At 40.2% G+C, this 72,089-nt stretch overlaps 2 protein-coding genes and 1 pseudogene across 3 annotated transcripts in view; all 3 read left to right on the forward strand.

Annotated features, from left to right (window-relative positions):
- The window catches only part of LOC137294449 (uncharacterized), an 18,662-nt gene extending 10,709 nt beyond the window's left edge, over positions 1-7,953 (forward strand). Inside the window, exons 4-5 of the mRNA XM_067825469.1 lie at positions 2,325-3,187; positions 6,741-7,953. Of these exons, the coding sequence (XP_067681570.1) occupies positions 2,325-3,187; positions 6,741-7,953 (2,076 nt within the window). The remainder of the gene's footprint in view (positions 1-2,324; positions 3,188-6,740) is intronic.
- Positions 7,954-23,794: 15,841 nt separating this feature from the next.
- Positions 23,795-29,702, forward strand: LOC137294451 (transcriptional regulator QRICH1-like; annotated as a pseudogene).
- Positions 29,703-40,377: 10,675 nt separating this feature from the next.
- On the forward strand, positions 40,378-50,770 carry LOC137294253 (dehydrogenase/reductase SDR family member 7-like). Of its 2 annotated transcripts, none has more exons than XM_067825257.1 (9): positions 40,378-40,474; positions 41,066-41,221; positions 42,215-42,364; positions 43,112-43,221; positions 43,951-44,143; positions 46,754-46,800; positions 47,165-47,284; positions 47,978-48,144; positions 49,450-50,770. In XM_067825257.1, exons 2-9 carry the CDS (start codon positions 41,101-41,103, stop codon positions 49,514-49,516), a joined length of 975 nt encoding a protein of 324 aa, XP_067681358.1. In that variant the 5' UTR covers positions 40,378-40,474; positions 41,066-41,100; the 3' UTR covers positions 49,517-50,770. The 2 variants fall into 2 exon arrangements, with proteins under 2 accessions (XP_067681358.1, XP_067681357.1); XM_067825256.1 differs by having other exon boundaries at positions 40,384-40,474; positions 41,088-41,221.
- The last annotated feature ends 21,319 nt before the right edge of the window (positions 50,771-72,089 follow it).

Consider the following 72,089-nt stretch of genomic DNA (forward strand, 5'->3'; position numbering starts at 1 on the left):
TAAAGGTAAAATGCTGGAGGAGTTCATTACAAATAATGAACGATGCACATACAATGATGATTCGACTCAGCTCCTGATTTTACAATTACATACTCAAACCTACTAAATGAATTTGAATGATCAGTCCATGATGACCTCTGTGGAAGTGACCACTTTACAATACTGCTGAAAACTCTGACTCAATCTTTCTTCATCATCAAGAATTTTTAAAAGACTAACTGGTCCTTATATCAAACTCTCTGTGCTGGCAAACGTAAATAAATTGAAATATTGCATCGACGTTCCAGATGCTACAAAACATTTCTCTGACGTATTAAACACCATAGCTGAAGCTTGTATCCCAAAGTCCTCTACAGCATCACACGTACGAAAACATTGTTTTACGAACAAGCTAGGAAGCCACGGAAAAGTGCAGAGAATTACTACAGTCGCCACCCTGAGGTCCATAATTTGAACACATTCAAAGTCTTAAACGAGAAAGCATTGCTTACATTCAAACAGAGTGAACGCCAATCTTGGTGAAACTATGTATTTAATATTCCCGAACACCTGTTTCTAAGGTATGGAATATGATCCAGAAGATGAAAGGTAAGGGTTCAAATACAGCATTCACCATCTTAAAGACGGAAACCAGTTATTGACTAACAAATCTGATATTGCAGGTAAACTTGGTGAGACGTTGGCCAAACATTCTTCCTAGTCTAATTATGTACATTCCGAAAATCAAAAACCGTAAGAAAACAAATCTATCAATTTCAATTCTGATAAACGAGGAAGACTATAATGAAATATTTCCCATTTATAAACTCCATACTGCTCTTGATCAAGCTCACGATACTGCTACGTAAAAATGTCGCGGTAAAAATATGCATACGTTAGAACGACAAACGAAGTTGTGTCTCAAGAAAATAAGTAAATGGTGTTTGGAAAATGGCTTTAATATTTTTAAGTCCAAAAGAAATTGCATACATTTTGTAATTGCTAACCACTTCAAGACCCTGAACTATTTCTAAAGCACACACATCAAAGTTGTAAAAGAGACTCACATATCAAAGTTGTAAAAGTTTCTTGGCCTTATGTTTGACTCCCATTTGACATTTTTGCCGCATATTAAAATTTAATCTTTTAGGGCTAAAAGCTTGAAGGCACTCGATTTGTTAACAGTTGTTTCCAACCTCACACATACAGATTGCCCATTCGCTCCAAATCTAATTTATGGCTCCACTGTATATGGTGGAGCCTGTAAAAGCAACCTTAAATTGTTAAGTAATTATTATCCATCACCAAGGTCTAAGACACTGTCTTGGATCATTTCGAACTTCTCCAGTTGACAGTCACCGCTTACACAACAACATAAAGTTATGTTTACATAATTATGTTGACAGTATACTACAAAACTATACTGCAACAAATCTAACCCTGCATGTCACCTCTATGAGCATTTATACAAAAAGAACCTTTCTCTTGCTCCGCCTCTTGTTTCTGCTGCTGACATTGAGCTGGATAATACATCTTGTATCTTCTCCTCCTTGGCAGTTGGTCAGGCCCCATGTTGACCTGACATTGATCACATTTAAGGAATCAGAAACTAATTTATTATTTACATTATAACCAAGAATTCTCCCAATGAAGAAATTAATGTAATGCATGAAATTGCCATTGACCATACTAGACATACTGACGAATAGGTATTGAAAGGCGAAGATTCCCCGCTTTGTATCCCTTGGGATGAAAGAATCACGGTCAAGCATGTCCTGCTTGACTGTGTAAATTATTCGATTACACTTGTCGTTTTACTGTTCTTCGTCAACGGGGTTTTAGTTTCTAATTTTATTGATCTACAATATAAGTTTGAATTTTTCTCGTTAAATATTTCTCTATTGCCGATATGACGATAAACAGTATCTCACTCACTCACTCAGTATTTCTTGTACTCATGACAATACTTTTTCAACGTTACGAATTTGTTTTAAGGAGATAAGCTTGATCTGACTCTGGGTCAGCTGAACCGAAATCTGACCTGAAAAATAAGTTTATTTTCGGTTTTAAACAGGTTTTACATCAAATTATCAAACATATAATCATGTACATGTCTATGAGTGATGTCTTCACAGTTCGCTTCACATGGATACAACAACACCTAACATGTTTTCAATTGAAAATCAAACATTACAAAATCAACTCATAGGTGTTATACCATCAACACGCCATAAGAAAATATATTTTTCATTTTATAAAAATTCAATGTGTTTCAGAGATTATATGGGGCTCGAGTGGTCGTCATATTCCTGTCATGGACACTGATGTCATATGCTTGTCACCAGCTTGCCAAGAGTTACTTCCGCTTGAACGGATCCGACCCTTGTGACGTCATTGTTGTGTCATGTACGCAGCTCTTCTTCTGTATTCTGTGTCTGACTATCTTGGACCCAACCGGGGCGCTTTCCGTCAATGATAATGCCAAGTACAGAATTATCACATTAACTGGCCATGCGATTGGGATGCTATCGACCAATTACAGCATGTCTCTTATCCACGCGTCGTCGACATTTGCAGTGAAGATGTTACAACCAATTACAAGCGCCGTTATACAGTGGATGATATTCGCTGTTCCTCTCTCAGTGTCGACTGTCATCAGTCTCCCTATCATCGTCACAGGAACCATCATCTTCACGGGGAATCCATTGCAAGACGCCATTTTATCCCAAGGTTTAATTTGGGCTCTGATTTCAAATATCGCACTGGTCTTTAGAAACGTTGCCTTAAAGAAACTTTTCGAAAATGGCCAACAGTTAACACAAAGATCCAAACATATAACATTAATTTCAATATGTACATCTGGAGTTGGTCTTTTGATATTATTCGAATTTGGGGATACTGAACACTTCTTAGCAGTATCATGTGCAGTATTGTCGGCCATCGCAAACGTAGCTTATACCTACTTGTCGGTATCAGTGGTGCTGAAGTCTGTGTCTGTTATCACTCACGCCATCCTCAACATCATGAAGAGAGCTTTTGTCGTGATTTTGCTATGTGTATTTGCTCAAAAACATGTCGGCGTCGCTAACTGGGCTGGTTTGGCTGTAGCTGCAGTGGGAGTGTACGTTTATTCAGCTGAGAAGAAGCCTGAGAAAATCATATCGATGGATGAACGACAAGGGGGTATGTACAAGACTGCCATAGAGATGTCTTACTGAAATACACAATGAAGTGATTAGTAACAAAAGCACTTGGTTCTGTGGAAGGGATTTTCTCAGTGGGACCCATGAAGATCCGGGTTAGATTTGATTTTCAATAATCCGTGCTTAATGTCTTAATGTCTTAATGTCTTAGGCGACTAACGGAGTCGGGTTTTCAGGCTACTTCACTGACTTGGTTGACACACGTCATGGTATCCCAGTTGCGTAGATCGAAGCTGATTATATTGATAACTTGACGACTAAATGGGATCGGGTGGTCAGGCTTACTGACTTGGTTGACACACGTCATGGTATCCCAGTTGCGTAGATCGAAGCTGATTATATTGATAACTTGACGACTAAATGGGATCGGGTCGTCAGGCTTACTGACTTGGTTGACACACGTCATGGTATCCCAGTTGCGTAGATCGAAGCTGATTATATTGATAATTTGACGACTAAATGGGATCGGGTCGTCAGGCTTACTGACTTGGTTGACACACGTCATGGTATCCCAGTTGCGTAGATCGAAGCTGATTATATTGATAACTTGACGACTAAATGGGATCGGGTCGTCAGGCTTACTGACTTGGTTGACACACGTCATGGTATCCCAGTTGCGTAGATCGAAGCTGATTATATTGATAACTTGACGACTAAATGGGATCGGGTCGTCAGGCTTACTGACTTGGTTGACACATGTCATGGTATCCCAGTTGCGTAGATCGAAGCTGATTATATTGATAACTTGACGACTAAATGGGATCGGGTGGTCAGGCTTACTGACTTGGTTGACACACGTCATGGTATCCCAGTTGCGTAGATCGAAGCTGATTATATTGATAACTTGACGACTAAATGGGATCGGGTCGTCAGGCTTACTGACTTGGTTGACACACGTCATGGTATCCCAGTTGCGTAGATCGAAGCTGATCATATTGATAACTTGACGACTAAACGGGATCGGGTGGTCAGGCTTACTGACTTGGTTGACACACGTCATGGTATCCCAGTTGCGTAGATCGAAGCTGATTATATTGATAACTTGACGACTAAATGGGATCGGGTCGTCAGGCTTACTGACTTGGTTGACACACGTCATGGTATCCCAGTTGCGTAGATCGAAGCTGATTATATTGATAACTTGACGACTAAATGGGATCGGGTCGTCAGGCTTACTGACTTGGTTGACACACGTCATGGTATCCCAGTTGCGTAGATCGAAGCTGATTATATTGATAACTTGACGACTAAATGGGATCGGGTGGTCAGGCTTACTGACTTGGTTGACACACGTCATGGTATCCCAGTTGCGTAGATCGAAGCTGATTATATTGATAACTTGACGACTAAATGGGATCGGGAGGTCAGGCTTACTGACTTGGTTGACACATATCATCGGTTCCCATTTGCGCAGATAGATGTTCATGTTGTTGATCATTGGATTGTCTGGTCCAGACTCGATTATTTACAGACCGCCGTCATATAGTTGGAATATTGCTGAGTGCGGCGTAAAACTAAACTCACGCATCAACAAAATAGGCTAACGATATTCACTTACACACTAAAGACCACGTCCTATGTACGTGTTGTCGTAACAATAGATCCTTCATATCTTTGCCGTAAGGAGCAACCAGCAGGATCGGGTGGGTGATCAGGCTCTCTCATTCATTTCATAGCATTCGCGATTTCGTAGAACTTTGCGTTGATGGGTAAAGGCTTTAGTAGTAGTGTAATGTCAGTCAGCAGGAGGTAGATTTGTCGGAATGCCGGATCGAGAAAATGTTTGCACGAAATCTCATGAATATGTAAATGTATGCATGACGTCACAGGCCAGGAAAGGACAGTGAAAGGTGGGTGTTTAAATGCAAACCAGAAAAGTAGTGGACAGTTGAACCCGATGTCATCTTTAAACAATATGGAAAGCTTTCTTAAAAAACGTTAAAATCAAACAGTTAAAATCAAAGTTTATTATTTATTTGAATCAAAAAAGCTCAGCATGAACTACAATCGAACACTGTTGTGTCGAACTCTGATAACTCGATAACTCAGTTGTCTCGATATACCATCAATGTCCCGACCAAATCCTTCATAATTCATCATTACTCATGCGCTTTTTAACTCGATGTGGACATCTCGATATAACTTCATGGTCCAAACAAGCAAAATAACCCTTTTAACTCGATATTTGCAAATAAACTCGATATTCACGCTCTTTTTGTGGGCAAGTAACTTAAATTGAGGATGTTTCCACACGTTTAAACACGGTGCGGCATGAATCAAAGGGATACGGTAAGCTAATTAGGGCCGGTTGAAGGCGTTGTTTGTTTGCTATTTAATTAGGATTAATTAAACAGCAATTAAAAAGGAGGTACTCGCTGTCACGACTAAACGCTACCGATAACTGTGAGTAAGAAACGAATATACAAGTAAATATACATGGAATTTACTTGTTTTGTTTTGATGATGTGATGATATGCCCAGGTCGGACGTCTTGAAGTTCGAATAAGTCGATATTTTTCTTGTTTAAATGAATATCGAGACAACCGTGCTCGACCGCATGCCCATATCATGTAAACATAACATCGGGTTCAACCGTTAACTATTTTCCTCACTGAGGTTTGTTAAAGAATGGGAGATAATGTTAACCTAAGTAAAGGTTACTTCGTGAAAGGAGCCCCTGGTTTTACACTTGTACAGGACACGTTCTGTAGGAGTGGGTTCAGTTAAACCAACATTTCTCGCACATTACTAGCATGATCTACCTTTAACACACACCTTGTATTGATAAAAAAAATGTCGCAGGCTCAAGCGAGCACGGGCTATTTGAATATAGGGTCGCGTCAGTTGTCATGCGCGCTCAGTACAAACTGGGTTGACAAGTACTGTCTCTCTATTCAAGACAGCACGCTATCTCTGTTCATTCAACTTTTCTTTTGTCTTTCACGTCTTATAAAGGGTTGCCTTCATGATTAAACGCCCACCTTTCATTGTCCTTTCATAGCCTGTGACGTCGTGCATACATTATCGATCCAGTATTCCGGCAAATCTACCTTCTGCTGACTGACACTATACTACTGACTTCACAAATCATTGTCATTTTGCAATAAATAACAAACATTGTCGAGGTCAGAAATAGACCCCTACGTAACTTGATCACGACTTTGTCGACTTAATTGGAATCGATTGCCTGTGGCTGGGTAAATGATATTTACCTCCAGTTGTGCTGTGCGCAACCAATTAACTGTGAATTGTTTGTGAGTAGCTGTAAACTAACCTGTGAAGATCCGGGTTAGAATTTGTCTTTAGCAACAAGAGGCGACCAAAGGGGTTGGTTAGTCAGGCACTCTGACTTGGCTGACTCTTGTCACCGTAACCCAATTGCTTACATTAGTGCTCATGCTCTTAATCATTGGATTGTCTGGACCAGACTCAATTAATAGTGTTTACAGACCGCCATCATATACCTGAGTGCGGCGTGTTACAAACTAACAGAAACTTGTGATGTTATTCTGAGTTATTCATTGCAGGTCAGCAGATACGCAGCGCAAGATCCGTTAGACTGGCTGGTGTAAGTGGACTTCTTCTTCTTTCGTTCACCATCTCATCGTGTTCATCATTCGATGAATCGTCTATAATACAGGTTTATAATCAGGACATCCGCAGTCACAATGCAAGTGCTATGGATTACAAAAGTACACCAGCAAACGCTGAGTTTCTGAAATGGAGATTGGTAGACCATCCCACAGACACTGATCAAATGTCACCGGTAATGACATCACGTGATGACGTCATAAATGAGGCTCAACGAATACACATGAACCTTTTCAAAGATTTGATTGGTGGGTGTAAACACGCCATGTTGTTTGACGTAGCAGATTATGAGAACAAAGGCGACCCGGCTATAGCAATGGGCGAGATCAGTCTCCTGAGGAGACTTGACATCCAGCTTGTTTACTATTGCGTATCATCCAAATGTACGGCAAAAGCAATAGAAACAGCATTCGAAGAAAGCAAACGTTATACCAAAGATGATCTAATCATTCTGCTACAAGGGGGAGGGAACTTGTTTTCATACGAGAGAGCTGATGCTGTGAGACAAAGGGTCATCAGCAAATTTCCAAATCATAGAATAATTCTGTTTCCACAAAGCATCTGGTTTCGTTTTGGAGATACAAAACGTCATCAGCTCGCTAGTATGTATAACCGGCATGGCAACCTTACCGTGTTGGTGCGTGACAGACTATCGTTACAAAGAGCAACGAGTGTTTTCACTCGAGCAAATATAATCCTGGCACCAGATATGGCCTTCCAAATTGGACCTGTTTCGCGGTTCATGCCACCATCTTTCGACGTCTTGTGGCTTCGACGCCGGGACAGTGAAACAACCGGATATGACCTCCCCGACTTCCCTGCGAATGTCTCAGTTCGCGTTTCCGACTGGCTTCACTGGCCTACGCCCCGTGATGGTAGCTCCATGGAAACTGCCTTTCACATTGCCACCAACGGCTTGTTGTTCCTTCAAAGAGGCCGTGTGGTAATCACTGACCGCCTTCACGGACACATCCTGTCCATCCTGCTGGGCATCCCACATGTAATTATGGACAACAACTACCAAAAGGTGTCCAGCTATAGACAGACCTGGACGAGGGGTGTGGAGTTTGTCAAACTTGCCAAAACTAGCTACCAAGCTCTTGACATGGCGATGGGCCTCTTACAAAAATATAACTCAACACTCCCTGATATTGTTGGATATGACATAAAGCACAACTAAGCTGACATACATTAAGATTAAGGAAATAGGTTCTATTCATAATCAAATTCTTTATTGCAATAGATGCGACGTTTCGGTGTAGGAACTAAAGTCATTATCATCGTGCTTGATAACAGTGTTATTACCTACACTGAAACGTCGCACCCGTCACAATATAGAAGTTGACTATCCACAGAACTAGATTTTCCTTCATCCGTACAACTCATAAAACGATTCTGAAAGAAGTATTACATTAAGGCTGTCTGTCACTGTCAAACATCTGAGGTACACAGTCATGTTCTCATGACCTGAAATGACCCAAACGACGTCGACCGGGCGATCATTCACAGTTCCTCATTGCAGAATATCGCTTCTGGAACTCTTGTTTTGAACTGATTTCTTTTACAAGGATGGTTTTGTCTGTGTTGTTACATTTACATGATTCCTTATCCTCGCGTCTTAACAATCGTCCACTAATGTACCATGCTCCCTATTGTTGTTTATTAGTGTGAAAGGGCACTTAGATTAAATTTATTCTAATTTTGAACGTTAAAAGTATTTGGAGTCGTATAGGAGATTCACGATAAAATAGTGTTTTCCAAATCTGTGAAGTTTGATATATTACGTCTAATAATTAGTACAAACTAAAGCATGTTATACCTTCGACTGGATTAGAGTTTGATAATTATATTGAAAATTGTTTAATCTTCAGATAACCGATACACATTTATCATATTTTATGACTTATGCATGGCACTGAACTTCAAAGAACTGGTCTAAGACAACCAGAGCCATATTTATTAAAAAAAGAAAAAACGCTGCATGGTTCGTAATATTACGCCAATACTATTAAGTAAGTTTTATGTAATATCATCATGGAATGTACAGAGCAGCATCCGTTTCGCATCAATGAAACGGTAACCAAAGCAAGAATTAATTTTGTTTCCAATGGGATGCTGGACAGATATCGATTTTTCTGGTTAGTGCTTGTTGGGTGAGTAGAACAGAGCGACTAAGTTAATGTGTCACTTGTGTAGTCATGTCACATAAGAACATTGCTATTGAATATTTCATAAATGGCTATTGTCAACCAGGATAGTTTGGCCTAAGAGAAAGATTGGTTTAGCTGAAGTCGTACACGTCAATGTAACGCTGATGGTTTTGGATACCTGCCAACCAGGCTCACAGTTATTGTAGAAGACCATTAGTTATGAAACTTTTGTTTTTATTCAGACACTTTCTTTTGAAAAGTTAGAACAAAACACTTGTGTGTTACGTCAGCAAAACAAGACTTTATTGTGTCGCTGTAATCTGTTCTGTATGTTTAAGTTGGGTTATTACAGTGTCATTACAGAACGTAGCTTGTTTTCCATCAATATAACATAAGACATAGTCTATGCTGATACCAAAGCGCTGTAATACCACCACGAATAGAGAGCAGGAACTGTTTATTTGTATGGAAACGTGTCAATTCATTAAGAAGACACGGACATACGAGTATCCCCATACGTGTTGATTGTTATGAGGAGACAACAAAGTCAGTCAGCCCCGACCGCCAATCTCAATACGAGTTCTGCATCAGCAGCAGAGTGTGCTGTTTTGTAATTCCAACACAGGGAGGAGATGCAGCAACAGGGAGGAACAACGCTAAGATGGCGCGCAAAGAACACACAGTAAGTGAAATGACAGCGTTCAGAACTCATTCTGAAGTTCCATGTCATGGCAGTGTTTATCAATCTCAGTTGTAACGTTAATTGGTGTTCATTCTCTAATTGGCGTTGAGGATTGGTGAGTCAATACAGAATTGACAGCTTTAAAGCTGAAAACATCTTGCATGTAGCGGGACTTCCATGATAAAATGTAGGTATCTGTACCGCATAATTCAACAAATCCATATCCATAAATTCTAGGTGTATGTTTCCGTATTAAATTTGTTAATAGGTAAACATTTCTTGGAATCTGTCGGAATTCTTTAATCAGGAGTACAGGGTGACAGCTGGAATGTACGAAGACAGCCATATAAGGAAGCATATCTCATAGCCACCAGATTGAAGGACTTCTGCTGAAACAGATCTTAAATCAAATCTGTCTTTCGGAATATCTCTTAATATTCATGACCACCATATTTCCTGGCAACAAAACAAGCCTCCCCATACTAACATCAATCATTGGTAAAACAGGAACTCCAAAAGCATCTACCCCCTACCCCCCCCCCCCCCCCCCCACACACACACACACACACACACACACACACAAACAACAACAAAAAACAAAAAAAAAAAAAAACAAAAACAAAAAAACAAACAAAAACAAAACAGTTAACATAAATAACAGAGACCAAGGCATTTACCTTCCCAGTGTGTACTCCCTACTGTAATAGTATCATCCACCACTGTATCATCCATCATCTATTTTGGTGCATTATCCCACCTCTGTATTCATCACCTATTGAATATGCAAACATTAGCTCCAAATTATAAGAAGTTGTTCATAATGTCCTGAATGCTATGCAGGCATTATTCACAGTTATTAGTGTTTGGGTCTTTATCAGACAACCCAGTGATTTCGATGGATTTAAATACCTCCAAGGCACTTATTTGCAGGTTTCTTCTCTTTCAAGTGTGGCCGTCAACCTCCTCGTCTTTTTTACGTGGACAGTAACAGCGTTCATTTGTCACAAATCTGCTGCGATGTATCTCCACCAACCACATGACCATGCATTTGGCGTTGTTACTGTGTCGATCACTCAGGTGATTCCCTGCGTCATTGTGCTTAAGTTTCAACGTAAAACAGCACCTAAAGACAGAAATCAAACTCTACTGATCATATTCTGTCACGTGACAGCAACATTTCTAACCAATGACAGCCTTTCACTCATTCCAGCGTCATCGACTATCGCAGTCAGAATGCTAGAGCCAATTACAAGCGCCGTTATTCACTGCGTAATAAAAGGATACTGCCCAGAATTGGCTGTGATGATAAGTTTAGCCTTTGTTGCAGTCGGTGGTGTAATGTTCATTTGGGATCCCCTTCAAGATGGCGTGCAGTTTGATGGTGTGCTAGTTGCAATAATGTCAAATGTTGCATTTGGACTCAGAAACATATTCCTGAAGAACTGTTTTAGACAAGACAGAAGAATAGTACCGAGGAATCCAAAACGTACAGGATCGTTACTTATTGCCACTATGGTATGCACTGGCATCTCAATGATTATTTGCCTAAAGGATGTTTTGCTGAGACCACTTCTCTTAATGACAACTGTCATCTTCCACTCCCTGTATACCTACTGCTCTGTGACCATGGTTCTTACGAGAGTATCTGTAGTTTCCCATGCCGTAATCAACATCTTCAAACGTGTCACTGTCGTTTTGTTGCTATGTCTTGCTGGGCAAAGAAATGTGACGACATTCAACCTGATTGGTCTAGCAGCAGCGTCCCTGGGTTCAGCTGTGTATTCCTTGAGAGGGAGGTCTCAAGACGTCACAGGTAGATGTGGAACCAAGATGCTAACATACCAAGTCTCAAGTAAGCAAGTTAGAAGCACAAGTACGCTTGATCTTGTAATGGAAACAGTGTTTTTTAATCTTCCTAACGCTTTGTAATCTTCATGATGTGCTTCTGATGACTGAGTAGTGGATACCCAAAGAAAAACATCTTTAATTCTTATACCACTTAGAGTATTTGTGTGACAAGTAATCACCGTTTGATTCTAAGTAGTTTTCACTGTATACAAATATTCTCCAAAGAGCGTAGCGAAATGAAAAGTGAAAACCAACTGATGGTGATGACGTATGCTCGAGTTCCAATAATCCACATATGCGCCATTTGTTCATATCATGTTCATTTATTTGCAGGGAAGAACATAAACTTCGTGTGTCAACAAAACCTTACATATCTGGTGACAGCCATTACATGTCTTTTGCTGATTTTCCAAGTTCGAACTCCTTTGTCGAGGACTACCCTGAAGGATGGGTTAAAAAACAATCCTTACGTTTACCCCAACATGAGTCCACATGCGCAGAATCAACCCAGCGTTTTTGAGTTCTTTAATGAATCTCATGTAAATGTAGTACCCAACATCCAACCGGGCCCAAGGGAGAAACTACAAAGAACTGTATTTAAGCAAAGAATTTCAAACGGTTTTCATATCGGTAACGCAAGTGACAAAAGACGCATTTTAGACGTTCCGTCTTGGAACACAGATGTACTCGATAATCAGTGGAACAGCAATATTTACAGACAAGTTTCATCAATGTCAACATTCGAAGACGTTATCAGTAAAAGTCGGGATATTCAAACATATATATTCCGTCGTCTCATTGGGCGTTATGATTACGTTGTGTTGACCGATCTGGCAGTTCATGAGAATAAAGGAGATGCATCGATCAGTGCTGGGGAGTTGCTTCTTGTGAAGGACCTCGGTAAAGAAGTCATCTTCTACTGCAGCACGCATGCTTGTAGTGATGCAAATCTGATGGCTGGAAGAGAAAAGGCTCTTCTACATGGCGTTCAGAATGTTGCAGTGTTGTGCCACGGGGGAGGAAATATGATTGCCTATAGAGACTCCGATATCATGAGGGGTAGAGTGTTTGAAATATTCCGTGGTTTTGAAATATTTGTGATGCCACAGAGTATATGGATTAATCCGAGACACCTTGATAAAACTCACTTGCTTGACACCGAGAAGATATATGCAAGACACCCTAACGTGACACTCCTAGTAAGAGACGTTTCTTCGTTGAGGCTTGCTGCGAAGCATTTCCCACTAACACGATGTCTCCTTGTTCCGGATTCTGCTTTTCAAATTGGATCAGTGCCAAGATACCTTCACCCCTCATATGACATTTTATGGATGGCACGTAATGACATAGAGTCTGCTCATTATAAAATTCCCAAATTCCCGTCAAACGTGTCGGTCACAGTAGGGGATTGGAGAACGTGGTTGACAGCGAAAGGGGCAACGTCCACTGAAAATGTTTTCCTTGTTGCTGTAAATGGATTTACGTTCCTCCAACGCGGTCGGGTCGTTGTCACTGACCGTCTCCACGGACACATCATGTCCACTCTTCTGCACGTGCCGCACGTGTTGTTGGACACTGTTGATAGCAAGGTGGCTAAATACCACAACACGTGGACACGCGGTCTTGAGGGGAAGACTGTGTTAACGGCAACTTCAGGGGTTGATGCAATGCACAAAGCCATGTTCCTGATGAAAACGTTTGCAAATGATTTGCCAGCGATTGATCCAATCATGAAAGTAAAGGAAACAATCGTCTAGATAAACTATGCATGAAAGTAAAGGAAACAATCGTCCACATAAACTATGTTTGAATGTACAGGAAACAATCGTCCAGATAAACTATACATGAAAGTAAAGGTAACAATCGTCCAACTATGTGTCAAGATCACAGATGATTTTGTTTATATAATTAGTTTATGGTACTGTAAATAGATGTAGTATGGTATTGTTAGAGTGGATTATAAATCGGTGGGGGGGTTGTTGTTAGATTATATTCGGTAATACTATGGGAACAGGGTTATGTTCAGGGAAGCGTGACCAGGTATGGCCAGAGAACTGGGGAGTTAATTTATAAACAATAGAGAGGTGTTGAGTAGCTTGGGTATGGGATTTCAGTATAAATAGTGAGGAAGGGTAGTAATCTGCACAGTCAGCCAGAATCATCACTGTGTTCACCTGCATGGGTTCAACTTTTGTATGGGATTGCATCTCACGCTGGCTGGCGTAAGTTTTTATTGTCATTATTACTTTTGTATTTATTGAGTGAGTAGATGTAGCAAGAAATTGTTTAACTGATGTAGTATTTCTAGATATATGTGTACATTGTAACAGTATATAGCCACAAAGCCATTCAAAATTTGAAGGTTACCGTTCCACAAAACTGTTCCACTTTCATATATGTAACTCGGAGTAAAGTACATGTATAAAGTATAAGACATTGACACATGTCTTAATGAGTAACTGTAGTTACTTATATTGTATTGTAGTGTCCCAGAACTGGCCGGTTATCCTTAAAGTAAGGAGAGGGGTATTATCTCCGCCTGTAAGGAGACAGACAAGAGTCTTCCCTGTTGTGTAAGGATCATGTATCTCCTAGTAATGTGAGATGTGGATGGCACAGCCATCAACCATTACACAGGCCCCTTAAACTCCGTGAGGGAAACCATCGCCTGGGTGTGAGGGATACCACACAAATACCATGACGTCACCAAGTGGAACCAAAGTGCACTGACATTCTTATTACATTATAAAGAGAAAGTGTTCTCTCTGAATCGCAAATTCCTTTGTTGTTATTTAGTTCAATTGTTTAGTTTCCGGCACCCGTGGCGAGCCACCTCCTCGTGGTGGGTGCTGGGTAACGCCAAGAGCTCGCCGACATCCCCGTAGTGGACCCGGGGGGATATTTGGTCCACCAACCCGTTTGCCGTGGGTTGCAGCCCTGTGTCGGCGGAGGAGGGGATCCTGGTGGTTGAGAGCAATAGGAGCTTGCAACCGTGTTCCTGTTGCTCAATACACCACTTCGGCCCTGACTTCGCCTAGACGGGTGGTCGAATAGGCCCGGTTCGACCAATCGGCTGGTCATGCCAAGCCCTGTGCATGGGGCATTATTATATTTATCAATGCACATATATCATTTGGAATCGTTGTAAATTTGGACTTGGCTTTATAATCTAAAACATTTTGAATTTGAAGTATGTTGTTCTGTAATTTGCCTAGAGTCCTATGCCAGAAGGCGGTGGCTCATGGGCCAATCTGGTAGAATTATTAATCTCTTAATTCTTCTGCTGGAGTATATCATCCGGGTATCCTTGGTGCTGCAAGCTGGAGGCCCGCTTGCTTTAGCATTGTCCTTGTGATACTCCGTGGTGGGTGGGGAGCTCGGATGATGAATCATATGACACCAATCATGGCTTATGAAATACCCCCCAAAAAAACCAAACGTCCACTTGAAATTGATCCCGTTGATACTTCTCATAGACCGTCTCTATCGATTGAGTATTGGCCACGTTTCCTCGTTATTGAGACTCCGGACAAGACACCATTGAAGTTGAACCCTTTCGCAGTATCTAAGGGCATTCAAAGTATTGCTGGGGATGTCAAGAACATTAGACGCTTGCGTTCGGGTGCATTGCTAATAGAGTGTGGCAAGAAACAGCAGACAACCAATCTGATGAACATTGAATCGTTTGTGGGCATTCCGGTCACGGTCTCTGCTCACAAGACCTTGAACACAAGTAAAGGTATCGTCAGAGATCGTGATCGGTTGTTTGCTGACATGTCCGAGCTTGATATAGCATGCGAAATGAAGGATCAAGGTGTGCTGTATGTGAAGCGCTTTTCCACCCGAAAAAACAATGAAACAATCCAAACAAATACCTATCTGTTTTCTTTTTCATTGCCAAATGCTCCCAAATCAGTAAAGGCGGGTTACTGCAATATCCAAGTTGAAACCTACATCCCCAACCCGCTCAGGTGTTTTAAATGTCAGAAATATGGACACGGTGTATCTACCTGCACATTGTCTGTTGTGTGTGCTCACTGTGGTGAGAAGACACACACAACAGAAGATTGTGACAGTGACTTTAAAAAATGCACTAACTGCTCTGGCGACCATTCATCGTCGTCAAAACAGTGTCCAATATGGAAAGAGCAAATGGCGATTAACAAAATAAAGTTCACCCAAAATATCTCTTTTTCTGAGGCAAAGAAACTGGTGAAGAGATCTGACCTTCTAGAAAGTTATGCTACAGTAGCAAAATCATCATCTGAATCCAGCTCTAAAATAACAAAATCATCCACAGGATGCCAAACTACCTTGACTTGGGTCAGTTCCGACTCCCCACAGGTTTTATACCCTGCTATAGCATCCCAGACTGAGGAATCACTTCCTACTACATCAAAGTCCTCTGATCATAAGTCATCTTCACAGTCACGCTCTGAGTCTCATTCAACAGCTGATAGACAACAAATTGTTAAAACTAAACCCAAACCTAAGTCTGATGCTTCAAAACAGCAAAGTGGCAGAGCTCCTAAGGGGTCACAAAATAAAATTCAATTGTTTAATAAATATGGGTCTCTTGAAGATATGGACGTTTCTGAAAACGTCCATTCTAGGGCACATAGCTTGTCGCCCTCCAAAAGAGTGCGGGGTAGATCCCCAAAAAATCCCCCCAAAAGATAGTTTATTCCAATAATATTGTACAATGGAACTGCAGAGGTTTGAGGACTAATTTACATGAATTACAGCTATTAGTCCAAGATTTCACACCTTCAGCGTTATGTCTCCAAGAGACATATTTAAAACAAAGAGATGCATTTGACCTTCGCCATTTTAATGCATATCATTGTTTTTCACCTCTGGGTGATAGGGCCACTGGCGGATCATCCATTCTAGTCAAACAAAATGTTATTTAAAGCCCTGTTTCACTTAATACTAATATGCAGGCTGTTGCAGTGAGAATTATTTTACATGTAGCGTTTACGCTATGCTCTCTTTATATTCCACCATCTTCGGCTTTTGCCAAAACCGATCTTCAAGCTCTATATGATCAGCTCCCGAAGCCCTGTATTATAATGGGAGATTTAAATGGCCACAACCCACTCTGGGGTAGTGTAAATACAAACACTAGAGGTAAATTGTTGGAGGACTTTTGTTCTGACAATGATTTATGTATTTATAATGATGGTTCCAACACATATTTACACCCTGGTACAGGGACTTATTCTGCTCTCGACTTGTCACTTACAAATTCAGAACTATTAAATGAATTTGAATGGTCGGTCCACGATGACCTCTGTGGAAGTGACCATTTTCCTACTATATTAAAAGCTGTAACTCCATCTGATGTTCCTCCATCATCAAGACGGAATTTTACAAAGGCTAACTGGACTTTATATGAAACACTGTGTGCTGAAAAACTTAAACCCGAACTTTTTATTGACGTTCCTGATGCTATTAAATGTTTTACTGATGAACTGAATTCCATAGCTGATGAGTGTATACCAAATTCCTCTGTAGTTCCACACATACGAAAACCATGGTTCAACGATGAGTGCAAACAAGCTAGGAAGGCAAGGAAAAAGGCAGAACATTATTTCCGTCGCCATCCTATGGTACATAATTTAAATAAATTTAAAATTTTAAATGCTAGAGCGCGGCGTACTTTTAAACAAAACAAACGCCAATCTTGGCAAAATTATGTGTCCAAAATAAATTCTCGGACACCCATGTCCAAGGTATGGAACATGGTCCAGAAAATCAAAGGTAAAGGTACTAAATCTACTGTCCATCATCTCAAACATGGAGATCAATTGCTTACTGATAAATCAGATATTGCTAATAAACTAGGTGAAACCCTTGCTAAACACTCTTCCTCTTCAAATTATGTACCAAAATTCCAGCAATATCAAAAACAACAAGAAAAGAAAACTATTAATTTCAATTCTGATAATGGGGAAGATTGTAATGAAACGTTTTCTATTCATGAACTCCATACTGCTCTTGATCAAGCTCATGACACTGCTACTGGAGCTGATAACATACATTATCAACTCCTGAAGCACTTACCAGAATCCTGCCTAGAAACTCTTCTCAATATTTTTGATGATATTTGGACATCGGGTAACTTTCCTCCCTCATGGCATGACGCCATAGTAGTACCCATACCTAAACCTGGACGTGATCATACGGATCCATCCAATTATCGTCCGATTTCATTAACTAGCTGTGTTTGCAAGACCATGGAACGCATGATAAACAATCGACTAGTTTGGTACTTGGAAACAAATAACCTTATAACTGATATACAGTGTGGTTTCCGTAAAAACAGAAGTACTGTCGATCACTTAGTGCGTTTAGAATCATTTGTTAAAAATGCACTAATTAATAAACAACATGCTGTGTCTATCTTTTTTGATCTAGAAAAAGCATATGACACAACCTGGAAATATGGTATTTTAAGAGATCTACATGACTACGGCTTGCGAGGTCGTTTACCTCAATTTATAGCAAATTTTTTAAAGGTCAGACAGTTTCAAGTTCGAGTGGGTTCTACCCTGTCTGATCATTACAATCAGCATCAGGGTGTTCCACAAGGCAGTATTTTGTCTGTCACACTTTTTAGCATAAAGATAAACAGTTTATCAAAAGTTTTAAACGATTCAATTGATGGATCGTTATTTGTGGATGATTTTAATATTTCTTGTCGTGGGAAAAATATGCATACTATTGAACGACAACTGCAGTTGTGTTTAAACAAAATAAATAAATGGTGTCTTGAAAACGGCTTTAAATTTTCTAAATCCAAAACTAACTGTATACATTTTTGCAGAAAATATAAACCACATAAGGACCCTGAACTATCTCTAGATGGCACTCCCATCAAAGTGGTAAAGGAGGCCAAGTTCTTGGGCCTAATCTTTGACTCCCATTTAACATTTCTGCCTCATATCAAGTCCCTTAAAACTAAATGCTTGAAGGCTCTTGACTTGTTGAAAGTTGTTTCCAACACAAAGTGGGGAGGGGATCAAGCAACCCTCTTACACCTGTATCGATCACTCATACGTTCGAAACTCGATTATGGTTCCATCGTATATGGTGGAGCCTGCAACAGCAACCTTAAACTTCTTGATTCTGTCCACCATCAAGGCTTAAGACTTTGCCTTGGGTCTTTCAGAACTTCACCTATTGATAGTCTCTACGTTGAGGCCGATGAACCATCTCTTACTCAACGTCGTATAAAGTTGTCTTTACAATACACTACTAAATTATATTCTGATGAATCTAACCCTGCCTATAACTGTGTGTTCAATCCCCTTTATGAGGATTTGTATAACAAAAAGTCTTCTCTTGTTCCACCTCTTGGGCACAGAATTAAACCATTTATTTCTTCTGCCGGTATTGAGCTGGAAAGTATATCGCCTTCCCGTCTTCTTTCTTTCTGTGGCAGTTGGTTAGGCCACAAGTTGACCTAACATTAACATTTTTTAAAATATCAGAAACAAATGACTTACAATATAAACAAGAATATCATCAATTAAAGCATAAATATAGCAATTACAAACCTTTATTTACAGATGGGTCCAAGGACGGTGGCGCTGTGGCTTGTGCCACTGTCATTGGATCCAGAACAATATCTTCTAGATTACCAGATAATAGTTCTATTTTTACAGCTGAAGCTAACGCCATATTAACAGCTCTCAAATATATTCAAAGACACCCGAAACGTAAACAATATATAATCTATTCCGATTCTCTTTCTTGCCTTCAGGCTATTAAAAATATTTCTTGCAAACATCCACTTTTAATAGAAATTATTGAATTGTATAATGATCTTGCTACTGGCCAATACGACATCGTCTTTTGTTGGTTACCCAGCCATGTAGGCATTTCTGGTAACACACTGGCTGACCTTGCTGCTAAAGCAGCACTCAACAAATCTGTGACACCACTTTTTATTCCTTATAGTGATTACAAAGCCACCATTAGATCTTATATCCGTGATCTGATGCAAAAGAAGTGGGACACCCAAGTTGGTATCAATAAATTACATGAGACAAAACCTTACATTGGTTATACCCACTTGGGTTGTCAGTCCAGATTTGAAGAGGTTATTTTGCGACGATGTCGTGTTGGCCACACTAGATACACTCATGCGTACCTGTTAAAAGGTGAAGATCCTCCGTTTTGTATCTCTTGTGATGAGAGAGTCACGGTCAAGCATATTCTGCTTGACTGTGTTGAATTCTCCATCACAAGGGATAAGTATTTTACAGTTAAAACAATTAAGGATCTTTTTACCAGCGTTAATTCTCATTTAATTATAGGTTTTTTAAAAGAAATTGATTTTTTGGTTGAATTTTGAATAATATGTTTCTGTAAATAGATGTATTTTAATGACTGGTAGTTTGAATTAGTAACTTGAATTGTTGGTGGCTGTACCCTCAAAGGGGGTTGAAGTATTGTAAAATTATTGTCCTCCTGAGAGGGTACGTAAGTCCACAAACATACAAAGTAAATTCTAAATTTCCACGTTTTTAATGGTAGTATAAGTGTATTTTTATTGTATGGCTAGATTTCCGAAATTGCTGACGGCTGAGGGGATGATGTAAATCCAGCTAGGGCCCATGCAGGTAGCAAAAGTACTGTAAGTCCCCATGGTCCCTAGTATGGTGATCTACCTTCAGTTGTTGGCAATCTATAGCCCGGTTTTATATTGTATTGTCCTCTATAGATAAATTGTTTTAGGCATAGCTACTAGTTTTACATTCATTTCTGTGATGTTCTAGTTGTTTTACTGTCCTTCGTCGACTGATTGTTATAATACTCATATATTCCATTTTAATGTTCCGTTCCCGTCACGATATGGCTGAAATATTGCCGATGTGACATTAAATTTTAACTCACTCACTCACTGTTTAGTTTCCAATTGGGATTATATGTAATCATTATCTATATTAGTGAGGGTATTAGGATTTTAGTGTAGTTAGTAGTAGCAGTGTTATTATAACTTTAGCAACATAAGTGGTAAACAGAACTGTATATGTAGCTAGGTTAGGTAGTTAGATTAGTTAGTTGTATTTGCTCCTGTAGAATTAGTTTAGTATAGGTATTGGGGTTACTTATATCTTAAGGGGAGGAATAAAGTTTTGCAAAACAAACTATTCTTCTGTTGTGGTTACTTTGGTATGTTACACTTTGTGTGAAAGTAAAGGAAACAATTATCCAGATAAACAATGTTTGAATGTACAGGAAACAATCATCCAGATAAACTATGTTTGACTGTACAGGAAACAATCGTCCAGATAAACTATGTTTGAATGTACAGGAAACAATCGTCCAGATAAACTATGTGTGAAAGTAAAGGAAACAATTATCCAGATAAACTATGTTTGACTGTACAGGAAACAATCGTCCAGATACACTATGCATGAAAGTAAAGGAAACAATCGTCTAGATAAACTTTGTTTGACTGTACAGGAAACAATCGTCCACATAAACTATGTTTGAATGTGCAGGAAACAATCGTCCAGATAAACTATGCATGACAGTAAAGGAAACAATCGTCCAGATAAACCATGTATGGAAAAACAGGAAATAATCGTCCGAAAAAACTATGTGTTAAAGTAAGATGGAGTCTGGTTCATCAAATATCAAGATCCGATTGGTTATTGTCTGTTGTGTAATCATCATGCGTTCATGCCGGTATTAGTAATTTTGACAAGAAAACAACAACTTTGTATAATTCACGTATCGTGACACTCACGTCACAGTGTTAAGATTGATGTCTTTTTTGCATATTATATCCTTGGTTTTCAGGTATATATTCAAGGGTCCCCAGTAACCAATACTGGCTGTTACAGGCAAACGAATGCCATGTGAAGTTGCTCGCTATAGCAGTTGCAATGATAGCATATTTAATCACTGTTAGGCTAAATACAAAAGTGAAATGTTTCTCGGGCAACGGCACATCACTTTTATTTGTGCGCTTAACATTTTTAATGCCATTTTTAAAAAAAAAGAAGTAACTTTGACTTGGCCGCGTCCCTATCATCCATTTGTCCACTTTAAGAACGATTGTCTGCAAGAACGAATGTGAATCTACAACTGATAAACATCTGCTAAACTTCCCACACTGTATTTATGAGAGATAAAACCTAATCCTGTGTTCCTACCTCGTCACTGTTTTTTTATGATTTTCTTTTTCAAAATGTCCTATCGCCCTCGAGCTCGTCACTTTTGAAAAACATGTCCCCGAGAAACAAGTTCAACATTAATAATATATTTTCCTGACATCATTTGTTTGGCGATACGCATCCCAGCACATGTACTTCATCTGTAAAAGAGTGAGTAGTATTTGACGCCGCTTCCGATAATGCCGATATGTCGTGGTGAGACAGCTATACGCGACAACCGGGAGTGATGCAGGTCTGAAAGGTCAACCCCTTTTAAAAAAACATAAGGTATAAGGTAAACCTTATAGACCTGTATGTATCCCCACATACATCTGTGATTTCAACGCACTGTCATAGATTTATGGGCGCTGTGTGGTAACCCAGTGGTTACAGCGTTCGTAAAGCTAAACATACACCCAGACTCGTTGATGTCTAGCACAATTGCTGGTGAATATTAATCACTGCGGCGTAAACCTAAACTCACTCCCTCACTCACTCATAGGTTTCAAGCACAACTATAGAGGAATATTGACCGCTGCAGCGTAAACCTAATTTCACTCACTCACTCATTGGTTTCCAGCACAATTATCGGGGGATATTGATCGCTGCGGGGTAAACCTAAATTCATTCGCTCACTCAAGCATGGTTATAGTGGGAGCATTGCTGTGCAAATGACAGAGCATTAGACGATCACTCAACCACAGCCAAGTGAAAGCATCAGAACAAAGAAGCCCACATAGCTAATCACAGCTACATAATTTATTTACAAACACTACTTGAGTGAAGAGATATAGAGTCATAGCAACACGATGTGAAAGTGACAAGGGCCTCGTGACACTTACAAATAGTAATGAGCACAACATGTTTGTATATGTCTCTTGCACACGTTAACCCCTCCCGCGGTATACAGATCTAGAACATATATTGATACAGATCTAGAACATATATAATTGATACATAAGTAAAGTATCAACAACAGATCATTTCTGGTCGAACATCTCAATCTACTATAAAGAAACTCTGGTTGTAAATTTCTATAGTAAATATTTTAGTCTAATTTTAAATATTCCTATTATAAAGGACAATATGAATACATCGCTATTACTTGAACATTATCATTTGAATCAATGAACGTGTACACGTGCACGAAGAGTTTCAGTTTCTGTCTGTCAAGAGATTTCCGAGAAGTGTCTATGAATTACAGACACGATGCTTAATACCGCCTCTTTACATCAAATTGAGCAGAACTTTCAAAGTAAGTGACTGAATTTGGTTTTACGCCGCTGTTTCTAATACTCAGGCAATATCTCGGCTGGGGACACCAGAAATGAGCGTCACGCATTGTACCCATGTGGGGAATCGAACCCACGCTTTCGGCGGCGTGACGAACGAACGTTAACACCTAGGCTACCTCAAAGAACAAACATTTCATTTGTTGTGATCTTCCCCTCTATTCTCCGGTTTGTATATTCTCTCACGACCTTTCTGCTGCACTTTCATTAACACAGATGGTTTTATCTGCATTTGTTATTGTATTATCTCGCAACGAAATCAAATTAAGGCAGACATATTGCCTGAGCATCAATGAATACCCATGTGATGTGTAGGTGTCTTGGGTGACAATGAGGAGAATCAGTTATCAGCGTGATCGGTCCAGAGTTTAGATTCATTCGGTCCCATTTGACTGGACTGTACGTGTGTCGATATGGATCAAGTTCACGTTAATAAATAATACGCGTTTGTGTGTTCATTGGAGCGGAATGAATCATGGTCAAAGACACCATCAGGTGAAGCGGTGTGGCGGGGCTGGTCCGTATACATGACTTGTGGATGAATGGGTAAGGTTTAGCGAGAGTGTGGAATTGATAGTTAGGAGTTTAGCTGGTGAATTAGGGAGAAGTGGATGAGAAAAAACTATAGTTGGCGAGTACTGGAGAGCTAGGTGAGGAGGGCTATAGTGGATGATGAGGTCTGTGGTGGTTGATTAGGGGTGAAGTGGATGGGGAGGCCTGCGGTGGGTGATTAGGGAATAGTGTGTTAGTAGCTGCGCAGAGCTGTAGTATGTGATTGGGGATGAAGAGGGCGCGTAGCGAATGAAGAGAGCTGAAGTGGGTGAGTAGGTGTACAGTGGATGTGGAGGGCTGAAGTGGGTGAGTAGGTACGTAGCGGATGAGGAGGGCTGAGGCAGGTGAGTTGGTACGTATCTTATGAGGTGGGCACTAGTGGGTGAACATGGGTAGCAGATGTCTAGGAATGTAGTGGGTGAGCAGGTGGGTAGCAGATGAGTAGGGCTGTATTTTGTGATTGGGGGTGAACTGGATGAATAGCAAGGGCTGAAGTGGTTGAGTGGGTGCGTAGCGGAGGAGGAGGTGGTGCGTATGGTGCAGTGGTTCAGTGGGGATGTAGCATTTGTGAGGTTGGTTATGACTAGAGGCGTATCGGATGACGATTATATTGTGTGTCTATGTTGTTTGACGCCGGACTCGGCTATTTACTCCGTGGCGGTGGTCGGTAAGTTATCTCGTCTGGGCAAGATGATCCAGTAAGTAGTATCAAGACTAATCTACGCAAGGGGTGTAGTGGGTGAGGGATGTAGACGCGTAGTCGTGCTGTGGGTGATAGTTGGGAGTAGGGATGTAGGCGGATAGGTACAGGTTTAGATGGTAGGGGTGCGCAGTAGGGAAGCACAAGTGGAGTGACCTCGACTAATCTATTTGAAGGCACGTGATATTACTCTACGATTGTCTTCACCAGAGTGTAACATCTATCATTACAGCAATTTGAAATCGTCTGTTATTATCGTTAAACACAATCTGAGTGTTTATTGATATGCCTGCCATGTAAATTATACCGTCTTGAATTCGAAACCGTTGAGGTAATATTCCAGGATGAATTACGGGTCTGTACTAAGAAATGCCAGTCGGATCGTCTCGACACAAACAGTCGTCTTCAAATCGTCAGGTGGAAATAGGTGTATAAGCCACGGACATAAACACTGACTGGGCTACGTCTATCTAATCGACAGTCCCAGTAGGTGGCAGATTTAGGGGACGAACTGATTGACTGTGTTGTGCATCGTAAGAAAACACACAGCTAGCAATACGGAGACTTGTGAATTAAATGTTGTCCCTTGAATTTATATTGACTGATCCCTGTTTGGTATTCTAAGAGAGAAGCTTGCTTCGAATCGTCTATATACACGACGTCGTGTATATTGTGGTACAATATACACGACTGGATAATTTCCTTCCCCGCTTTGCAAGACGTGCTATGATTGGTAGATCGCTTGTACACCGGTTACAAGCCCTTGTGCGGTCGGAAGACAAGCGCTACATTGAACTGGGCCCTGGGGGAGTATTCTATTATTGCAATATTATATTTTTGGTTCTCGAATGTCTTTTTAAATAAATTATCAGTTATATATTATTCCCAATCAAGATATTCCGTCATATTGTCCAATAGTAGGGGCTACGGAACTGATCTCCACAATGTAATCAGGCAGAGAGAGAGAGAGAGAGAGAGAGAGAGAGAGAGAGAGAGAGAGAGAGAGAGAGAGAGAGAGAGAGAGAGAGAGAGAGAGAGAGAGAGAGAGAGAGAGAGAGAGAGAGAGAGAGAGAGAGACGCATATTACACGAATACATTTCTCAGTTGGAAAGTAGAACATGCCTCCACCTTAACAGCACTCACTATTAAATTTTGAAAGTGCTACTGTTTATACTTGTACTTTAATGCACTTTCACCAAACCGTAAGCAGACATTACCGCCAATATTCATTCAAATCCATGATATGTTTACCTTTGAAAATCTCCTCACAAGATGAAGGGGTCTTGTATCAGGCTTACATATACATCCTGTGCATAAAGTGTCAAGAATGTACACGATCAGTTATAATGATAATGGCCATAAGTAGTACATGCTAGAGATGCAAATATTTTGTTTTGTAAATTCTGTGGAAACGCTGTGCTTAATATGTCACGAATGGTCATGATGAACATAGTACCATATTTATTATTTACTATTTATTACTTACTTTCTTCTTATATCTCTGCTGAACTTGTAATAAATATACTGAATAAACATAACCATTTGTCTAATTGATTCCTCTGGACTGATCGATTGGTATCAGCTTGGGCATTAGTTATGCACTGAACCAGACATGTTGATGCTTTAAGGCTATATAAAAGAGTGAAATATTATTTGTGAGCGTAACAATTTTTATTGTCATTTTAAAATTAATAAGTTTGACTTTGCCTCGTCCCGTTCATACATTTGTCCACTATAAGAATCAGTGTCTGTAAGAACGAGTTGTACTGAATCTACAACTCATTAACATGTGCTAAACTTTCCAAGCGGTATTACTGAGAGAGAAAAAATAAAAACGTTTCCCTCTCTCGTCACCTTTTTTTCTATCAAAAATTAAAAAACAAGGTCCAACCGCCCTCGTCACGTTTGAAAAACATGTGCCCGAGAAACGTTTAATTATTTTTCTGCAGCCTAAACTGGTGTTATACAAAGGTATCCGCTGCAGTAGGTATCTTGTGCGACACTAGAGTATTGATTATAGAAGGTAAGTAGTACGTATAAGCTATCCATAATCTGTCATACAGACCCAAAAATACATAAATATGTCCAAGAAAACCCATGCAAGTGTAGAATATGTGGCAAGTCTATATTTTCACAGTTTCATAATATGTATTGTGTCTGGGGGTTTGGGGCGGGCGCATTGCATTGTTTCTTTAAACATATTTTATTCATGAAAATATACAAGTCATGAATGGACGAACGTCGCTCCCATGTTAAAATATAGAGATACAAGCAAGTATAGAATGAGCTGACACAATATTAATAATGATACAATTGCTATATATCAGCATATATCAGCTGGGACGCATACAGTGCTTTGTCCAATTTTACTGCGCATTCCTGAACCCGTAACTAGGTGTTTGCACGTATTTCACTGTCCATCATCTGGTCATCTGCCAACGGATTCTTGTATTCTTTTAAGCGTACAGGGTCGTGTACTGTACACTAGGATTTGTGACAACACTTAAAGCGTCAGTATAGTTGGGCTCGATACCGACACCTCAAACTTGCTAGATCACGAGCCTGGTGCCTCAACCAGTTCGCCCACCATGCACGCACACGCTGTTACCATAAATGTGTTCATGCTGAATCCCTTTAAATAGAGGAATGAATTTAGTTATAATTACATGTATTAATTGCATGTGGAGAAACAGTGATGTATGGCATTATGTATAGGAGAATGTCCGAAACCTCGCTATTATTTTCGCACGTGAAGCTTGTTCGAGGCCGTTAGGCCGAGACAAGTTTCACGTGCGAAAATAATAGCGAGGTTCACGAGCCAAACTAATGGAGGACTGTTCTAGCTGTACATGGCCATGACCAAAAGTGTCGTTAAAACACGCAAATAAACGTGCTCAACTATGGGAGGGCGGTGGTTATATATTCACGTACATCATGACACGTACATCAGTGAACATCGTGGGACGCGGTAGGCCTATGCAGTATGAGTGATTCCGACATCGACGTGTTTGTTACACAACACCGTTTCACAGACACTTTTGAGGTTGACGTTAATTCAGATTTTGAGATGTTATTAAATTCTGATTGTGATTATAATGCACTTCCAAACTTTGATGTGGGAAAATGTGAACTGGTTGATCTTGAAGCTTTTTCTTCTGGTTCTGATACTGATTTGTACAAAGCAAGCCAAGAAATTGAATCCAACCTTTTTAATATGTTGCCCTGTAACCCTCCCCCGCAAGTGACGTGAAAAGAACCCCCGACACCTGAAACTCCAGAACATAGCGTAGATTTTAATTCAGCAAGGTTTGGCCAGCCAGCATCAGATTTTGACATTAAGAAATTGTGCGACTCAGCATATTCATCGAATACTGAAAGCAAGAGTGAGTGGGCACTTCGTTTGTATCAAGTGTGGGTGAGAGAACGGCGTAAGAGGGGTAGGAGAGAGGATATGGATTTAAACCCTGGCATTATGCCACTGGCTCAGAAGGAATGTGAACTAAATAAAACTTGATGTTTTTCATAGCTGAGGTCAGAAATCAGAAGTTCGAGGAATATCGTGGAAATACGCTTTACGAAATTGTCTCTTCTCTGCAGTATTACATCAGAAGAAATGGACGCATTTAAACCTTTTCGAGTCTTACTTCTTTCAGGGATTAAGGTCTTTGTTAGATGCAAGAATGAAGTCGCTGGCTAGACACGGAATTGGAATAGAGAAAAGACAGGCTGAAGTGATCAGTGTAGATAAGGAGGACGTGTTGTGGGAGGAGATCTTAGGGGAGCACAGTCCGCAACAGCTATTAGATACAGTGATGTACCTCATTGGCCTCAATTGTGCTCCTAGAGAAGGCGATGAGCATAGGTATCTCAGAACGGGTCCAAACTCACAGTTCGAAATAACAGTAGGTGTAGATGGGTCAAAACGTCTCAGATACATGGAGGATGTATCGAAAACCAAAAGAGGTGGCTTAAAACATCGAAAGTGTCAAAGAAAATGTGTCTACGTCTCCCAGAATTTAGTGCGTCCAGACAGATGCCTTGTCCAGCTTTATGAAAAATACGTGTCACTCAGGTGAGTTATCAATGGATTTGGCAGGAAAATATGCTTCCTGATATATCTTCATAGTTTGTATAGACGTCGGAGTCTTATGAGCTACGCGCAGAATTAGTTTCATCTGCTCTACCTTTTACAAACCAAATGGGTTTAGTCATTGCCGTATACAGCGCATGCTTCTCGTAAAACTCTTTCTGCTCCAGTCCATCTTATCCTTGTTTGCTAGTAAGAAGCGACTAACGGGTCGAGTGTTCAGGTTCGCTGACTTGTTTGACACACATAATCGTATATTAATTCCAATTGCTCATGTTACTGATCACTTGTTTGTCCAGACTCGATTATTCACAGACCGCCGCCATGACGCTACAATATTGTTGAGTGCGACGTAAAAGTAGACTCACTCACTAACGCATAATTAAAATGAGATGCTTAAATCTATGCAAGGGACAGTATCATTAATCACTTTAACTATACTATGTTTCACTCTTTGGAGACCCGTGAAGGTCCCGGGGTAGAGTAAGCCTTCAGAAACCCATGCTTGCGATAAAGGGCGACTCAGCTTGTCGTAAGAGACTAACGGGATCGGATGGTCCGGCTCGCTGACTTGGTTGGCACATGTCATCGGTTCCCAATTGCGCAGATCGATACTCATGTTGTTGATCACTGGATTGTCTGGTCCAGACTCGATTATTTACAGACCGCCGCCATATAGCTGGAATATTGCTGAGTGCGGCGTAAAACTAAACTCCCTCCCTTCACACTTTGGAAACGTGTGTTTATGGTAATTACATTTGAAAATTGATCCTATTTTAAGACCTAAAGACGGAAAGTGCACCGCATTTTACTTGAGGCCTCTGAAATTTATTCGAAGAGATGCGTGGTATGCAGATATTCCGGTTGGGTTGCACCCTTTGAGAGGCACTGTCGGACGACTGTGTAAAATGGCAGGATTTGGTGGATTTTATTCAAATCATTCACTGAGGGCGACTACAGTAACACGTCTCTATGATTCTGGCCTAGACGAGCAGCTGATAGCTGAGAGGACAGGACACAAGTCTCTGGCAATCTGAAGCTACAAGGCATGGCTAGCTGATACATTTGAATGTTGTTTGTATTGTTTGCTTTTCCGAAATATAAAGAATGAAAATCGTTCAGTGTGCACATAAGAAAAATCTCAAGGGAACTATTTCCACAACCTATAATTCATTCCTTTATTGTAGAGGACCTCAGCAGAGATGGAAGCCCGCGTAGATGGTGTCATTCAGAGGAAGTCCAGTAAAAGTACATGCGCGGCTCTATCGACAGTCAGCAAGCCTACTGAGACAGACACGGCACCGTCACCAACAGCTGCACCAGTTTTGACCACCACCAACAAGAGTGATGACGGCACTGCTTCGGAAAAGGAACGTGATTTGAAACTTGTTCTGAGGGACGGTGTTGTCTTGTCGCTGACATTCTGAGTTGAGAATAAACGTTATACCGGCCATGACATAATCTATTGTTATTTATTAAGACAGTTGAGAACATAAAACGCATTTCCTGGTGTAAGGTCGTCCGGGAATTTGTCACTACATAATTTTGTGCAAATCCTGCTGTATTATGGGAGGGTCATCGCTCTTCTTGAACTATGGGAGGGTAATCATTCTAGGAAAACTATGGGACGATTTGATATTTATACTCCAACTATTGGAGAGTCAGCAAAATGATTACATCTATTCAAATGTCAAGAACGTTCACGTAACTTTGTTTTAAGTATGACAATTAGAGAAGCATGAACTGTCCTTGTTATGTCTGTCAACGCTATCGGCATTCAAATCATGTTGCAATTTAACGGAGAATGGATAACTTGACATAGTCTTGGTGTATTAAAAGAAACAGTTTTCTGTTCAACGTTCTGTTTTTTTTCAATCAGGTAAGTATCATCTGGCATATGTCGTCGTTTTACATGTAACTTTTTGCAGTTATGAAATTCACCTGAGGTTATATAAAGGTGATAAATAAATGCTCTGACAGTAATGAGTTTTGACTTCGATATAGGTACCACTTGCAGAATACCACTAGGTCCTTCTGTCGATCTGCACTAGTCACCACTGGATACTTATGGTTGCCAATATGAGGACGCATGATATACGTATTCTGGATTCCATAAAGTCAACAGTGAGAGCTACAAGATACATTTAACACTGGCGGTAAGTACTAACAATTTGACCTCTTCCGTTACATCCACCTAAAATGGTCCAACTTACAACGTGACATAAGTATATCTGTGAGGGTTCCAGCCTCCCTGTACACTGCCGTTCTATACACAATATGGTATGTACCTGTCACAATGACATAACGGCCATTATCTTTGTTGGGTAATGCTGGTCAGGCTGAAGACGTCGGTAGTTAACTTTTCCACGATGGATTGCGAGTGAAGTCGACATTTAATTGCAAGTGAAGCCTCAATTCGACAAGACGGACCCAACAGTACCTGATACTCACGACTACGCCAATGTCACTCGTCAATTATTCGTCAACTATTTGTGATGACTATAGTCGTCAGGCAACTTTTCTTAGGTTTATTACATTTAATAGGTGTCCACTTACCTAATATTCTTTCTATTTGCCAGACTAATCATCTAATCTAACCAATCAAAATTAATATAATGCCGTGATTCCGCAGAGGAGTACCTCTTTACTCATATGCGTTGTACATGCATATTAAAAAAAAACCAGATACACAGTTTTGCTGTTGGGCTTAATAGATGCCTCGGACATTTGCCATATCTGTACCAGGCTATGTTCTTGGGAACAGTCTGTAGAACACAACCAATACGTGGACAGGGCACAAATCACATTACGTTTAGGGGCATGTCATGTCCAGTTCCTGGTATTTTGCCCACAGCAATCATTTATGTGTTTTATACAAAAATATATATCATCGTAAATGTACTGAATGTGAAACGGTACTGTGTCTACATTAGACATACCTTTCAAAATATATATATTACAGGGAGTTCATGAAAAAAACGATATCCTGGGGATGCATGCTGGACACAAAAAGAAGTGCCCTGTAGCCTACAGGCGGATGGAAGTAGCTGTGGCGTATTTGTTCTTATGGTAAAGTGGTTCCTAAAAAACAATAAATACAAAAACAAAAAAGAGCTGCAATACAGAAAACGGCTGTAATAAAAACACTCTTGACACATCCATTGAGAAGTCTATCTACAATTCAGTACACATTTAATGAACAGAGCACAGCAAAAATAACCTGGTTTCCGCAGTGCGGAAACCTGATGGAAAGTGGACTGAAACTTAAGTTTCCACCAAGAATCCAGTGAGTTTCCGTTCTTTTACACTGAGTTTCCGCAATGACGGAAACTGTCAATTACCCACTTTCTAAGGGTTTCCGCACGGTATCCGTTACCCATGCTCCAACAAGTTTCCGTTGAGTTTAAGTTAAGTTAGAGATCCATCAGGTTTCCGCAGGGTTTCAGTCACCAAGACTCCATCAGGTTTCCGCAGAGTTTCTGTTGCCAGAAAACTTTCCACAGCATTTCATTTACTCGGGTTCACAGGAGTCATTCAATGTGTGTCATTGCATATAACATTCTTGTTACTCCTGGTTGGCAAAGACAATATAAGGAGTTTGTGTACAATCATCACGTATACATAAAGAAAAACAAAAGATACAATAAGATTCACTGTTTTATTTTCAGACAAATATGGATCAAACATATATCTAATAAATAATGAAAAGATATAGCACTAGATAACAGATCAACATTTGTAACTTATGACAAAAATATTTCTAAAAACATGCTATAACAGTTGCATCCCTTGACTCCTCCTGCACCTCCTCACGCTGACACAGAAAAACACACCCCAGTCAGTCAATGCTAAACATATATTAACACACAACATGCAATACAATACAACAATGAAATAAAATGCAATAAAGAACTTAGGTTACATTGAAAGTACAAAAAATGTATTTAAAGTAAATAAAGGTCTCTTGGAAAATAGATAAAAATTAAGATTGAATAAAATTGTATTAATTGAAATACAATCAGAATATCAAAACTATTAAAGTTTTACATTGAGAATAATTCAAATTTAATTGATCACAGATAAAATTACGTTCATGTGATCGATTAGCTATTTACTAGCCCACTTGGGCATCCTTGAGCGGATATCTCTGTCATTGTGGTTGGATGCCGCATCCTGGTCTTCATGTTGGCCTTAGCTTTGGTGGTGGCGTTGAAAATTGTGGCTGAGTCCAGTGCAGACATCTTGAGTTTAGATTCCCAGGTAAAGGGGTAAGAGAGCAATGAATTGGCATCTTCTTCATCACTCACAACTGGTGAAGTCAATTCCAAGGTAAGTATAGTTGAAACCCTTTCCTTTCGTCGATCTGGCCAGTCAATAGTTTTCAGGCTTTTCATGCGCAGTGCAATTTTCTGAAAATTAAACAAAAATCAATCAACAGATAAACCATAATGCTAAGATGGATTGCAAATTATTAAAATGGAAGTGTCGTGAAAAATTATTTACTTCATTAATCACCCCCAACACAAGTTAAGCAGTTCATCACATTTAATGACATATCCTATTTTCTTATGGACACACAATCTGTTGCTCTGAAGTGACATGAAGTCACTGAAGTGTAATAACATGTTTATATATCACCATTAACTGACTTGATTCTTATGTTATGATTTATGAAATTATGATCTGAATCATGTGTTACATATCTTAAGAATGTAAAAAGCAATAATCCATAAACATTTTAAATGTATATTTCCGGAACTTAGAATCTGTCACACATTGTAATGAGAAGGATTGTTACATGTTATTATTCGAATAGATATACTTACGGATTTCATTCTTTTTGGTTTTTTTTTGGTTTTTTGCTGCTGTTCTGTGTGACACTTTCTTTCCGGTTTCTTGTCTACTGAGATCATCACGCCTGTTCCGCCACACTCTACAAAGCGCTTCTGAAAATAAATGTTTAAAGTACTATACAGCATGTTTCACACATTTTAGTTCATCTGTTAGGCAAAGGTATTTATATATGCCATGCTGGCTTGGTTACTGAAGTTAACATCCATAAATCTGTCTTTACACTATTATTTAAATCATTAACTATTTATAATGACAGGCAGGTGAGTGAAAATTACCTTCACAAGATGCTATTGACCATCCTTGGTCGTGATATAGTCACTTGTTTCTTTGACTACTATATTCATAGAGTCCTCGTCATCGGCTTTACTGAAATAAAAACAAATGTCATTTTTCTTGCACTTCATTCAATCATGCATTCAACACAATGTCTATTAAAATTAACGATCGTCAGTGAAAATTATACAACCAAGTAAACTGCAGATTTATAACTTTGAATACATATATTGTTCTGAAAGTTTACCATTTTGTAGTTAAATGATTTAAAATAACTTCCAAAAAGGCTAACCATCCTTTGTGTTATTTCGTGCAAATTCTATGTACATCCTGTTTGCCAAAGTTATGCAACCGGTAAGTGAACAACTGACATAAAGATCATGATAAAAGAAGTTTAGTTATATCACATGACATAACCTTGCAGCAATTAAGCATTGTAAAATCAAGGGGTCAGTTTGATGGCAATTTCACACAGGTGTAATGTTAAACTGATTTAGTTTACCGGCTATTCAAATCCATTTGCAAATGATACTTTCATGTATTTTTCATTTTGAGAAAACGTACGTAGGGAAGTGAATTAATGAAATATTCAAAGTGAAATTACCTAGTAACATGAGCACATACCTTCGATAGACAAGGGTGATCCTCCAGGAGCAGTCGTGTCCAGATTTTTCTCACAACAGCCTAAAAGAGTAAATCAAATACATTAAATATAACAGGTATATATATATGATTATGCTCAACACGTATGTATTAAATTATTGAAAAATTACATGAAATTTTAAATGTATCCTACGCAGAGCTAACAGTTTCTTATATGAATTTAGTGTTTGCCTCAAATAGTTCAGAAACACATCTGACCCCTCTGAGCGAATTTGGGGGTAAACAATTTCATTTCACTAATGATCCAGGATTGCATTTAATAAATTACACCGAAATGTTGCCATTGTAAAAGCCCATCATTTTTATCATTCTTTAAAATATATCTGAATTGGTGAAATACATCTTGCAATACCCAGTAAACCCATGAGTGAACCACTACATATGGCGGATCTTTTTGATGCAGATCGTAATTCATCTCCCCCCCCCCCCCCCTCCACACACACACACCTTTTGTACAAGTGTTAACCGAGTTGCAACGCTAAAATTTGCAAACTATTAACAGGAGCACTAAAATCAAAAGTCTGCCCCTTTAAACTTAAATAAATACTTGTGGTTAGTACTAAGATAGTTACTTACAAATACAAGCTTGGTGTATTCTATACCATGTCGATCTATTGAAATGGAATATAAACAAACTTATTTTTTCAGGCCTATTTTACTTAGATTTAACGATAGCATTTAAAAATAATACGAGCGAAAATATACATTCGCGGGATAAACTTTATAATCTATCCGGATTTCTGTCATTAACGCAATATTTCTTTAAACGTTATTTACAATAAAATACCCTCGGTCTTACCTGACACATCCGATGTACTCCGAGTTGCTCGCATCCGTTCTCTGCTTTCTTCTCCAAGTTGCGAATTCTTTCGTCGAGTGCTTTTGGGGAAAGTGAGGTGGCCATGGCAAAGTTTACACGACGCAGCCATCTTATGCTTAAAGTTTTGAAAAATAATTGCTAGGAAAACAAATTTGTTCCTACCCGCCAAACAAGATGGCGTCTCGCTAACACTCACGGGAAATAGACAGTTTTGTCATTGTGTTTTTTAAAATAAATCTAATGTGACCATTTGACAGTAGATTTCCTCGTTCTACAACAAAAGAGGAAGGTACACCCTGTTGTGAGTTGTTTTGTTAACAATTAGATAGTCTCGCGTGGACGTGATCCTGTCGCCATTCGTTTATTTGTTTACATTGCCGACATCAAAGGGGAGTGTGAAAAGTGGAATTGAGCGGATTGAATGTAAGTACTCAAAGTGACAACAGTGAGCAGTTATGGTTTTAGCAGTCTTTTCATCGCATTAGCGTCACTGATTGCTTTTTCTCAGTGTCAAGCATCAATATGTAGACCTTGTGATTATTAACAGTGATTAATTGTGAAAACATGTTCACCTTACTTTAACATGCCCGAGCGTCATGAGTCCTACTGATTTAGCACTCATGGGAAACTTTATTGTGGCAAATAAGTTATTTTCTAAAATCCTGTCAGGAGAAGGTAGTATCCGGATATATTTCTGCTGGATGGACCCCCCCACCCCCCCCACACACACACACACGTACCATGTAAGCATGTAAGTAATTTACGCACTGTGCTCACAACATGCACGGGGGTTAGAAATATTAACATTGTTTGTTCTTTTCAGTTATACACCCAGATCTACTATCCCTATCTACCCTTTAAGTTAACTTTACTACTATTACTAATATAATTTGGTGATGTGTCACAATTTCTTTGAAACCTTAATTCATTTGTCAATGTGAATGAAGAATGAAGCACAATCCCACTGACCCTTTGGCTATGATTTGTACATGCATAATTTCTGTAGACTATTCGTGGCACTTTCTGCTGCAGGGACACAGTTCTTTGTGGACATTGCGACAAGTAATTGTCAAGAAAAACAGCCTAAAATCACGAGAAATACGTTTCTGAAATATGGTTGGTTTCTACAATATTTGTTTTAACATGGGTACCCAGAGATATTCCGCATATATGTCTTCGTTATATCTATTCATATAATCTGTACTCCAGAAATATTTCAACCAAGTCACATCATACATTTATTAGTTCATCAAATTATCTAGTATCCTATGTTCTGTGTCAGTTCTGTGTATCCAGTTGTACCAGTTAATCAGTTTCATGGTTTGATATTTGTTTTATAACCATTAAAACCTTGTCCATCAGTACATGTTGCATGTGTTAGCCCTACAATGCATTGACATTATCATCACACCTCAAGTTTCATATTTCTGAAAGAATCGTTGTGTCAGTTATTTGATTTACAGATATGGATTGTGGACCAACAAACTCGGAGAATGATGCCCGGTAAGGGAATCTCTTTTATAACAATATTATTCATATAGCTTTATAATGAAGCTGACACTATGTTAATACATACAACAAACCTTTTTGACCTCACTCAAAGTGTAACTGTACATGGATTCAAGCATAATATATACATATATTTTAAATTCCAGGAGAAATACGGCTTTTCTGTCCTCACTGCCAGACGTCTGTTTAAAAAAACACACGTTATCTCCATCTCCGTAACAAGATGTTTGTTAGTTTGTAAAGATTTTTCGGGTGAATGACAAATGTTTCATCAGGTTAGTCATCAAAGAATTTTTAGATTTCACTAAAAATCGAGTTTGCACTGTCACTTTGCTATCCATGTTTAACATATTAATGTATGTATCATACATGTAACTGTAATAACTGAAAGTGAGCAAATGGTAATACGTATTTAATATTTGTAATACATGTTATCTGCATTATCATATATATTGCTGTGTTTCATTCATTGAATTGTCTCTCAGTTGAATTGATGATTCAAGCTGAATGTCCTTTGCCTTTCCAGACACTGACAGTGACCAAGATATTTACAGCACATTCAAGGTTTGCGAGCTATTACCACCACAATGTGAGAGCCTGATTGATTCGGATTCAGATGTTTCGCCAGATATTAACCAGGACTCGCATACACCAACAAACATCTACAGAAGAACAAAGCACTTTGTGTACTGGCTAGCTCGTCTTCATTCAGTGTGCCTACTTCCTGAGCAATGCTTGTGTGCAGAGAATTCTGTTACTCTTCTCTGAGCGCCCCAGTTTCTTAATACAGCGAATTGTGTACTACTGCAACTGCCCTGTTGCATTAAAATGTGAGCTTTTCTAAGAAATGAAACAGTTGGATCATAATATTTCCAGCGTTTGTTTTTTGTTCAAATAAATATGTAATAAATATAACAAGATAATAAAACATATTTCAGCTTTCTAAACTAAGCGAACTCTCATTGTCATCTTCCTTGTACAGAAACCTAGCGGAAACCTACATTACCCAAGATCCACAAGGTTTCCGCAAGACCAGAAACTTACTCACTCCAGCTATAAAGGTTTCAGTAAACTGAAACTAAATGGAAACTTCCAACTACAGTTTCAGTTGACGGAAACATGACGGAAACTAAGACTTGTTAGTTTCAGTTGTGGAAACTATGCGGAAACTCTCATTGCGCGTTTCCTGAAACTGAAACCTAGCGGAAACCTACATTACCCAGTATCCATCAGGTTTCCGCAAGAACGGAAACCAAGTTATTTTTGCTGTGGAGTAATATCTTATGTGAAGTGGGCAAACTAAAATGAGTGGAGTCTTGAAACACACCTTGCTTATTTGTCAGTATGCTTCAGAATGCTGTGACGGTACTCATTGGCATGTCGTGTTGTGTATTCCGACAGTGTCACTGCGAGTACTTCAGGGGAATTGCAGCCGCTACATTTGTGGAGAAAATGAAGGACAATCGAGACACTCTTTGCGACCTACCATTTTGTAGTGGTCCCCCCGAAAGGCAAAAGAAACATCAGTGGGTCTTCTGCGGTGGTTGTGACCGTTGGTGCCATTTCATTTGTGCTGGAATTGAAGAGCAACTGAAAGGCTGATACATGTGTCCACTTTGCTCTATAGTATGAACCCCGTCTTGTTTACATTCGTCACTGGTGAATGACTGGATGTTTTATATACAATGTGTGACTGCAGAAGATTTGTTACTCAGAACGTAGACATACATGTAGTTCTATTATTATTTGGTGCTGGTGCTATTTAAGTGATACCCCTACTGTATGTGATGGTTTTCAAACGCACATCGTCGGCTATATTGTCGCACATTTTGTTATATCGCGACGCGTTTGCAGACCTTGAAATATGCGAAGGTGTAAACAACGATATACCTTTGCAAATGTTCAAATACAGTAGGGATATCACTGAAATCACACCGTAAACACGTCATGAATCTTATATGACTGGAACTCATTTCACTGTCATTTCACCTGTTTGATATTCTAGCTATGTGAGCGACATTCCACCATTGTGATATTCCACTTGTATGAGTGTCATTGCACCTGTATCGGTGCTGTCCCACTTGCATGAGTGTCATTCCACCTGATGATATTCCACCAGCACGAGCATTCTACCAGTATGAGTGTCGCACCTATATAAGTGTTGTCCCACCTGCATGAGCATCATTCCACTTATATGGGTCTTGTCCTACCTATGTCGGTGTTGTCACACCTGTATGAGTGTTGTTCTACCTGCATGAGTGTTTTTCCAGCTGCACAGGGGTTGTCCCACCTATATGAGTGTCATTCCGCATATATGTTTGTTGTCCCACCTGTACTGTATTCGTGTCTTCTATTATAATATTGTCATATTGCATAAGTGTATTCCGTGACATGTTAAGACTTATTTGGACTAAAATATGTCACATACTTGTCATTCTGTGTTATAGAGTTTCTCTCTTAATACACACATGCACCCGCTGCGTTGTAGAGTTTATCTCCTAATACACACAGGTACCCGCTGCCTTGAAGATTTTATATCCTGAGACTCACGGGTACCCGCTTCCTTGGGTGGTATATATCCTAACACGCAGATACCCGCATCCTTGTAGACTTAACTCCTCATACACACATGTACCTGTTGCGTTGTAGGTTTATCTCCTAATACACACAAGTACCCGCTGCGTAGTAGAATTTGTCTCCTAATACACACTGATACCCGGTTGATGTAACCGTTGCCTTGGTTACTTATTTCTCCTAAAATAAACAGAGGCATCTGCGGCCTTGTAGAGTTTTATCGCCTGATACATTTAGAGATGTCAGCTGCCTAGTATGGTTTTATCTCTTAACACTCGCATTTACCCTGTGTTTGGTAGAGTTTTGTCCCCATACACACTCAAAGGAAATTGCCTTGTAGATTTTTTTCTCCTAACACAGACATGGGACACGGTGCCTTTCTCCTAAGACATATATAGAGAAACTGTTTTCTAAAGTGTCACGTGCTTTTACAATATGTACATACATTAAATATATAAGCACTTGGGCTGTATGGCCTGTGAGACACTAAAATGACAGAATATCACAGCTTTACAATAAAATAAGAGAAAACAATCACATGGAAGTTATAACCACGTTGACGCACGCATGCACACAATAATGCTCTTCCTCACTCATACACTCTCCCATGCATACACGCAATCAATCATTTACACAGATTAGCAATCGGATAATCACACGCTCACATACACAATCACAAGCTTATTGTGGTTTCAGGGTGGTTTATTCCTTATTACATATTCATTAATTAATTACTTAGTTCCCACCAGGTGTGTACTTTGTCATCTGACATATACAGGGGTAACCGCTGCTTTTTAGCATTTCATCTCCAAACATATGTAACTGCTGACCAGCTGCCTTGCAGAGCTTATTGCCTTTCTATAAGGGAAAATACTACATTTAATACTTACGGAAAATAAATCTTTTGTTGCAGATATCGTATTGTTTGTTACAGATATGCTCAATATATGAGCATGTACAAATATGTTGAAAATAACACTTGTACGAATATTGAATGAACTTAGTTTGTGTTAGATTTTATTTATAAATTTAAAAAATCGCAGCACAAAATATATCTGCATGCAAGATTAGTAATAATTAAATTCATTTCACAAAGTCTTATAAAAAGCCCCGAAAATATATCTACACAGCATTTGTACCATAACTTCAAATTTTAGACAGAAATTTGAGTCGACACTGGTAGTGACGCAAAAAAACTTCAGTATCAATTATTATGCTACCATATATTAAATTAGTTAATTGCAGGGTGAATGGCACCATTATATAAAAGGACCGTCGTGCATATAACAGACTTATATACACGACATTGTCTTGTCGTGTATATAAGAGCATTATATACACGATGTCGTGTATATAGCCACAGCCAGCTTGCTTCGTGCACAAAACAGTTTACATAAAATCACCTGCGATTAGCTCCCTTTTGTTTTCAAAGGGAGGTAATCAAAGTCTCTTGGCCATGTGCGTTTGGAATGTGTGTGTGCTTTTTCTGTGTGTGCGTCGATTTCACAATTTTCAACACGAATCGGTAAGGAAGTTGTAGAAATGTAACTATCCAGAAACACAGATGTAACTCGTGAGCTTGTATTCGTCTAGGTAATAGAGTGCACGCGTCTCACCAGGGAAGCAGGAAGCTTTCAATGTAAACCTAGAAAATATTGATTGAAGTGCCTCTAAAATATTCCTATGGGTGATGAATTTGTCAACAAAGTCCTGGTCTCCCTCTCTCTCTCTCCCTCTCCCGCTCTCTATCTCTCTCTCTCTGTGTGTTCTCTCTCTCTCTCTTTGTGTGTGTGTGTGAGAGAGAGAGAGAGAGAGTGTGTGTGTGTGTGTGTGTGTGTGTGTGTGTGTGTAGATAAAGTAGACGTTGTTATCTATAACAGACAGCAATTGAAACAATCCTGATCGAATTTATGAGAACTAATCGGTGGGAAACATGCATCAAAACCAGAGATAAATATACACAACGTACCAAAACTGTACTATTACCATTAGTGATATGAAACCAGAAATTAGTAATATTACACTGCCTAATTTCCCATCGAAACTACGCTTATCGTGTATCACCTTGTACATGGGTTGTCCTAAAAGTAACCTTTCACCTTTTCTCCTGATGAAGACTGCACCTTCTTATCTGATAGACAACTGACCGGGATGTTTCTGGAGTTGCTGGTATCCGCTGTTGTTACTGTCGCCGTCGTTCAGGTCCTACGACTCATCTATGCTGATTGTGACCTCACACTGCAATGGGCGGAAATGTTTGGACGGTCCCCAGGTGAGTGAGCGAGCGGATGGGTGGTTGCTTGGTGCTTGATGGACGGCCGAGCGGGCGGGTGAGCGAGCAAGGGAGGTTTATGTTCGATACCCTTGGTCATACTAAAAAGATGTTTACTTGTTGTTGCCCTTCCTGACAGGCTAGTTCAGAGTCAGTATTATGTGCCTGAGTAGGGTATAGATGAATAAACAGGGGCGTGGTGCCCCAGTGAGCTAACAATAAGACGTGAGTGAATGAGTTTAGTTTTATGCCACACTCAGCAATATTACAGCTATATGGCGGCGGTGTGTAGGTAATCAAGCCTAGACTCGACAGTCCAGTGAACAGCGGCCTCGGCATACGATGACATCCGTCAATCAAGTCAGCCTGAATACCTAGACTAACATCTAGTCTCTGAAATGAACATATTTTGCTGAAAAATGTTCATAGTGAAAAAAATATAATATAATGAAATGGAGCCCTGAGACTTCTTCATTTTCAGAAGCTAAGGGAATCTAGAGATGCCATATTTTCTAGACTTGCGTGGGCTTTCTTGGATATATTTGCTTGAGGGTCTGTACGACAGACTACTGACCACCCAAACCCGCCTCTTACGGCAAACATCCTTAAACATCAGCTAAAGTCCAAACATATAGAAACAGCTACACGCGTACGTCTGCAGGTTGCCAATAATATGTGAAACAATAACATTATCTTATGAAATTATTGTTCGATGAAATATTTTGAATATTTTAATGGCTACTTGATCAGACAAATAGCATTTCTCAGTACATATTAAAAGAAACATTAACAACAGTCAGTCAGAGTCTTCCGGTCCGATCATATACATATCCGTCTGTTTTCATAATTCCCACAACAGTGTATAACACCTACTCAAATTATTCAGTAACCACAATCCGAATACGCAGGGTGTCTCGTAACTGAAATGGGAACAGGAAGCTTGATCTCACAATATTTCGGACTGAGTGCAATATAATATTTTCCTCTGCCCAGAGCGCATGAAGGGGAAGGTAGTGTGGGTGACGGGCGCCTCCAGCGGTATAGGTGAAGGACTCGCCTACAGACTCGCAGCGGCCGGATGTCGTCTGATTCTGTCGGCTAGGCGGGAAGACGAGCTCAACAGGGTCAAGAAGACCTGTCTAGGTAACGGTCACGTTAATGAATATAATTTAACGTCACGTTTTGCTTTAAACATGTACCCTTGAAGCAAAAACGAACTCTGGTCTCAGGTGTGACGAGCGGACGTACTAACTACAGTGCTACCACTTCGTCTCCATATTGTTCGAGGGACAGACGTATGATTTACCATAAAGATAGAGTATGTGATGACATTTCTGGTGCCCCAGGCAGAAAGATTGAAAATAAAACAGCGTAAATTGAGCCTTACTCAGACACGCTGTCGTATCGTTTGAAATATGTAGAGTTGAATACCTACAGTTCTTGCCGCAGCATTTTATAATTCCACAAATGAGAACACAGCTTGTTTGAAATCGAAACGGGAACCTCCTGTACATTCTGTAATTTCTTATATGTATAAGCTTCTCACGTCATACTTAACAAGTATGCCGTATGAATGAATATTATCTGTAAAATGTGCAAAATGTCAGACTACAAACTGTCTTTTCCTATGTGTGGTCATTTACACAAATTTGTATGATGCCTAGGGAGTTGAGGTTTATAATACGACATGTCGTTGAGATTGACCTCCAGTGATCGAGGGAAAAGCGAGCTGTGTGTTGGCGCTATACAAATATTAGTGTAATAAAAAAAATCAAATAGTAACGGTGGTAGTATTATATCGTGGGTCCCTCTGCTCTGCAGTGAGTTATTCACCACAGGAAAACTGATTTTTCATTGTATGTTTATTCAGTTCGTCTGTATATATTTCAGCGCGGTATGGCGGTTTCCAAAGCGAGGACATCCTGGTTGTTCCCCTTGACCTGGTACAAAGAGAGTCTCACCAGAAGGCGGTGGAAACGGTCATCAAGCACTTCAAACAGGTCAGTGTCAAACATCCCCCCTACTTCTATAGTGTTCTGAGGTGGTTGGTAAGGTCTTCACCAGACAACCCTCATCCCTAGAGTCTAGGATCTTCCCCAGGCATAATGGTTAACTGACTTTAATAGCCCAGTTTCCATCCCTGTGACCGATGACCCCTTCCGATTCCCCACATGGGTACATTGTGTGTGGCCCATTTCAGGTGTCGCCCGCCGTGATATTGCTGGAATATTGCTAGAAGCGGCATAAAACTAAATTCACTCAATATTAACCCTCCCAAAACCAAGTTGGAATTATGGACTATAAAGTCAATGCATGATCCACTGAAAATCATGAACGAAATCTACGTTTGGTTCCAAAACACCATGGCAACTACCACGCAGGTTTCCAAATATTGCAAGTCGACAGATATTTTCCAATCTGTTTTTGTTGTAAATCAAGATGTTGAATATTGATCTGATGTATTGTGTGAGGTTAGATCCGCATTATCGCTTCAATATCGATCATATTTGTCCTGATAATGTCGCTTTTTGGAACCAATACTATCGACGCGAGAGGTTGAATTTGATTGATCAGTGAAAGATATATATGGCCCCAAAATTCCAAGTGTGGAAAGCCAACAGTATCATGTCTGTACTTGGCCAGGTTGATGTCATATTTTATAACCTAATCAGCCCTTCAAACATCGGGAGTTGCTGAGCTAACCATTCCCTCTCTCCGTGCCGTTCTAGATTGATTGCCTGGTGAACAATGCTGGGCGGTCCCAGCGAGCCCTCTGGATGAGGACCAGCCTGGGGGTGGACAAGGAGTGTTTGGAGCTCAACACCCTGGGGCCGCTGTCCCTCACGAAGCTTGTTCTGCCCCACATGGTACAACGGAAGCAGGGGCAGTTGGTTGTTGTCACCAGCGTTGCTGGCAAGTTTGGTAAGCAGTTATACAAAGTGGGTATATGTCTACTGCCCAGTGCTTCCGCTTCTATTATCTCAGTGAGTGAGTGAGTTTAGTTTTCCGCCGCCTATAACATCATTCCAGCAATATCACCACGGGCGACACTTTGGGCTTCACACTTTTGCACCATGTGCGGAATCGAACCCTGATCATCGGCGTGACTAGCGAGCGTTTTAACCACTAGACTACCTCACCGTCCACCATCTTAACTGTAAATATAGATACTTTGTGTCGGACGAACCAGTGACTGATATGATCAACAACCCACGACGTCGGCTAAGATGACAAGCAGTCCGCTTCGACCAATGAAAGGGCTTGCTTTGACCACAAGCCGTTCATGCACGTAATAATCACCCGTGATTATATTTAGATGACGCTTTAAACGATGGCGTGCGATTGTAGCGTAGCCATCGGCAAAGCAGACGGGTGGGGTACATCGAAGTGTCCGGCCTTGTCTAGATATATTGTACTGTGAAGCGTTTCAAGTCGTGGTCATCTAACAATTTCCATATTGAAAACAAATCGTTAATCCTCTCAATGACACGAGCACCTGTGTGGGGGAGGGTGTTCAGTTAGTTGTATGTAAAATGTGTAACAAGCTCGTCGATTTGCTGATTTCTCGACGTCAACAAAGATGTACATGCCGAATCGTTGTCAGCGTCGGGTGATGGTGTGTGTCATCATGCAGAGATTTGCACCTCAGTGGGTTAGATATGGTGTTTGTCAGTGTGAAGCGAGTGTTGTGGAAGCCTGTGTGTATTAAATCGGGTGGTTCAACACATACGCTTCCAAGACAGAAGATGCTATTTAGATATGTTTTCATCGAGTTAAAAGAATCAAAACTACTTACTAGTTGCAGTAAATGATTGACGAGAAAAAGGATTTTGCATGACATAATTTGTAACATAACGAATTCTTCCTCGAAGCGAGGCTGTGGTCGAAGTGGCTATAATATTTGTAAGTAATGTTATACTGACACCCGAACCTCGCTTCCAAGAGTGAAATTGTTGTGTTATAAACAATGTCGTGCAAAATCCCAGTCTAAGTAAACTTAGTCTCAGTGTATTTCGTTTCACTCCACCACTGAGTCTAACAAAAAACCTAGTAGAAGGTCGCGTCAGGTAACCTTTGAGCAACCAATGACAGTCCAATCAAATGCGACACGGTTAAATAGATTTAACCAATCAGACAACGGCTACTATTTAGGAATCGGAGGGACTTTCAAAATATTCAGGTCACCGACACAGGTCTCTCCACAAACACAAATCAGCATATAACACAGTTATTTGACCTGCAGTATATACGCTTTGGGGTTTCTGTTGGCATGGTTACCATTAGCTAATAATTCCGCAAGATAACATCCTTGAATATTGTCAAAAACACTATTTTCAGCGACTGTTTACTCACCGTTGTCATGGACTGTACGTACGCCGTGCCCGGAAGCGATCGTACGCTAAATAGCATTCGGAATCGTTCGGGTACGAACGTTTTCGAGATAAAAAGTTCAAAAGGGATGTGCGAATGTGCACTTTCGCGGTTTGGTAAGCTGTGTTCTAATTGGTCAATCTCAAAGGTTACCTGACGCGACCTCCCATAAGGTTTTGTTAGACTCAGTGGTGGAGTGTAACGACAATACATATTTTACAACCAGTGGAAAGTAGTTTAGATTTTGCAACGATGAAAACAATCCTAGATAGCATTTATACTCAGACCGACGGATGTTCGCGACAGGGCGCGGCCATTTTTATAACTCGTGGCGTCACGGTCTAAAGTCAGTGTGAGAATCAATTAGATTATGGTTTGTTTTCGTCAGGTTAAAAGATGAAAACTGCTTCCTACTCGTAGTGAAACATGTTTTTGAATCATGATTAAAAAGATTTTGCATGACACCGTTTGCAACTACAAGAACGACTGCAACATATGTCATATCTGGAATTTCACTTTCTCAGTAAAGTACAAATTCTAGTACTTTTTCGGTGCGGGTTCGAATCCCGGATGGGACTCAACCCAAAAAAGTACTAGAATTTGTACTTTACTGAGAAAGTGAAATCCCAAATATGACATATGTTGCATTTTACCACTTTCTAAATGGCATCGTGTAATCATACAAGAACGATTTATTACCATTATGACAAGCCATTTTGACAGAGTCGTCTATGAAAACAAGTTGTATCTCGGAAAATAAGCAAAGCAGGTATCGAGATTGTATGACAGTAGATTGTGAAAACATAAAGCTTTCACTTTTCAAAACAATTGTCGCGATTGCAGATTTAGACGAACCTAACGATAAGATGATCTACCCCCAAAATACTACAGCAACTCACATAGCTACACTTCATATTACGTTACGGAGGCGCGCCCCTCTGATTGGTTGATATTTTGTTCGCGGGAGAGAATCGCGCACTGTTCTCAAAAAGGTAATTAAATGTCAAAATGAGTAGTTTTGATGGCGGGATTTCATGTATAAGGATGTCAATATATGATTTATGCATTTGTACCCCCGAGGGTGTATGTGATCTTTAAAAGTGACACTGAGTTCAGATGACTGACTTTCGTTTTATGGGTGTCCTATTGTTCTGTGTTCAGGTGCTCCGGGGATCGGGTCGTATTGCGGATCAAAACACGCTCTGCATGTACGTATTGAGTTCAGTAACTGTTATAGGTCCATAAACCTTGACTGTAGTTGGAAAACGCCGACCATACACAGCACGTCCCTTTCTTGTGCCAGGAATCCCGAAGATCAAATAGGTTTCAAAATGGTCACCAGAGAAGCCATATTTAATGTGTATTTATCTTTCTTTGCCTGTAATCCACATTGAGTAGTTTGTATTAAAATTGTTCACAAATTAAGTGTACCTGTAGTTAGCTGGACCTAACACGTACAATTCGCTTTTCACACTGTCCATATCATTTCCTTTGAAACGCGAAGACTTAGCTGAAATGTCACATGCTTGTGTCTCAAAAATAACCTTGGTTTGCTCTGCCTGTCTGTACAAGGGTTGGTTTGAGAGTCTACGCATAGAGGGTTACGACGATAACATCAAGATAACTATGGTCTGTCCTGGACCTGTCTTCTCAGATGCACTCAAGGTGGCCTTCACTGAGCAGCAGGGCGAGGTAGGTCCAGGGGAGTGACGTGGGCATGGTACTACATATACAAGGTATTTGAAAGAATGGACATGCCAATGTGGACATCTGGCTACTGTTCCGCACAACGATCTTACCTGTACCACAGAATAACGTGGAGATAACGATAGACGCTGGTTCCACGAGTGTATGCTGAAATATGATGCATATTAGTCGTTGATGCAACTTACTGAGACCATAAATATTGAATCGCCGACTGTTTCATATACTCTGAGTAACGTGGGAATGGAATTTTGTTGCGGACAGAATGTCATGTATGTAAATTTTTAAACGTTCTGGGAGACGAGTTAGTCCTTCTATGGACGTCTCTATATCACAAATTGGATGATACAGTCGGGTATCTGAGAAGCGGTATGTACTTGAAATAAAGACACTCACAGTGTTTTTTACGAAGTACGATTGTTCAGTCTGTGAAATGTCTTCTGAGGCTGAACTGCCCAGGAACTGTCATTTAACAGATTCAAATGGGACAAGGCTTAATTATAGCTGCGTAAACAAATTACAATTATCGGATATATCCATGCCATGTGGACAGAACAGAATATGTGGAGTTGATGACACGACCGGTGAGATCGTGGCGAATGGATCTCGAGTATTTTTGGTAATAGAACGAACATATGACTCACCCGATATAAGGCATGTACTTTCTCTGTGTAATCGCAGGGTCTTGGTGGAGAGATGAAATCTTCAGAAAACAGGATGGCAACAGACCGGTGTGCCCATCTTATCGCTGTCGCCATGAGTAACAGTCTGGATGAAGTGTGGGTGTCTAGGAACCCGGAACTGTCTTACTGTTACCTGTTCCAGTATTTTCCCGCTATTGCCAGAAAGTAAGTAGTCCTTATTTGCAATAATTATTCACCGTGAGATGGAAACTATGAAAAAATTAATGCCTTGGGCAATACACTGTGTAACTATGAAGCTCCGAGTTAGAATTGCCCTTCAGCAGCCCATATTTGTTGAATAAGGCAACTGACGGGATCATGTGAGCATGCTCGCTGACTTGGTTGACAGATGTCAACGTATCCCAATTGCAATGCTCTCTCACTGGATTATCTGGTCCAGACGCGATTATTTACAAATCACCTCCATACAGTCGGGATATTACTGAATATGCTAAACATCAAACATACAAACAGTTTTGAGGTCAATATTAGAAAATGTGTCATCAGTATTCAAGACCCCATGTATGTACGAGGCGGGATCTGCTGATGGTGAGTTCAGGGGTCAGAGCCGCAATCAATAATATTAGCATACTGTGGTATCGCTGAAATACCGGGTCGGTCCAGTGATGTGCCTAACTGTAAGCATAATACCAATTGTCTGAGACTGTTTCAAATAAAAGTTCTCATTGAGATGTGTGTGGAGTTACTGTGTGGAGATAAATGTGACAAATAAATGTCCATAGATCATAAATAATCATTCTACGATTCTATGATCCCATGACATCAATCACTGGATTGTCTGGTCCAGACTCGAGTATTTACAGATTGCCGTAATAGAAGTGGAACATAACTGAATGCGGCATTATTGAATTACAGTTCCACCACGATATTGCGTCTTACCCGATTGTGATGGTCTGCGAGCTCGTCAAAACCGTACTTAAATGGCACATTAATTAACGCAAAATAAAGTGATCGGCAGCATCTGTGATGATTTTTGTTGTTGTTTTTTATTTCGTTCTTTTATTATTTGTTTTATTTTTTATTTATTTTATTTTATTTTTTATTTATTTTTGTTGTTTTTTGTTGTTTGTATTGGTTTTTTGGGGGGTGTGGGATGTTTGTTTGGGGCTTTTTAAAGTGTAAAGAGAATGGCAGCATCGTTAAGATTGTCCGTATACAACACTGATTCGGCAGCAGCAGCGATGTCATGCCCCCCTACACCTAGATCTAGCGGGCATGACATCGACAACACACGTCCCATCCCCGGCCGTAATGCCCAGTCCTTCCATTTTCACTCTGTCGTTTGATTCAGACTTGTTTGTAGCTGCCATGAGATCGATTTTAATCACAATTAATTACCTATGACAACAGATGTTAGCGATACGGTGAGTATATCCAACTCTACAATGCATCAATCATGTTACAAAGAATTCATCTGTGACTTTACTTGTTTTACTTTCCGTTTAACAGAATTGCAGTGAGACTAGGCCAGACAAGGTACCGCAAGATTAAGGCAGGGTACAGCAGTCTACACTGACGAAGCCCGGACAGAACACATTTCAACTAGAACAAACTCTGACATTTTCGGGATGGTCTTCATGGAGAATAGTTGTTGGTATACTCGTGTATTGAATAATTCAGATTAGGGCATCCTTGTCAATACTCACAAATCTGTTCTATGAAACAATCATACCACACAGATTATAATTATATTTTTGTATATTATTCATTGTGATCATGTACATTTTGATGGTTGGAATACAGTCGAACCCCGTTTATCCGGACGTTTTGGTTTCACTTAAAAATTGTCCGGATAGCGAGACGTCCGGTTAACTGGATCAAACAAGGAAAACGTGAAAATTAGGTGAAAGCCAAAAACTTTTCATATACGTATATCAATAAATCAACAGTCAATAGTAATAACAGTGAATCGTCATAACATATAAGTGTACCAATAATACATGGAAGGCGGAACGCAGGTTACAATTTGTCTGGTTGTCTGGGATGTAATCATGTAGCGTGTGGAGCTTCAGATGGTAAGTTACATGAACACGTAAATCGATGACAAAAAGTTTCCATTTTGCCCACTGTATATTCTTTTTTTTAAATTTTAAATGCCCTAAAAACATATGACACCGCGTCGAACTTATGCTGTCTGCAGAATGTCAACTTCCGAACGGGATCACATGACCTAGATCATGTGGGAGGCTATTCTTAATTTGCATCGCGACAGATAGCAGGGTTCGATTAATAAGTGTATATACAGTACAATTACAGTGTAGGTTACCTCAATCTTACTTAACATGTGTTTTCGTTACTGATGAGTTGTTCTCACACGCGCCAAATCCTAATGAGTGACACGCGTCACTAGTGTTTTGATGGCCACAGTCTAATTAATCAATTCACACAAAATGCTTTCAGATAGATTAAGAATGAAATCACATAGTCGTGCTGTAAACGGTATTGACGTGACACATGCACGTTGCAATTGCACACATCTCTCTGTCCGGATAACTGGATCATTTTTCAATGGAAATCTATGGGAATAGGTTGAAAATTCGCCGTCCGGGTCCGGAAGCGCAGGGTCCGGTTAAGCGAGTACAGTGAATGAACGTAAGTTTCGTTTCACATAAAACTCGTCCGGAACGCGGGTTTTCCGGATATGTGGGGTCCGAGTAAATGTATATTTTATTATTATTCATTTCGTGATATGTTCGCATTTTATTGCTACACGAATTTATGTATTTCCTATAACGTGTATTTCTCATGTGAATAAACTACTTTCCATCAATTGATGGGATTTTACATATTGTGGAGCTTGACTGAAGAAGGATATACTCCTCCTCAGAATGACGAGACACTGTGGTCGTGTCAGGTTGCCTTAGTGACTAGTCGTTTGTCCAATTGCCCATCAGAAATACATACGTACTGCATACGCAAAATGAAATATCTTTGAGCAAACACCGTTTGGTGAGGTTCATTTAGGGTGTGTGGATTCCTCTCAGATGGTTGTAAACTTGTACTTGTGACGGTCAGGCAAAATCTGAACTGGACACTACTATATCACTGACAATCAAGGCAGGGCGGTTGTACGACATCGCGATGGTCATCCGCTGAACACAAGGCCCATCTTCATGGACAAAGTGCTCTTGCAAGGTGGTGATTTGTTTCTTCAAGAGGGGGTAGCAACATCCTTGGCCCTCATGGAGCGCGGATGTCAATTCCACAGAGCATGTTTGGAACACAGTGGATCGCAGAATACACCAATAAAAATCTGGATGTATTGGAACAAGAATGGAGCGCAATACCCCAACCAAAACGTCTGATATTGTCAGTGACGAGAGGACGTGGGTGTGATAATCACACTTTGTGGCGGTTTCGCCAGATATTGTCATTGTGCTTCTTTATTGGCTGGTTCAGCAGAGTTTATTTACGATTCCAAATGTCTGTAATACACGTAAGTCAAAAGTGTGAATTGCATCGGCCATGGTTCCTGTCAGTAATGAGTCAAATTTGACATTGTCTTCCTGGGGATGCGGATGAATTTAATAGCACTCATCTATAGCATCACTGTTAGCTCTTGAGATTCCGGCTCGTCTCAAATTCCCAAAAGTATAACTGGTCTGTGGATTTTCTTACATATATGCACACAAAGAAATTAGTTAAGTAGCCCCTGGCATATCATACGATTGAATGGGCCCTGATTTTGACCCCTTGGAGAATATCTGAGACATGATTGGTCGTTATGTGCAACAAAGAAATCCTCCCGCTCAGAACCTGACCCAATTGTTTTACCAGAGGAATGGTGTAGAATGCCTGTTCAGTGGATCAGGAGGCAAACAGCGGGTATGAGGAGGAGAGCTGGCTGTGATATATTCACATGTAGGTTGCACTCGGTATTGACCCTGAATCTCACAAGCATGGCATATTGAATGCTTACATTCACCATCAGATTCAGCATTAAAACATTCCAGGGCCATACATGTACAGACATTGTTTCGTATGAAAATCAGAGAGTGTTTCATTTTCAAAAGAACAATTATCACCAAAAATGAAAAAAATATAAGTCAAAGGATCATACTGGTTTAGAATAGAATAGAATTATGTACGTGCTGAAAACCAATCATTGCGAAAATACACGAGGTGCTTAGTTAAGTTCTCAGTGTATATGCGATCAAATACAGAATTCGTTTGTCGTTTAACTTTAATGTGTGATCCACGACTAAATTATGATTCCCAATCTACTTAATGAATGAAAGGCATATACGATGTGTTCGTTCTGCGCCTTCGTACGATGTCATGAGCGAGATACATTGATTCACATTATTGTTTACAATGCAATCGTCACTTTGATGTCAGTGTTGGAATTTTACCTCGGAAACGAGAGTAGCCTCCCTTGCATCGCTTGTCGATGTCGCAAGCTCGCAAAAGTCATGTAAACCACGTGCAATGGCTAGTTGCTGAAAGTCGACAAATGCATTGAAATGCCAACGAATAAAAGTGTCGGTGATAAATCACAGGCGTCAGTCATCCCACAAAAGTTTAAGATCGAAACATTCCTATTGACCATTTTAATGTCCCATAGAATATGAACTACTTTCTGATTAAAAAGTAGAATATAGTATAATAGTGACATATAATATATTCTCACCTCAACCCACGGTCCCCTCGTGACCACTGGACAACGTATTTGTCTTACCGAACACCTAAATGTTAATTTGGAACTGTTCGAAGCATGAGTAACGGATGGTACACTTCAGCAAACCAGTGTGAATCAAACGATTGCATCTTGCTGTCTGTTCCCGGAGGTATTTTCTAAGTAAAGTCGCCGAGATGTAACCCCCCTTCTTAATATTCACTGGATTTACATTTAAAAGTTTTGTCGAAATTTACTTATTGAAAAGAGAGTCATAGCCAACGCTAGATTTTGCGGACACCAGACATTTTTAGAGTTATCTCCCTTCCATCGATTTCCATTCGCAAAACATCGATAATTTTCGTGCATCATGCGTCATTTAATACTATTCGAGATAAGAAAAAAGTATCTATCCGGAAGTACCGAATGAGTTACTATTGGCAGCGGAGTGTACTGCAATGCACCTAGCTTGTCCCCGGGGTACATGGAAAATAATAGAAGAGCGCTCGGCCAATCAAACAACGACATTTATGTGTGAGGAAAGATAAACTACGTGGATCCTGGTCTCGTTGGCACTGAATGCTCTTTAATCAAACTAACGTAGTGCTAAATGCTAATTAATGTAGACTGATACGCTGGCTTCATGCATATATATGGATATGTATGCATAATTGTTATCACATTTGCAGTTAGACAACAGAAGAACCGTGTTTGGGGATGGATATTCATACCAAGAATACTTTGTCGTAGGCCATCTGAATGTTAGACCGCTCCACTGCCTACTGTCTACCCGTGAAGATCCGGGTCAGAATTAACCTTCAGAAACCCACGTTTATATTATTGTAATTGTTATTTGTTTAATTTGATACCGGGGTAAATAATATATATGTGCTATGTATGCTAATGTGTAATTTCATGCGTTTATCTTTATCTTAACGGGGCGGTAGGGTGGCCTAATGGTTCATGCCGAAGACCCAGTTCGATTCCACACATGGGTACAATGTGTGAAGCCAATTTCTGGTGTCCTACGCTGTGATTTGCTGGAATAGTGCTAAAAGCGGCGGAAACTGAACTCAGTCATTCACTGAAGCTTAACCTTGAAAAATATAGGATTGGATCGTCCAAGGGCAACCGATACTTGTGAATGACGACTTCAAAGCAAGGGCGGTCAGGACCAGCTATTTAGTTGTTTATATGTCATTATACCCAGCCATCGCGGGACGTGTATTTGTTGGAGTTCATGTCCAAGATTCGATTTTTCACAAGCCAGCGTTCAGCAGTAAGATTATTGGTGAATGTGGCGCTAAATTTCACTGAATCGAGTGACGCTACAATTTCGACTAACTCTCAATATTAGTCGTCTACAGGGCTTCCCATGTAAATAGAGAAGAGCCCATCTAAATGTTGACTGATTCGTTTAAATGTCTTGTGAATAGTTGCATACTAGCACATGAGTATGTGACTAATTTGTGCGTTCCTTGTTTTGTGTGACACTGTAAATCGTAAAGTGATGGATCAGTGTGACATGTTCACTCTATCAACCATAGATTTGTCTGTTGAGGTCATCTCTGAATTGCTGTTATAATGCCAATTGTTACGTCACTCTACTGTCAACTACTCCGTGCTGGAAACGTTGGCTGTAGGTAAGTTTTAGGTTTAGCAATATTACAGCAATATCATGGTGCAATGTGCCCAATTCAGGAATCGAACCCCCGTCTTCAGTGTTGTAAGCGAACGCGTTAACCACAAGGTCACCCACAGACCTACCATACAAACGGTGAACAAGCAAACCTGAGCTCATGTACACCAAAACATAATAAAATTCGCCAAAATAAGAAAATAAACTGCAACAATATCCTCCAACACCGAAACAAACACCCTGTAATGGAAAAGTAATCATTTGAAATGGAAACTAAACTCGCGTATCAGGTACAAGAGCGCCCAAGAACGGTCGCCAAGCAACGGTAAACAAAACGGTAGCCATAGCATCGGCATAAATGTGGGCATAAATATCGTCCAAGGTGACGGCGAGGGGAGACGAACAGGTTTTGGTCAATGTTTTTTGTCACCATGCGTCTGATCGTGAAGTTTGATATCGGGGTGTAGCGCATCAACCCCCAATAGTAGTAAGCTTCAAACCTATGTTCATGTTTGTCAGCGTCAAACTTGCAATTCTGCACAATGTGGTCCTTCGTTCGACCGAATAGGTTTCTTGTCGACAATGTGTTGTGCAACTGTTTCTCTTCAGCTTTGAAAATAAAGTATTCATAGCATCATTTCAACGTTAATACTTTTTAGTGATTTAAAAAATTGCATATCTTAATGTCATTTTGACTTTGACCATCAAGTGAACGAGTGCAAGCTCCATTCACTGATCAGGGCAGAGATTTCTGCTCAAGTCCACAGGAGGCGACTCCTTCAGCCTCACAAGAACAAAGACGGACTTATCTTTGGGGCTCAATTAACGACTTTTTGTAGTTAAATGATGTTAAAAATGGATAATGGAATAGTTTGAAGTACATGGAAATAATAAAATTGCAGAATGATGACATCTTCCTGATACACATTTCACTGTTGGAAGTATGTGCAAGGTCATGTTTCATTCTCTGACAGGAACTCAATGTTGCCCAATTTGTAAACTTCTTTTAAACCTTTCAGACACTCAAAAGTTGCAATTTTCGGAGGGTTTGATTTCTCAGAGATATATGAAAGAAAGTAAGATGAAACTAGAAGACCTTCGTTTGAGAACATAACCATACGTATGGTGTGAAGAGGTAACATACAAACATACAAACTAGGAACACTATATCTAAGGACACACATGAATACAAATTTTAGAAATTAAAAAAAGCTATTCCGGAAATCAAAGTACACATGACCACGTAGATCTGCAATTCAGGGAAAATGAACAAACATTTTGCGAACTTTTGAAATCACTCAAATATGTTGCATTGAACGTGACGCCATGAATACTATTTTGTACAAAATTGAAGGGAAACAGTAGCACATGTTGACAGCAAAACCTCTTCGGACGAACGAGAGTGTAGAATTGCAAACCTGACACTAAGAAGTTAACTACAAACGGGGGATGATGCGCAACATCATATCAAATTTTCAAGATTAGACGCATAGTAACGAAATACATTCATGACCACAGCCCGTTCGTCTCCCCTCGCCGTCAACTCTGACGATATTTATGCCGTTTCGGGATGCCATGACTGCCATTTTTTTGATGCTATAATTGCCGTATTGTACGCTCGGCGACCGTTGAGCGCTCTTAAAAGCTTGTAGCTAATACGCGAGTTTAGTTTCCATTTCAAATGATTACTTTTCCATTACCGAGTGTTTGTTTCGGTTTTAGAGGATATTGTTGCAGTTTATTTTCTTATTTTGGCGATTTTTATTATGTTTTGGTGTACATGAGCTCAGGTTTGCTTGTTCACCGTTTGTATGGTAGGTCTGTGGGTGACCTTGTGGTTAACGCGTTCGCTTACAACACTGAAGACGGGGGTTCGATTCCTGAATTGGGCACATTGCACCATGATATTGCTGTAATACTGCAAAAACTAAAACTTCCTATTTTGGTGATTTTTGTTCTATTCTGGTGATTTTTGTTCTGTTTTGGTGTATATGAGCTACGTTTTGATGATTTGTCCATCAGTTGTATGGTACGCCAGACTCATCTGTCAGTGAATTATTAAAGTTTGTAAGTAATATATGCCACAATTCAGCGTTCTCGATTTTATGACAGGAAATGAACACCTCACCTGAAGTGACTTTCACAGATATGTCACGAAACAGCTCTCCGTTTCAATAAGAAACACATATTTATTTTCATTTCCCTGCAAGTTGTTTATAGTGGGTCAGGGTTATGACTTGTAAATAGCACCCTTCTAGTTGTTTTGGTGGCAGCTGGGGCTGACCATGACACATAACCTTGACATTTTCCGGGACTGTGTTTACGCCAGCTTGTAATTACCTAGCCTTAATCTGGAGTTCCGGTCCCGTCTTTGAGGTCTGCAGGCTATTTATATTTCCAGGAATCTTCCGTGGCGTCATGTACAGGCCAGGCGGCTGAAGTTGTTTTAAGACACCCTTGGCTTTAATCAGTTAGGAATGTCAAACCGCGAATCCAGATGTGGCTCTTTTTAACTTGAATTTGTGTTTCCAAACTGACATCATTCCATCTTGACGTAATTATGAAACTTCGTTCAGGTGTCGTCGACGTAAATGAACATTTGTGCCCTGCTGGGGTATGATAAATGAATTTACGGTCTTTGAATTCACGGAACTATCCTGAATGTGTTCATGTATAGATATGGCGGAGATAGCGATAATGACTTTGCTAAATGCTTTAACACTGGTAGTTCAGACATCCATCGGTGATTGATCTCAAATGCTAACATACTTGAAGTTCTTGAAATGATTAGGAAACAATTATATAAATGTCAGCTTCAATTACAGTCAACCATTTCAATGGCCAAGTCCGTATAGTTGCCCACAGGCTTTGCGCTTGGGCGAATTCCGTTAGATCGCTAATAGATTGAATATATTTTGCACATGGGTCACTCGCTGCCTTCCTTTTAAAATCTATATTTGTGAAATACTATCGTTTAATACTCTCCAGTGGAATGAATGGAATGAAGGAATGATGTGCAGCTTTTCATCCACACAGTTTAAAGTCTTGTATAAGCAGAACACAATGTGCAGCATTTCATCCAGGCAGTTTAATGTCACGTATAAGAAGGGCACAATGTGCAGCATTTCATCCAGGCAGTTTAATGTCACGTATAAGAAGGGCACAATGTGCAGCATTTCATCCAGGCAGTTTAATGTCACGTATAAGAAGGGCACAATGTGCAGCATTTCATCCAGGCAGTTTAATGTCACGTATATGCAGGGCACAATGTGCAGCATTTCATCCAGGCAGTTTAATGTCACGTATAAGAAGGGCACAATGTGCAGCATTTCATCCAGGCAGTTTAATGTCACGTATAAGAAGGGCACAATGTGCAGCATTTCATCCAGGCAGTTTAATGTCACGTATAAGAAGGGCACAATGTGCAGCATTTCATCCAGGCAGTTTAATGTCACGTATATGCAGGGCACAATGTGCAGCATTTCATCCAGGCAGTTTAATGTCACGTATAAGAAGGGCACAATGTGCAGCATTTCATCCAGGCAGTTTAATGTCACGTATATGCAGGGCACAATGTGCAGCATTTCATCCAGGCAGTTTAATGTCACGTATAAGAAGGGCACAATGTGCAGCATTTCATCCAGGCAGTTTAATGTCACGTATATGCAGGGCACAATGTGCAGCATTTCATCCAGGCAGTTTAATGTCACGTATAAGAAGGGCACAATGTGCAGCATTTCATCCAGGCAGTTTAATGTCACGTATAAGAAGGGCACAATGTGCAGCATCTCATCCACACAGTTTAAAGTCATGTAAACGGAATACCTGATTAGCTACACGTTATTCATACATTCTAATGTCAAGTACAAGCAGGACATTATTGCCACCTCTAAACACAATGCAAGATATGCACGTGCACAACGCTGTAGCTTGGGGTCAAAGCCTTGATTTTGACGCTTTTTTCCTTTGAAGCAGGACTCATCTTGCATCACACATTTGTTAGCGTTTGTTTCTAGTCGTTTGTTTTATTCTTGAAATAAACATGTAAGCCTAAACTGGGATATGTCAGATAGTTTGATTCCTTATCATGAATATATCCATATCTACAGATCGAAGCACATCCAAACTATTGACTCAATCACTTTCTATTAAAAACGTCTACAGCAATCTAACCTTCCACATTCGCTAGCTTCGACTTTCACACAGTTTGGTCCTCACTCTATGAAAGCTCATACTCAGGCTTGTTCACGCAAACTGTAAACGTCAGTGCATAAATGCAAGCAAGGCACCACTTATAATCTTTCATCCTTCATGGAATACAAAATACTATAAACAATATATCCACACAAGATATGACATGCACCACTTCATCCATAAAGACTTTTGAGAGTCCAGAATTCAATTGTGAGGTGTTGTAACATTCTAAACACACACGATATGACATGTACCATTTCATCCATACCGTGTAACATTATACACGGGAAGGGAGTGTCATTTGTCATCAGACTGTGTAACGAAATTAACATAAATGCATGATACGTAACAGTAGAACCTTCTAACACTATATATGGGTTAAACGCGATCAGTAACATCAGCTGATTAGTTTGTGTAAAGCTATAAAGCTATATCTACATCTTATGCATTGCATAACATGTTTTTGTCCATTTACTGCAGTAAGAACGTTATGCATCGACAAAACTATGCATCCAGATTAATCGGCACTACGTACATGATGGTACGTTTCACCGATCTTAAATTCCATGTAGGTATGAGGTGGATCATGACGATATAAATAGTCCCATCTAGAACACGAAACGACTCAAGTACATGACGTCCTTGAGAAACAGTAGAAGAGGGCATGGTTACATCATTCATTGTTTGTGAAAGGAATGTTCGTTCGTGCAAAACAAATTCATGTCAATATCCAGTGTCAATCACGATCTCATTAAAGTACTGTTAAATGTCGGATGAATGTTGACACGTTTATTGCTGTTTGAAATCGTGTGGAACGTGTTTGCAATTTTTAGACTGTTTCTTTCTCACGAGTGTTACAGGGCAATACAATTCGTATTTCATGGGACTGTGTGTTACCCGACAGTTGAGCACACAATCTGAGATCAATATCTTAATCCTTTATTATATTGTGAATATGTCCATATCAGGAACATATTTATCAAATACTTCATACTTGCCTTGTCTTTGACAACAGAATTATGAACGAACTTGGACTAGGTGTGTTTACTTGCCAGACTTGAGGGATATGTGAACCGTTTCTATGCAAGTGTATCTGTAAAGCAAGGGAATGGCACGTGTACCTGTAAATCAAAGAAATGGCACTCATGTACATCAGTAAACCAAGGAGATGACACGCATGTACATCAGTCCATCAACGTGATGACATACCTATGTGCGTTAATAAAACAATGTGATGAAATACATGTGCGTCAGTAAACCAAGGAGATGGCACTCTTGTGCATCAGTAAACCAAGGAGATGACAGGCATGTACATCAGTCCATCAACGTGATGACATACCTATGTGCGTTAATAAAACAATGTGATGAAATACATGTGCGTCAGTAAATCAAGGAGATGGCACTCTTGTGAAGCAAGGAGATGTGTATGCATGTGTATCTGTAAACCAAGGAGATGGCACTCTTGTGAAGCAAGGAGATGTGTATGCATGTGTATCTGTAAACCAAGGAGATGACACACATGTATTTGTAAACCAAGAAGATGACACACATGTATCTGTAAACCAAGGAGATGACACACGGGTATCTGTAAACCAAGGAGACGACACACGTGTATCTGTAAACCAAGGAGATGACACACCTGTATCTGTAAATCAAGGCGATGACACTCTTATGCGTCAGTAAAGCAATGAGATGTCACACATATGTGCGTCAGTAAACCAATGTGTTAACACAGATGTGCATCAGTAAACCAAGGAGATGACACTCACGTGCATCAGTAAGCCAGTACGATGGTAAACATTTGCATCAGTACATCAAGGATATGGCACACATTAGATAGTCAACATTTGCGTCCGTTCACCAATTACATTGTGTCTTTGGTGTATAACTGCATCAGTAAATCAAGGGGACTTTAAACCGTTGAAAGGGTTCAGAATGAAGCAATAAACCAGGCAAGTGCTTCTCACGTGCATCATTAAACAGCACAGTGGATTTATATGTGCACCGGGAAACCTCAGAAAGAGTTCACAAGTGCATCAGTAAACCACGCCGATATTCCATTGATATATCACAAGACTTGACAGCGGCCCACACGTGTGTTGTGTATGGATCTTTAGCCCATGCCTGACTCCATGTTATCGCCGAGGTAAACATGTTGTTATCTGCCTAGTCGCCACTAGGTCACATCCTCGGTCAGTGAACTAAATACCAGCAACACCCGCCTCAGGACAACCTCGGGCAGTTAGGCCAGGTTATGTCCGAATGAAAATTCCCCATATTCGAAACAAGTGCCTCTGCTGTCACGGTACAATGTGATATTATATTCATATTTATGAACCAATTGAGATTACGTTTAACCCTGAGGTGGATATAACAACATCAGTGTAGATCACATGATGCTCGTTACTGTTAAAGCCACCGAATGCCAGCATGAATAGTTTCAATAAAGTAGATGAACCTTCACCCTCACAGATTTGATGTTGCGCTGCAGCTGTTTGATGAACTTACATGCTTTAAAGGGAATGTGTTACAAATGTGATACCCTTGCTCCTGGTTTCATAATGCAACTCGACATATGTCCAGCTTGACACGGTCCTTAACCTGACGTCAGCGCGTGTTCCCCGTTATGCTAGAGTATGTTATTAGAACACGGGTTTACTGGGGCCAGCCATGAGTGAATGAGTGAATGAGTTTAGTTTTGAAAACACATCATCCTTGCAATCACGTAAATAATTAATAAGTGACTCCACAGGGCAACAAATTGCGATAATTTGTGCAATTATTGTTCTAGCGTGGGCTACGTTAACGTCAGCTCACAGCGACCAACGTCATCATAATCAAGCGTGGAATGTCTATGCTGCAACAGGTGCAGTAACGGAGCATGATACTGAGCAGGATACTGAGCAGGATACTGAGCATGATACTGAGCATGATACTGAGCATGATACTGATACTGAGCGAGTTACTTACGCCACTTTAAGCACTATTCCAGTAATATAATACTGTCGGGACTGGGTTTGTGGTACATCAATATAGGACTTCACACATTTCTACCATGAATAAAGTTTAGTCCAAATGTGAAGACATGTTTCAGCCTTCATTAAGTGATTACCCCTCATCAAATATCACATTAATTACATACAGACTGGTCAGCTAATCAATACAACTTAAGAATTATCTAATTTCATTAATAAAAGAAAGCTCACAGGTCATTTTTTCAAAACTGCGGTTTAGGTAATCATAAACTGGACGATATACAACACCTGCAGCCCCGATGGAACAACGTCTCTGTGAAATGTGCAATGTCTTTGAAGATGAACAACACCATATAATATCTTGTCCCAAGTACAGCAAAGAAAGGGAATTGCTTCTACAAACATTGCTCTTTAATGATAAAAAATTTGCTAAACTCTCTAAAAAGAACAATTCTTAACAACTTTTTTTCAAACAAAAGTCCTGAAACTATTTCTAAAATATGTGGCGTTGGGGTAGCCAAGTGCTTAAAGCGTTCGCTAGCCACGCCAAAGACCCGGGTTCGATTCCCCTCATGGGTACATGTTAAGCCCATTCCTGGTGTCCCACACAGTGATATCGCTGTAATATTGCATAAAGCGGCGTAAAGCCTACTCACTCACTCACTCAAACAGTGGGGACTCGAACTTCGTTCATGGTACGATAGCATCGTGTCACTTTACCACAGCTACACAGTGCAACGACGTCATCATCACCACAGCATGTTGTCATAACATGTAATGTCATCATTACACATATTATAGCTACAGCTAACACTACGTTGTCGCCATGGAAACTACAACCATCTCAGTATAAATGCTGCCAATGCCATTGAGTTCGTTTTGGGTAGTCTACATGAGGACTCGTTTGACCGTTTTACAGAGGTTGGTACAGTGTATAAAATATATCTCTTCTGTCCCTCGCCAAAACATTGCTGAAACAGTGCGTCCCTTTCCTCTCACCTATGCGTTGAGAAGCTGAAAAATTATTTGGGGTTGTGGCAGCGCTACGATCGCTTTGTCAGTGGGAGTTAGTGAGTGAGTTTAGTTTTACGCCGCACTCAGCAATATTCCTCCTATATGGTGGCGGTCTGTACATAATCGAGTCTGGACCAGCCAATCCAGTGATCAACAACATGAGCATCGATCTGCGCAATTGGGAACTGATGACATGTGTCAACCAAGTAAGCAAGCCTGACCTCCCGATCCCGTTAGTCGCATCTTACGACAAGTATAGTCGCCATTTATTGCAAGCATGGGTTGCTGAAGGCCTATTCTACCCCGGACCTTCACGGGTTTTGTCGATGGGAACCTTCTAAAGCCGTACATAGTAAGCTTCAACAACCCAGTAACCAGATCAAGCAAACGAATGTCGAATTGTATAACCCAAACAACCAGGAAGCGGTCACATGGAACAGTTATGCTCCTAACCACATTTAATTTGCCTTCGATACTTGAATACATTTCCATTACAGAGGTTATGCAGCCGAGGGAGATCCGCCCACTCTTGAGCTCCTTACAGGGTCAGTAGGGGGCGCACACGAGGGTCACCGGCTCAGTTTATCAGTTATAGGGCGGGGGCGTAAGTGGCCATTTGTTGAAGAGAGCTGGGAGTCAATTAACCGGGCAATCATAACAGCTGTTATTGTATTTGGATAGTCTTTGATCTACGTCCCAAAACAGACGCCCATGAGGTGGGACAGAACGAGTTAACAAAACCGAAATACTCAGCCGGTCTATTACATGCTCCGATTCGATTACCTCGCTTGTGATCTAGCCCCATGAACGCTAATGGTTCGAGACAGTTGTTTGTTTAAAAAAAGTCGTAAATGATATCAAATATAGTTTCCCGTCACAGACGAGAGTATTTCGTTGAACAGGAATCTCAGGCGTGGACGCCTTGCGAACAAATAACATCTAAATATAAACCTTACCATTTGATCCATATGTAAGGGGCTTATATAAGAGCGGCATTGATCTGCCTGGCGAAGCTGTGACGAAGGTCACTACCGTTCGTCCCCGTGGCCCGCCGATGTAGTGAAACGATACAAAGATTTACATTGTCGTGTATCAAGACAAGATACTTCAACTGTGCCACGATACATCGATGTTTAATTTGAATATTTGTCATGATATTTGTCAAGAAGAAAGACTCTAATGAACCGTGTCAGACAGCGTTGGCGTGTCATTAACATTCAAAAAGTCGGTGTATAAACTTAATCATCTCGTTTCCGAATGAACAATGAACAGTGCTGACGGAATTTTAAGAACTACTTCAAATGGGTTTGCTTTGATCTTGAGATGTTTATCGTTGGTGTTTGAATAAAATATTTTCGTATCGTGATACACATCGTATCTTCACCCTTGTATCGGAATTCGTGTTGTATCCCAGCCTCGGTGCACGATACTTTGGCAATATGTCGTTAACGTTGTGACTACAACTTAGGTATCGTGATGTATCGTATCGCAGGTTGTATGCCAACATACGCAGGTTGTAAGCCAATACACTAACACCAGTGGTGGGGCGATCTGGACCTTTCAGGTTCTGTGTTTACACATACAATCGCGCCAAGTACAATGGATTCCTCACATAAACCAGGAACCACTACGTGACGGTTTCAGAGTGGGTGAGTTTAGTTTTACTCCACCCTCAGCAATATTCCAGCTATATGTCGGTGGTCTGTAAAGAGTCGAGTGTGGACAAGGCAATCCAGTGGTCAACAGCATGAGCATCGATCTGCGCAACTGGGAACCGAGGACATTTCTCTACCAAGTCAGCGAGTCTGACATTTCTTTATATGTATATAGCTTTTGAATTAAGATTACGTATGTTAAAATGAATACACATTGAGTTGTAATGTGTGTATCCTTGTTACCATTTGATTACTTATATACCTATATTTAACAATGAGAGCACTAGTCAGAATATCTGTACATTATATATGATACCGACGTAGCTGGTTGGTCTGTTTGTTTAACGCCGCGATATTCCAACGTGTTTCGGCGATATGTAAATAATCGAGTCTGGACGAGACAATTCAGTGATCAACAGCATGAGCATCTACGCAACTGAGGTACGATGATATGGGTCAGTCAAGTCACCTAGTTTGACAACCCGATCACTTTCTACAATCGTGGTCGGGTTGCTAAAAACCAATTCTAACTCTGACCTTTAAAGGTCAAAAGCGGTATAGCCATACCCCAGAATCATATGAAATATCTGTTGAAAGCAGCATCCGTGTGTGTGATTCCAATATATCATGACCATGTGTTTATGAATCACAATCAAGAGGTGATGATACCAACTGTACTACTGAGCCTTATCGTTACTTTTTCTGGGAAGAACACCTCCCACACCCCCTTCAATATTCAGTCTTGTTTACGGTTTTCTATACAGATACCAGAGATGATTCCAAGTGCATGAACTTTCCGCACTTTCCGCAGAGCCAGCGTCAACGAATGTGGTCGTCGATCTACACAAATGTCACCTATTCAAAACGTTTATTGTTCGTGACTTGTCAACATAAGTTCTCATAAGAAGAGAAATGTAGAGATCAGAGTCCAGGCACGTGACTTGACATAGGCCTTCGTGTACGATGTGGTGTGTATTTCTGTTTGTAGGGAAGTATGAATGCATTCAACGGTTACAGATACAGTTTACCGAGGGTGAAAAAAAAATAATCTAAAAACGTAGTATATAAAAAGGCAAACATGAAGAAAAGTTTGTAGACATCTTAATGTTAGGATGTATCACATTCCACTGCGGGTTTACACTGACTTGACTCAGACTGTATTGCCAAGTGTACGGAAACATAAGCGACATGCATTCCGATGCTGAACATGGATGGGACGGCAGGGTAGATTCCGCATATGTGTCAGTGTGTCAAGCCCATTTATGGTGTCCCCCGCAGTGATATTGCTTAAAGCGTAAAACAGTTCTCATTCACTAACATGGATGTCAGGTCCAGAGTCTGCGCGGCACCTTAAATCTTATACATGGCAATAATCGGTCTTCAGGAAGGTTTGCAATAAGGGTGCATTTGGTCTTCTGAGCTGTGTCTCCGTGAAGGATTGGCAGCAACATCCGGTGGGGCAGTTCTCGCGAGAAGAGTTGGATATGACAAGATTATGTCTGGTTGCTTTGACATCTATGTGTTGTCACTCTCATTTTTTTCCAATTTTGCCACGAAAATATAAACTTAACACATTCAGCTCTTCCGTCCCCCGAACGCTATCGATTAACACCGCGCTGTTTCAGCTCTTCCGTCCCCCGAACGCTATCGATTAACACCGCGCTGTTTCAGCTCTTCCGTCCCCAGCACGCTATCGATTAACATCGCTCTGTTTCAGGTCTTCAGTGCTGTTCAAAATCTTTAATCGAGAATCGTGCGGACAAGTGAAAGAGTTGACCTTATCATTTTTTCAGACACGATGAAGGTTTATTCCAACTTAAAGGTTACTGAAGCCTCCGATGACAATCATCGGCTTCAAGTGTTTGTATTACATTGTAGCAAAATCGATTTCAATAAACTGTAAGAACAACTCCAGACACATTTGACATACCTGGCGACAGCTCTGTCAAGACAACGTTAGATTATTAATACTCTGGATAACTAGTTAGTTTGGAATAATGTCCCTGAAACGGTATTCCACATTTACCACTATAATATCAGTTTTGAGGAGGGATGTACCAAAGGTGAGTCAGGTCGCAGACATTTACCACATTGGTAAAAATCCATTCATTTTGGTCCTGTCAAAATAAGGATGCCAAAGGTGGGCGAATGTGTGGTTCCAAAACCAGTTTCAGTTCGAAGCATGGTCACCGGTGATTGGTTTTTTTTTTTCGTTGCTGTTGTTGACGTTAATGTTTGCTGTTGTTCTTTAAATCACACGTATTCGAGACAGACGACGGCGCTCTGTAAATCGAACCTAGAACAGACAATTTGGTGACAGACAACATGAGCATCGACTTATTTGTGACTTCACCATCCCGTTAGTGGCTTCCCTTCTCACGATAAGGCCATCTCATATGAAGATTTATCATCCAAAATTGTGTTCCACAGGAGACATCGCTCATGAGAGATATACGTTTAGGAGATAAACATACTGTGTTGGGAAATCAGAGGTATATAACGAAATTATAATAGCTTATAACGATATTATAATTTTGTTATATACCGCTGATTTTCCAACACAATACGTTTATCTCCATTCTACCATTACGTGCTATTCAGATTTTAAACAAATACTTAACGTGTTGGAAAATCAGAGGTATATAACGTGATTATATACCTCTGGATGACCTTGATTAACCAATGACAATCCAGTATTTACTGAAGTCATGGTAGAATTTTGACTGTAGATTTTGTGAAATGCCCTGGCAATGCCCCAACCCGACAATGCCATGACGTCATGAAGTCGATGACGTCACAGTGGTATGACATCGCTCTTCAGAGAATTTTCACTGGAAACTAATGAAGAATGATTTTGGATAATGAATAGAAGAATCCTACAGTCGTCACTACTGATATCATATATATCAACACATATTCATAAAGGTAAAAATACCCCCAGGAAGCCTCGAATACTTTATCAACTCGTGTTGATATATTTGATATCACTAGAAACTTGGGTGAGATTCTCTATTTCTTTACCCCAGTTAGTCGTGTAAATTAGTAAAAAGGGAATCATACAAGATATATGATAATACAAAGTATTAGAACAAGGCTATTTGACGACAGACATCCCAATCTATCGGAAAAACGTATCACCCAATATATCTGCACGAAGCAACACCAAACGAGCGAGTTGGGTTTCATTCCTTAACTTGACCTTTCAAATAAGGTCATTTAATCTACTTGGGTCGTTACTCCTGTCAGTCATTGGCTATACTTATCATACAGTCCCGATTCACTTGGTTTCTTTTAAATTTGTTTCTTTCTGTATGCACTTGTCATGCTGTGTTTGTGACATGCGGATCTAATGGCATGACAAACTGGCGGTTAGTCAGCGCGCTGCAGTCATTTCTAGTTCCTGAACCTCATTGTTTCCCTACGGCCTGGCGCTCCCTGCAGAGCTAAAGCCCCAAAAGTAGCACGTGTAGATTTTCTCAAGTGAGTGAGTGAGTTTAGTTTTACGCCGCACTCAGCAATATTCCTCCTATATGGTGGCGGTCTGAATATAATCGAGTCTGGACCGGGCAATCAGTGATCAACAACATGAGCATCGATCTGCACAACTGGGACCCGATGATATGTGTCAACCAAGTAAGCGAGCCTGACCACCCGATCCCGTTAGTCGCCTCTTACGACAAGCATAGTCGCCTTTTATGGCAAGCACGGGTTGCTGAAGGCCTACTCTACCCTGGGACCTTCACGGGTCTGATTTCTTCAAGTATTCTGAAACTCTGGTGTCCCTGGGCCTTCTTTTCAATTAAAATGTGTTTGTTTGTTATATTTAAAGATTAGTCAACAGTTCGTTCGAAAGATGTTTCACAGTCGGGGAAATCATAAGTCATAAAATCTCGACGAGCAACCCCGGTCATTGATTGATTCATGAAATCAGGCTCAAACAGCGAATTTCTGAAGCATGCTTTCAATGTACAAATGGAGTACGATTTCTCTGTCAGACGATCAGAAATCCTCTACATAAAGCTCATCGTTGTGTCACTTTACCACCTCGTGGAGATCCGCTCCTCACAGATCGTCAGATAGCCAACGACGTAGCTACTGGAGTGTAGTCGCTGATCGCGTGTCCCTGGACAACGTTGGCTGAACTTGGCCGTTATTCTCCCGTGGAGATTGGCAAACTCCATCACATCGCCATTGTGAGATTCACACGCTGTATGCCTCTTTGAGTGAACGAATGTGACAAATCTTGATCGTATTACGCATTTATTCCAAACAAGTCAACCTGGAAATTTCACATCCTACCCTCTCCGTCCATCAAGGTCGTTGCTGATTACATCACATTCTTCATACGTCAAACTGGCTACAACGTGTTCCCAATTCATTCAATGATGTCAAACAATTATTACTATACACGTATGTCTTACACTTTACCAAATCTTTATTTAGGGTAAGCCCGATTAAAGAGTACACGACACTTAAAGATGACAACAGTGTTTATCAAAACCAAAAATAATGTTATTGAAATTATCCATAAACCCGAAAAAACATGGTGATTCGTCTGCCACAACACGGAAAGTGATTCGGGACTGTTTATTTCACTTACAATAAAGGAGGGAAATGTTTATGCTTAAATAGACGTAAGTAGACTAAATGATCGGAGATATAATCAAATCATTCAATGACACGGCGTTTATCGTTGACTTCGTGTGCTGATGATATAGATGTCAGACTGAGAACGTGTGCTCGAATCCCGGGTGGGTTTGCAGTTGAAATGTTGTGTTGGAATATGTACATTGCTGAGAACGTTTAACCCTACATACCGTATGATAAGAATGTGTATTACGATGATGTTTGAACTCGCGAAAGTATACAACAATGGTCTATTTATTCCTTATTACTTGGTGCGCCTTGGTGCTGCAATCGTTGTCTGGTCCCCAGGGTGACATTGATAATACGATGAGCCGTTGAGATTGTCATTAATGATCAACCAAACGCTTTGAGAATTGTACTAGTTGCGTATGTGGGCTATGTAAATATCCTATAAAAATTTCAACACCAATGAACAGAAGTACAAGGAAATCAATATTTATCATGATTTTTCTGAGACACAGAATACGCACAACCCGACATGGGCCAAAGTTACTGAGGTCTTTATGGAGAAAATGATTTATTGTAAGTACTAGTTTGGTCATTTTAAAATGTTTTTTCTTTTGTGGTATTTTTGTGTTTGTTTAATTGAAAGTTTATCGTCTTGGTTGAAATGCAAATCTCATTTAGTACGTTCTTGAAATCATATTCAGCGATAACGGTAAATTCTTGGGCAGTTTCTTAAGTCCTACGTCACACCAAATAATGGGCCCATATTGTGTTTGAAATTTATCAAATATGAAAATAGAAATGTACGTCAGTGCTGTGATTCCTACCGATTCATCACCTCCTTTGCTGAGTCTGTGGTGAGAGATAACGCAGCATGGCCTTCCCAGTATCTGCACCTGAAAAACACAACAATGATCTTCTTTCATCTGTTTACTGTTCAGAGATAAGCCATTATTCTCACCAAGGTTTGTCTCGGAGACACTGGAGAAATCCTGACGTAATCTGCAGCATGGCTCACCAAAAATGACTTTCTTCCTATCTGTTCATGATAAACCTGTTGATGGTTCTCTTTTTAATGAATGCAAACACTCAAAGCAACCGACAGAAAGACTGGGAATAGACGTAGTTGCCTCCACATGCTGTGAAAAATAAAATTTGTTTCAACAATGAACAAGGGCCGCAATTACGTGCGTGATGGTGGAGGCGTAGCAATGAGAGGATGATATGTTTTAGGTCACAAGCTGCTCTTATCTGTCTACCAGCCACGCCCTTGCCTGATCCAAGTTCCGTGTGAACTTCAAGATGCACAATTAACCTTAAACACTTTTCTTTATTCGTTCACTGCCAGAACCCTTTGTGCAATAACTGTTTTATCGACTGGGCTCCCTCTCTGGTTTCCATTCTAGCACGGCGAAGTCATTAAATGCTATTTATAGATAGAACATTTGACATGCTTCCTATCGCATTGCCGGAAATGTGGCGTTGTGGTGACGTAACTTCAGTTTATCAGGTCTTCTTTTCTTTGACAAATAATGACATAAGGCTCGATGAATCCATTTTCAAGATTTTTCTTGCTATTTTTCATTTTTCACGCTTATTGACTGCTCTTATTTGATCATGTAAAAGGAATAAACTCCTTTCGACATCCATAAGAAAACCTGTGCTAAACGTAGAGCCGATAGCACGATTCCGACAGACAATATCATGAGCATGTGTTTATGAATCACGCTTAAAATAGAAAGATCAGCTTAGCCTGCTCCGCCGGTGGCACATCATAAACACATGCAAAGGAAAGTAAATTGTTCAACAGAAGAATATCGGACATCATACTTGTCATTGATGTGTCCAATAATGAAATTTACTCTATAGGTCCAGCATAAGTCACGTTGGCCATTGAGGACAACACAATCACAATTATTTTGAACACAGCTTACTTTCTAGAAACGGCTAGACTACCTTCATCAATGCTACGAAGTAACATTGAGTAACGCTGGTTTAAAAAGGTGCAAACTCAATGTGCCAATGTGGAGTGCCAAAACTAGGTTGAAGTGAACAACGAGGAGAGCACTAGGGATATACAACTTCTCAATAATTATATGAGCGACGTTTCGGTGTAGGCACTAACAACGTTATCAACACCGTTATCTAGCAGTGTTAGTAGCTACACCGTAACGTCGCTCACGTTATATTACACTTTGTATATATCCATGAAACTCCTCATTCATCACAACGAATATTAAGTGTCACTGGGAGATGTGGAGATGTTAAGTTGATGTGATTTTTAACGTTAAGCTGATGTTTTGGGGTTTGTTTTTTTTAAGATTAGGATGTTATGGTGAACCGTGTATAAGGTCACATGTTTATGATATTGTCCAGCTGACGAATGTTCTAATGTATTCGTCATTTTGGGGGTTAAGGTACCATGATATTTGTGACTATGAGTGTAATTCGGGCACCTTAATAGTGCCATGCGGCCAACCAAAGGGCTCTGGTGATTACGGGCAGTTATTGGTTATTTGGTTGTATGTATGTCAGGCTGGTGCTCTTGCTATTCACCATTTGCCCTGATTTCATTCAATACGCGAGTTGTTGATCGTCAAAGGCATCACGGTTAGAACTGACACTTCCTTATTTTGCAAGTATGCGCTAATGGAGATCGAAAGATCATCCTGGATGATTGTTAAGGGAACAGTTTATCGTGACGCGATTATGTTTATGGTTTTTCTTACATTTGTTTGCCTGGTCCTACTCATAGTATTCTGAGATTCCAGGAAATATGCAAATATGACGCATCGATGACGACATTCTGCCCAATGGATTGCTCTATACCTTACAACCCATGGTGCCGAGTTTTGATGTTAACAATGTGTTTGTGACTCGAGCTACCAGATGGACTGAGCTCTCCTTTGTGTCAATACCATCGTGGTATCATAGATGACAGTGACTCAGAAACAGTTGGAACCATCTGTTTTGAACACCGGGTGGTTCAAGCGGTCGTCAAGACACGACTTTGATTCCAATGCTGATGAAATATATGAAGCCCATTTCCTGTGTCGCCGTTGTGATACTGCTGTAATATTGCGAAAATACCACACTCACTTACTTTTGAAACTGTTTGGGCAGATATTTCTTAGAGTTGTGGAATACGTTTTGTCTAGTGTATTTTCACAAGGCATCATCACATAACTGTTAAGATTAACTGATGCAAAACACCATTGCCTCTCCCACTCACAAACTTACACTTAAAATATAAAATCTTTTCATGGTAGATTCTAAACCACAATGGCCATAAAAGGCGACTATGCTTGTCGTAAGACGAGACTACGGGATCGGGTGGTCAGGCTCGCTGACCTGGTTGACACATGTCATCGGTTTCCAGTTGCGCAGATCAATGCTCATGTTGT

The sequence above is a fragment of the Haliotis asinina genome, chromosome 8 (assembly GCF_037392515.1).
Source record: "Haliotis asinina isolate JCU_RB_2024 chromosome 8, JCU_Hal_asi_v2, whole genome shotgun sequence".
NCBI lineage: Eukaryota > Metazoa > Mollusca > Gastropoda > Lepetellida > Haliotidae > Haliotis > Haliotis asinina.

Excerpts from the sequence above, each read along its gene's own strand:
- LOC137294253 (XM_067825256.1), top strand. The coding sequence starts at position 40,419 with ATGTGTGTGTGCTTTTTCTGTGTGTGCGTCGATTTCACAATTTTCAAC. Across the intron at positions 41,222-42,214 it reads AATGTTTGGACGGTCCCCAG|AGCGCATGAAGGGGAAGGTA; the intron begins GTGAGTGAGCGA and ends TCCTCTGCCCAG. Across the intron at positions 46,801-47,164 it reads GATCAAAACACGCTCTGCAT|GGTTGGTTTGAGAGTCTACG; the intron begins GTACGTATTGAG and ends TGTCTGTACAAG.